This window comes from Microtus pennsylvanicus, chromosome 22 (assembly GCF_037038515.1).
Source record: "Microtus pennsylvanicus isolate mMicPen1 chromosome 22, mMicPen1.hap1, whole genome shotgun sequence".
NCBI classification, from domain to species: domain Eukaryota; kingdom Metazoa; phylum Chordata; class Mammalia; order Rodentia; family Cricetidae; genus Microtus; species Microtus pennsylvanicus.
Window position 1 is genome coordinate 26,473,095 of NC_134600.1, and position 60,888 is coordinate 26,533,982.

The window sequence follows — 60,888 nt, forward strand, 5'->3', positions numbered from 1 at the left end:
GTTAAGGGGTTTGTGGTTGGGTTGGTGTTCTAATCCCTCCACTAGAAGTCTTGCCTGGTTATAGGAGATGGCTGCCTCAGGTTCCATATCCCCCATTACTAGAAATCTTAGCTAGGGTCAGCTTCATAGATTCCTGAGAATCTATGGATCTAGTTTCCATTGCATTAGGTTTCTATCTTGACCCAGAAATGACCCGATTTCAGTTGTCTTTCCCAGTACTCTCTCCCCAGATCATCCTTATACCTGATCCTTCCTGTTTCCATCTCCACCCTCCCCATCCAGACACCCCCTCATTCACGAGCAATGTCTACTCTGTTTTCTCTTCATGGTGAGGGTCATGTGTGCCCTCTTGAGTTCTCATTGTTACTTAGCTTCCCTGGGCCTGTGGATTGTAGTACAGTTATCCTCCTTTATGGCTAATATTCACTTACAAGTGATTACATACGCTGTTTGTCTTTCTGACTCTGGGTTTCACACCCAGGATGATCTTTTCTAGTTCTACACACTTGCCAGCAAATTTCATAATGTTATTAACAGTTGAGTAATGCTCCATTGTATAAACATTCTCAGGTTGAAGGACACCTAGGCTATTTCCAATATCTGGCCATATGAATATAGCTATTATGGACATAGTTGAGCAAGTGCCCTTGTAGTACAGTAGAGCATACTTTGGTATATGCCTAGGAGTGGTGTATCTAGGTCTTGAAGTGGTTCGGTTCCCAATTTTCTGAGAAACCACCATATTTAATTTCCAAAGTGGCTGCACATGTTTGCATTCTCACCAGCAATGGAGGAGTGTTCCCTTTGCTCCACACCCTCGGCAACATGAGCTCACACTTGTGTTTTCTGGTAGGTGTAAAGTGGAATCTCAGTGTCACTTTGATCTGCATTTCCCAGATGTCTAAGGTTGTTTAACTTTTCTTTCAATTGCTTCTTGGCCATTTGAGATTTCTTTGTTGAGAATTCTCCATTAAGATTTGATTATTTGGTTTTTTTTTTGATGTCTAGTTCCTTAAATTCTTCATATATTTTGGATATCAGCATTCTGTCCAATTTGGGGTGGGTGAAGATCTTTTCAAATTCTATAGGCTGCCATTTTGTGCTCTTGATGGTGTTTTTGAAGTTTTCAGTTTCATGAGGTCCTATTTATTGATTGTTGATTTCAGTACCTGTGCTAACAGTGTCCTATTCAGAAATTGCCTTTCTATGTCAATGTGTTCAAGGCTGCTCCTCTCTCTCTTTTCTATCAGGTTCAGTGTATCGGGTTTTATGATGTTGAGGTCATTGATCCATTTGAGTTTAGTTTTGTGCAGGTGATAACTATGAATCTATTTGCATCTAGTTTGACCAGCACCATTTGTTGAAGATGCTGCCATTATTTTACCTTCCTCAGTGTTTTCTGGTTTCTTAAAAAAAATCAGGTGTCCATAGGTGTGTGTATTTATGCTTGTATCTTCAATTCAATTCCATTATTCAATGTGTCTGATTTTGTAAGCCACCATGTGGTTGCTGGGAACTGAACTCAGGACCTTTGGAAGAGCAGGCAATGCTCTTAACCTCTGAGCCATCTCTCCAGCCCAATGTGTCTGATTTTGTTTCTTTGTGCCAATACCATGTTTTTATATTACATGGTTTGGTACAAAATCTCTGCAGTACAACTTGAAATTGGAGAGGGTGATACCTCCAGCATTTGTTTTATTATTCAGGATTATTTTAGGTATTCTGTTGTGTGTGTGTGTTTCCACATGAACCTGAAATTTGTCCTTTCAAAATCTGTAAAACTTGTGTTGGGATTTTAATAGAGATTGTAATTAATATGACATCCATTTTTTACTATATTCTTCATATATGTCTTCTAATATCTTCTTCAATGTCTTCAAAATTTTATCACACATATCTTTCATCTTCTTGGTTAGAATCACTTTCATCTTCTTGGTTAGAATCACTCAAAGATATTTTATATTATTTGAGGCTATTACGAAAGGTGCTGTCTTTCTGATTTCTTTCTCAGTCCATTTGTCATTTGTATATAGGAGGCCTACTAATTTTTGTGAATTAATATTGTATCCAGCCATTTTGCTGAAAGTGTTTATCAAACACAAAGTGTAGCTGTTTCCTGATGGAATTTTAAGTGACACTTATGCATAATATCGTATTATTTGGGTCCTCTGGAAGAAGAGTCAGTGTTCTTAATCTCTGAGCCATATTTCCAGCGCAGACACTAAATTTTTAAATGGTTTATTATACAATATTTAACTGATAACAGAAAATGCCAAGAAAGAGAACAGAAATCACTCTTCTCAAATATAAGCTGAAAAGCTATAGGATTCTGGATACTTTATTCTTTGAGAATTATAAACCACAAAACTAAACAGCAATGGGAAACAACTGTAAAGTCCTGAGAATATTCAACATTTAACCCTTTCAAAGTCACTAGCTCTAAATGGAAGTGTCTTCATTCTGTATTCACAAAATGAATTACAATATATCATATAGGTTTTGCTAGGATTTTTCCTGTGTTAATGTAAATATTTCTATTATACTTGAAACTTTTGTCTATTCAAAGGAACTATTTTAGATCACTATTGAAATATAGTGGTTTTCTCATGAAACCTAATTGGCTTGTATCCCTGTGCTTGGTATAGAAGGCACTGACTTCATGGACATGGACTAACCATGTGCTTCATATAACCTCTGGCAATTAGAAAATATTAAAGTGCTTGGAAAGTAGTCTACAATTATGTTCACAGGGGACAACTGCCATCTATACATGTGTCAACAAAGATATTTTAAAATCAGAGTAGGGTCTGCATTGTTAAGGCTCCTGTTAAACATTGCATAGTCCTATAGTCACTATGTCTGACTGTGCATTGCTGCTGCAACACAGGAAGCTTTAAGATGTTTCTACATTCTAAGGTAGAATAAATCTAGAGAGTACAACCTACTACCACCACAGTTAACAAATCTCCTTCAAGTCAACATTCCTCCCATTCCAGCTACTCTCTGTACCGAGTTGATCTGTGTGTGTCTCTGAGTTTCTAAAGATGAGAGGTATTCATCAGCTGTATCATGTCATGGAAAGCATGAAAAGTCATCTGAACTAGCTTTTCCGAATCAGTCTCCGGACATGACCTCCAGGCCGAACACGCCACCACAAACCTGTGAAATACAATACATGAATGGTTATGCCATAGCGTCTAAGTTGTTAGATGTTTCATCTGGCTGCTCACACATAAAATAGGAATTCGTGATGATGTTAGGTATATGTAACCTGGTACAGCTGAAGACAGAGTCACAGTTACACACACTTACACAATGCTATGGACCACAAGCAACCTCTGGAGCAGGAGATTATGTTTAAATACAACCAACCAATCAACTAAACAACAGCAACCAACAACCAACCAACCAACCAACCAACCACCCAACCGCCAACCAAACCACCAACCAAGCACCCTCCAAACCACCAACTATCCATCCATCCACCCACCAACCAACCAAGCAACCAAAGAAGCAAACAAAACCCCACAAGAACTTTAAAAGAACCTAGAAGTTGCAACCAGAATGGGCTATAGTGTGAGCTCATGTCATTCTTTGTATTAAAATCTGACTTGTATAGCACTTGACAAGCGTTTTTAAAAGGAGAGAAAAAAAAATCTTTTCTCTATTTCTACAAAAGCAAGAGGGGTCTCTTAAGACAAGCCTTGCCTTCTACCATGTCCTACTAGATCCCCCAATGGTATAATTCTGGATCTGGAAGTGAGAAAAAGGGGGCTCTTGGGAGTTGGAATAAACAGGAGAGAAGCTGGCTTCTGTAAGACTCCCAACAGAACATGTGCCTCCTACCCTTTGTAGACTAGTCTTGCAAAGCATTTAGGAAGTTTGTGGACAAAGCTCAAAGCCGAAGAGGAGGATAAAGACTCTGGCCAGCCATGTCTTCTTCGCTGGAAATGATGGCAAAGCACATCTTCAACATGGGCGGTAGCTCAAGCAAAACGAAAGGAAAGCCTGCTCTGCCCCTCTTGCTCTAGTGATGGAACTGTTTGGGGCAATGTTAGAGAGCCTGAGGCCTCTTGTATGCTCGGAAGTTACGCTACTGTTCAGTTACACCCTCAGACAGAAACTGGCTTTGTGTACTTTTAGCAAATGCTAAAACACACAAGAGAATCCTGAAATTGTACCTTATTTGAGTATAATAATTCAAGGGTAGTATGAGTCATTTTACAGTCATACTGTGAATAAAATTCTCAGATATTTAGTAATATCAAAATGTTCCCAAGATCCAGGGGTCTGCCTGACTCCATTCTGCTCAGTAGGGTCTGGGTCCTCAAGGCCTGGCTGATGGGAAGACATCTACAGCCCACCTGATGCTATTGTGCTCAGTAGGGTCTGGGTCCTCAAGGCCTGGCTGATGGGAAGACATCTACAGCCCACCTGATGCTATTCATGTCAGGCTGAACAACCACCCACAGACCAGTCTCACGGCCTGGGTCCGCTCCTTGCCACAAGGTGGGAGCCATTATGATGAGCAAATGTGTGGTGGAGAAATGGGAGAGAGAGAAGCAGAATGAAGAGTAAAGATGGTGAGAGATGTGGCTGGTCTGGTTGCCACCCAAGGCCATGGTAACATATGAACCCTGGGTGCTGCCAAATGTCCATGGTCCTACCACAGCTGGGATACATGGCCCATGTCGCCAACAAAGACCACATGGAAGCCCAGGGTCTAGGCGACAGCCTGTGATCTTGTTGAAATCTGAGAACCACGCTGCAGCTGAGACCATGCCAATCTGGGTGGCCTGCTGCCACCTGGGGCCATGGTGTTGTCTGGGCCTAAGCTGCTTCCAACAGCCATGTCTGGGTCAATGCCCTACAGCAGCCAGGGTCTGAGTTGACATCCAAGGCTCCTTCTGGTCAGCCATCTGAGACCACATTGGTGTCTGAGGGCCAAACTGCAGCTGGGGCCATACAGACCGGAGTGGCTTGTGCTGCTACCCACTGCCATGGTGACATCTGGGCCAGAGCTGCAGAGGAGGCCGTGTCTGGGTGCACAGCCCTACTGCAGTCATGGCTTGTTACCACCGAAGGCCTTGCAGATGCCAGAGATCTCCCCGTGCTGGTGTCTGAGAGTCATGTTGTCCCTGGGGTCACATTGATCTGAGTGGCCTGTGCTGCCAATGGGGCAATGGTGATATCTAGGCCCTGCTGCTGCTGCTGAGAACCATGACTGGGTCTATGGTCCTGCTGCAGCGAGGGTCTGTGTTATGTCTCAGGCCCACCCACAGAACCATGACTGGGTCTATGGTCCTGCTGCAGCGAGGGTCTGTGATATGTCTCAGGCCCACCCACAGAACCATGACTGCGTCTATGGTCCTGCTGCAGCTAGGGTCTGTGTTATGTCTCAGGCCCACCCACAGAACCATGACTGGGTCTATGGTCCTGCTGCAGCTAGGGTCTGTGTTATCTCAGGCCCACCCACAGAACCATGAGTGATGGAATGGGTGCCATACTGTGCCAACCCTGCCTTTCGCTAGCCCTGGGAGGACTGGCCCCACTCCTCGCTGGACACTGCAGCAAGAAGGCCGGCCCCAACCAGCACAGACTAGATGGGCCACCCCCAGCACATGACAGAACTGGCCCTGATGGCACAAGCATAGCAGAGCTGGCTCCGCCCTTGCCTAAGGTGAGCAGCCCCATGGCTTGGACTGACCAGTTCAGCTACCACCCAGGTCTACATCCTGGGCCGTGGGTTGGCCACCCTAACATCTACCCCGTCTCTCTCCTGCTGGAGCTCATGTGGGAACTGGTCCTGTGGAACAGTAACTGTAGGGGGAACTGGTCCTGTGGAACAGTAACTGTAGGGGGAACTGGCCCTGTGGAACAGTAACTGTAGGGGAACTGGCCCTGTGGAACAGTAACTGTAGGGGGAACTGGTCCTGTGGAACAGTAACTGTAGGGTCCCCACGACTCAGGGCAGCTGCACAGGAGTTTCGGTGACCGTCCAGTGAGGATGGCCTACCAAAACCCTGAGGCTTTGCACCAGACCAGTGAATAAAGCTGACTGGACAAAGGGTGTACCATGTGACACATGCAGCTCCTGTGAAGAGATGTTGGAAAGGCAGGAAAGATGGAGGAACAAAGAAGTTTTGTTTGTTTTTAATTTTCTCTCTTTTAAATTTCTCTTTTGGGGAGCACTGTAAGGGTGAGGGGCAGATATGAGGGACTGGGAGATGAGTGAAATTGGGGTACATGATGTAAAATTCCCATAGAATCAATAAAGAAATTATATTTAAAAAGAAATAAAAATGTTTCTAAGATTAACTATTTGTATTTAAAATTTTACTTTTTTAAAAATTATATTTCTAAATTATAGAAACAGCCTTTTGTACTTAGACAACTCACAAAGCATAAATGACAATAATGATGAAAAGTCTCTCTACATAAGTAAAAAATTGAAGTTATATTACTTTTGTCAAACCTGTAGTTGGAAATTATATGATGAAATGACAAAGGGTATATAATACCTATGCTAATTTGTAATGGTGGAAAAACAAAATAGAAAAGTATTAACAAATCTCATGGGAAGATTGAAAATTATTCCTTAGTACATAAGTAAGTCCTTCATAAAAAGGCTAAATTATTCAAATTTAAAATAGCTCAAAGCATAGTAAATGGCAATGGGAACTGTTTGAAATTACTAAAAACAAGGTAAAAAATGATGCAAAAAAATGATTTAGATTATTAAACACGATACACATCTTTAATAACAGAAGTATTATCTAATGATTATGTGCAATGAAATAGGAATGCTAAGTAACTTTCTGTTTTGATACTTTATGTCTTTTTTCAATGGAAATGTAGTGCGTTTAAAGAAAAGTGCTATGTCAAAGTACTTTAAATCATACAATCTTCAAATTTAAAAATGAAAACAATTTTGGCACAATCCCTAAGTATTTCATTAGAGAAAGTAGAGCCATTTTATATGATGATGGAAGGCCTCTCAGGAGGGGTCTCTGAGTGAATTAAGGAGGGGGGGGTTATTCCTCTATATCTCAAGAAAAGGAAACATGGCAAAAGTGCACTTGCCTTGAGGATGGACTAAGCTAGTGTGGCTGGAGTAGGATGAGCCGGTATGTGTGTCACAGAATACAGCCTCAAAGACAACCAAGAGCAGGACCACATACATGTCATATGCATGTGTCATAGAATACAGTGTGTGTCACAGAATACAGCCTCAAAGACAACCAAGAGCAGGACCACATACATGTCATATGCATGTGTCATAGAATACAGTGTGTGTCACAGAATACAGCCTCAAAGACAACCAAGAGCAGGACCACATACATGTCATATGCATGTATCATAGAATACAGTGTGTGTCACAGAATACAGCCTCAAAGACAACCAAGAGCAGAACCACATACATGTCATATGCATGTATCATAGAATACAGTGTGTGTCACAGAATACAGCCTCAAAGACAACCAAGAGCAGAACCACATACATGTCATATGCATGTATCATAGAATACAGTGTGTGTCACAGAATACAGCCTCAAAGACAACCAAGAGCAGGACCACATACATGTCATATGCATGTGTCATAGAATACAGTGTGTGTCACAGAATACAGCCTCAAAGACAACCAAGAGCAGGACCACATACATGTCATATGCATGTATCATAGAATACAGTGTGTGTCACAGAATACAGCCTCAAAGACAACCAAGAGCAGGACCACATACATGTCATATGTATGTGTCATAGAATACAGTGTGTGTCACAGAATACAGCCTCAAAGACAACCAAGAGCAGGACCACATACATGTCATATGCATGTATCATAGAATACAGTGTGTGTCACAGAATACAGCCTCAAAGACAACCAAGAGCAGGACCACATACATGTCATATGCATGTATCATAGAATACAGTGTGTGTCACAGAATACAGCCTCAAAGACAACCAAGAGCAGGACCAAATACATGTCTCAGTGCAGGACTCTGGATTTTACTGTGAGCGAAATGGGAGCAAAGTTGTGAAGAATGACATGGCCTGAGTTTCTCCATCATGTGGGTTGCAGAGTCATAAGGCTTAAAGCATGAACCTTTAACCTTTAATCTCTGAGCCATCTTGCTATCCCTGATTCATATTCTTAGAAGGCCCACTGGGGCATCAGTGTACAGAATGGTTGATAGGGTAGGATGTGTAAGATAAAAAGAATGGTGGCTTAGGAGACGTCTCCACATTCTAGAAAGCAGTATCTTCTTGATACATACAACCGATCACTCCTCATCTTTAACATCTGAATTATGTTATTGCTCTTCAGGGAGGGACCTGACCATGCTCTACAAAGCACTCCTCTCTACCAGTGAAGCAATCTGATGTGCTGGCAGGTCATTTCCTTCACAGTATTCACCATTAATTAACTAATCTATAAGTAGAAAATGAAGTCTTTAAGAAAGAGAATCTTATTTGTCTTTTGTCCTTTGTACCCAAAACAAAGGGCATACTGTTAGAGTCTACTAAACATTTCCTAAATGAGTGAATAGATATTCTCTCCAGGAACATTAAAAGTAGTTTTCTTTTAAAAAAAATGAGATTTTATTTATGTCTTAATAAATAAACCATGCCTAAAGAAGGGCAAAACTAAGCCACTAGAGGCCAGGCAGTAGTGGCACACACCTTTAGTCCCAGGATTTGGGAGACAGAGGCAGATGGATCTCTGTGAGTTCAAGGCTACCCTGGGTTACACAAGATTAATGCTGAAACAAATCCAGGTGTTGGTGGCTCATACATTTAATCCCAGTTCTAAGGAGTCACACCTTTAATTCCAGCAATAGAGGGAATATAAAATGGGAGGAGAGGCTTAGTCTGCTTAGTCTGCAGTCACCCAGCCTTGGTAGAAGTAAGACTTCTCTAGTGGCTGCTTTTCTTTTCTTGTTTTTGGGTTGAACCCCAATATCTGTCTTTGGGTTTTTATTATTCATGCTACATTTGGCACCCAACATGGGCTCAAATCCATGACCCTGTGATTAAGAGTTACAGGCTCTACCAACTGAGCTAGCTGAGCCTGAACTCACGTCACTGGGTAGAACACAGAACCTATTATCTATCAGGGAATATGTTAAAATGCTTATTCATGCTCAATTATTATTTTGGTCCTCAAATTCTTTTATGAAAATATCAAGATCCATGTATAACTTGTTGTTTACATTTTAATCTGTACATTAATGTGCATAAACAGTCCTATGGTGATACGCAATCCAGGGTCTCAGGCCAAGAGTGACAAGTGACACTGTGTAACTATGCACACACCAGGCAAAAGGAAAGCAGATAATAAAATTCTCTGAAGGGAATGTATGGAACTGAACCACTAGAAATTGAAATACTAATGTCCTGTATACTATTTCTGAGTTTTCTGCATCCAGCCTGAAGTGCCCAAGCCTGATTTCAGTCTGCACATGCAGACCCACGCATATGAAAAGCCACATATATTTATAAATTTTGACTTGTCAAAATAATATCTTGCATAGGTCAGATATGTTTTTAAAATGTACAGGTTTCACAGATGATGGTATGGTTACTATAATATATTAAAACATCATTCTGCATAATCATCCCAGAGAGTGATTTTAAAAGGATCTCCAAAGCAGAGTAGAGAAATATCGACTCATGTTGAATACCCAGGTGGTAAAGTACAGGCAACACGAGTAAAACCATAGTGTAGACAAATACTAAAATCATAAATGCATCAGAGCTCCCACTCTACCCGAAGAACAAAGGGGAGTGGGCTCACCTGTCGTCTCTGATATGGTAGAAAAACCCGTATCCATTGTGTACCATGGGAACCACAACTCCCTGGATTCGCATGTAACCAATCAGACTTGTTGAGAGAACAAAATTTCCGCCTCCTCCACTGTGTGGCACAAAGGAAAGATTAGAGGTAGGTGCTGCATTCCTTCTAACATCCAGGGAGAACCGTATGATGTACACAACAGCCCACTGCCCAAGATACCTTCTGGAGAAAAGTGGATCCTCAAACAGCTCTGGGATAGGGAGACCTTCCTCTTTTGCTATGAGCAAGAGACCTAGTAGGTGACGGTCAAACCCTGCAATGACATCCCAAATGTAAGCCAAACAAAAAGCTTCCAGTAAAAGAATTTCCAAACAGAACAACTCATGCTAAGTACCTTTTCCATTTGAACAATCTTTCATCATCTTATTATGCTTCGCAAAAGCTTGTAACATCTTTTGCTGCCGTTCAAGAAGCTGTGTCAAGAGCGAGAACAGTAATTTTGAATACAAATCCATAGATCAAATCAATAACATAACGGTATAACCCAAATAAACAGCAGCAAAAGACAACTGATGTCGTCATGCTAGAATCTGGACGAAGGGGAAGGAGATGCAGGTGTGATGCATGCTCCCGTCCTTCCTTATTCTGCTGCCTTTCTGTCCCCATAGAGCCTTGACTTTTTATTTTCTTCTTTTCTGAAATTGGAAAGAGCAGCGCTGAAAACTGCTTTGAGACATTTGTAATATTAACAAACAAAAAGTGGAATTTTAAAACTAAAAATGTAATTTCTATGAAAATAACGTAATTATGTCTCTTCAAATTAAAACAGGTAAAATTTCAAGTTAATAGGGAAAGAAACACATTGTTGTCTAAATATTTAAAATGATTCAAAATAAAACACACGCAACCAGTTCTCGTCCTAGTGACTTCAAGCAAAAACCAGACCTCAGCTACATGAGGAGAGCCTTCTTGCAAAGGTCTTTGGAGAGTTCTCACTGCACTGGTGCTGGTTTAAATGGAGACCGACAGTGCTGACAAACTGTACTGACGTCATCTGCCTTAGAAAAATCACAAATGGGGTTCTGTCCAGATCCGCTGACTAGTGTTCCTGGCACACTTCAGTGGCAAATTAATACTTTGAAAACTTTAGGAAAAATGCTTTAAAGTGTTTTAATGATCTAGGGGGGACAGAAGCAAAGAAGTCACTCCAAGGCCAATGCTGTGAGTTTCTTCTTTCCAATACTCACACTGGTAGCGGGGTCCTGCATGGACTGGCACCAGCTGACTGCCTCGGCTGTACACGAGCGCACAGTCTCTGTCCGGCCGTGGTAGAAGTATCTTGTCATAGCCGTTTCATAGCAGCAACCAGGGCTAGAATCAGTGTACCATAAGGAAATGTTCTGATGTTAGTACAAATATAGTCAGATACTAAGCAACTTTCAGATCAGACTAGGCCTACAAATCATTCCAGAATTGAGACTTTCAACAGAGGCTGTTTTCAAAACCAAAGAGCAAAAACCAGTTTGTTAGCAGGCTGTTTTCAAAGGCTCGGCTGCTTTTATGTTATATGAGGTACGCTTCATAGTCCGTGACCGGCATTCTCAAAGAATGCCAGTGGCCCACGCCTCTTGCTAGTCATGTTTTGGCACATTCTAAATGTGGGTTGGAGTTAGTGACTCCATTCAATGCAGAGACAATAGCAAAAGGCAAGGGCTTTTTTTTACAAAGAGAGTTCTCCTTTTTACTTCCTTGCTCTGAAAAAAAGCCAATTACCACAGTGAGAACTGCCGTATGGAGTGGATGGAGTAGGCAGTTAAAAACCGAACACGTTCCTCTAGACTGCACTTCGGGAGTAGCTGAGGTGATCTCAGAGACAGACCCTCCCTCAGGAGAACTGGCGGATGAAATGCACACGGTGCTGGAAGTGCTCTGACCACAAGTGCATGAGACATGCACCAGCCATACTGTGCTGTACTTACTCACCTATGGGAACTACGCTACAACCAATACCTGAGTTCTAAATCAGTATGGTTTTCATACTTTATTACACAGAATGCATACGGAGTTCTTGGCTGTTGAATGATGAGAATTGAGCTGCTTCCCCAACTGATGAATGACACACTTTTAGATACAAAGTGTTCTTATTTTGCTGAAGCAAAGTTAGTTAAGTGAATGAGGATCAAGTTAGAGAGCGGGAAGTCTGAATGATGGCGCCACTGGGACTTGAATGGTGCAAAGTTAGTATCTCCTTTTAAGAAGAGAGTGAGGGGAAGTTCACCCCTGGGTTTTAGTTTAATGGTGCAAAGTTAATATCTCTTTTTAAGAAGAGAGTGAGGGGAAGTTCAGCCACTGGGTTTTAGTTTTTAAAAAGGCTGCTCAAGGCTTTGTAAATTTGTCAAGAAAACCAGGACTTAAAGGCCAAGATGTGGAGAGAAGATAAAATAGTTTGTTAGACAAGTTGATTAATGCTGGTTCTTAAGATTCATGAACAGAAGGACTGGCGTGAATGAAGAGGACATCACTGGTCAAGCACAGACACTGGACAGGGCTCTGGGCAGAATTACTAGCATTCAGGGCACGAGTCAGGAGGACTCTGGCCAAGACCACAAAAACAGGCTCATCCACTCATCTCAGTCGGTATGGAAAAGCATCTGACAAAAGTATTTACTCATTCACAACACACAACAGACCAGGGACAGGCCAGTGGCTCAACATCACAAGGGCTTCTGTGAAAACCCAGGTAACACAGGAAGAGAGAACGTCTACTTCTCCACCTCCATCTGCCTCACAGCCCCATGAGAAAGGAAGGAAAGCGCCCACGCCGGAAAACAGCATTTGTTACAGATTGCTGACTTCATATTCAGAAGGCTTCCACATATTCAGTGTCCTCTACAGCGCTGGGGGAACTTGATATCCACCGGGGAAGGCATGAGATTGGACCCGGTCAGCTAATTTCAGACATTAACTTCCTTGGAAGAACACACGCCCAGAAAGTGGGGGTGTTTCCAGATGACATTAACATTTGTATCAGTGAGCTATATGGATCAGAAAAAGTTGGTCCTCACCATGTGTATGGGCATTATCTAATCCACTGAGAGCCTGAATAGGAAAAAAAAATCAGAGGACAGGAAAAAAATCACCCCATGAGCTGGAGCATTCTCTTCCTCTCCTCAGACACCGGGGCTTCCGGTCCTTGGGGCTCAGGACTAGACCCTCAGACACCAGGGCTTCGGGTCCTTGGGGCTCAGGACTGGACCCTCAGACACTGGGGCTTCCGGTCCTTGGGGCTCAGGACTGGACCCTCAGACACCAGGGCTTCGGGTCCTTGGGGCTCAGGACTGGACCCTCAGACACTGGGGCTTCGGGTCCTTGGGACTCAGCACTAGACCCTCAGACACTGGGGCTTCGGGTCCTTGGGGCTCAGGACTGGACCCTCAGACACCGGGGCTTCCAGTCCTTGGGGCTCACTCAGCTCTGGATTGGGGCATAGACCTTGTTATTTGATCCACTTCTCAGAATCTAGGCTCACACTGAAGCACAGCACCAGAGTGCATCATGGGACTGTAGATCACTGCCTCTGTACGCCAATTTCCATCACAAGCTTCACCCTTTAAGACCCCCAAACCACATGGATTTACACAAAACAGGTTGATTCTATGAAGAATTCAAACATAGACTCTTTCCTTACATGATAGATAAAATGATCTTAAACGGGCCACAGATCTACAATAAGAACTAGCATCTATAAAATCTTAGGAGATGGGAAAATCTTTACTGCTTTAGATTTGGTTGATTTCATTGAAAAGCAACCAGCGAAAATGAAAATATATTGGTTCTCATCAATATGTAATTGTGGGAGTCAAAGGATACTGTGAAGAGAGAAAATGACATCCTACAGAATGGGGGCTAATGTCTTCAAGTCACAATTTCACACGGTAAAGCTCTCTAGAGAATGGATCCTTCAAAAGTACCTGGTGACACTGGTGACAAAGGATGGAATAGATGTTGATAAACTGATGGGACCCCACAGAAAGAAAAGGTGAGAAAATCCACTGTGGAGTTAGAAGATACGAAAACAGAGAAGCGAAGGTTTACCGTCCGTGGAGCCTGTAATAGGCAAGCTGAAGCGCAAGCTGAATGAAGGTGTCAGGGTGCAGCGCCTCCTTCTTGGTGAGCCTTTTACCGAAAGCCGTGAAAGTGTATCCTGTGACCTGCAGATCAGATGCCTGGCAAAGGTGGACAGGGGCAGTGAGAGATCACCAGACGGGAGAGGTCAAAGAGGATCACATGATTATTTGCATTAATCACCAGACACAAAGAATTAAAGGTATTAAGGTTATAATTTTAAAATGTTTTAAGAAGTCATGCTTGGCTAATAGTCACATTTTCATATATGGCAGATAACAGAGAAAACATTACTAATCTAAAAGAAAAACTATTTTGTTTTCAGAATGTGCTGGCTTTGTGGGAGCCTAGCCAGTTTGGATGTTCACCTTCCTAGATATGGACGGAGCGGGGAGGACCTAGGACTTACCACAGGGCAGGGAACCCTGACTGCTCTTTGGACTGGAGAGAGAGGGGGAGAGGAGTGGGAGGAGGGGGAGAAGGGTGGGAGGAGGGGGAGAAGGGTGGGAGGAGGGGGAGGGAAATGGGAGGCTGGGAGGAGGTGGAAACTTGTTTTTTTTTTCTTCCTTCTCTCAATAAAAAAAAAATAATAAAAAAAAATAAAAGAAAAACTAACACCTACCGCTTTGAGGTGTTGGGCTTTGGCTTGGTAAATGTCATTTAGTATTTTCTCGTCCACAGTGAAAACCAACTCCTCTGGAAGTGGTATATCCCGGACTTTTTCTGATCCCTGAAAATGGAGGGCTTTAATTATATCTTTGAGAACATGAGTGATGTGAAATTTCTATGCTATGAATATATTTTATTACCACTGGTTAATAAAAAGCTGCTTTGGCTTCTAGCAGGAAAGAATAAAACCAGGCAAAAAACCCAAACAGAGATATAGAAAGTAGGCAGGGTCAAAGGAACATCATGTAGTGTTGAAGGAGACAGATGCTGGATCCTTACCTGTAAGCCACAGCCTTGTGCTGATACACAGTTAATAAAGTGGGTTAATTTATAACATCAGAGCTAGCTAGGACTATGCTAGAGTCACTGGTCAAACAGTGTTTCTGTGTGGTTACTGCATGGTGGACTTGCTCTGACTTACCTTCCATCTTCCTTCGTTCTCCAAGATCCTCTCATCAACATAATGGGCAATATTCACCATAACCATTGCATCAAAAGGAGCATGCTAAAATGAAAATACAAGATTTTAAGAAGTTTGTGTCAAATTAAAATCTGAGCTAGTATTTTTTACTTTCTTCATGTTTAATGGATGAGATATGCCCAACTTCCAGTACCTGACTTCCTAATGATGACATAATACAATTCTTTCCTACACAATGAAAACTGTTTATTTTTCAAGACAAGAAAAAAACAAGCGTTCAAAATTGAAAGCACATAGTAAAGTTCTTAGTTTTGGCTTTGTAACTATAAACACAACCCAGAGAGGTTACGGGGAGTTCGAGCAGGCACACCCTGTGTCATGTGAAAATATTCTGAAATTATAAAAACAGTGTAGTGTTCAGGTGAGGACACCAGACTAGGGCAGCTGAGAAGAGCATGAATATCTCTAGCTAAGAGAAGACCACTAAGTAAGCAGCAGAAAGCAGTGCTGCTGTGTACGGATCTACAAGGAAGCCTAGATGTTGTGATGTTCAGCAGTGGGGGGAGATGGGCTGCATTACTCTTACTATTTATCAACAATCCATCTACTTCGGGAATAACAGCTACTCTACTATTTTTTAGGCGACCACCACATCCCTCTGTGTTAAATATAAGGAGACTGAATCTACCCATGAGGTTCCAAGTCTAGACAGTGGCCACGGCCAGGGTAACAAGAGGATGTGTTCCACATAAGCCAATAATAACCAATGAGAACTATTTCGGGACCTTTTCTGGAGCTATTGAAACAACTTGGCAATTTCCACAGGAGTGAAACAGCTAAGAGAGCTGCAGTGACCCTAAGCTGTAACTACAATGATCACATTGGGCAGTCTGAAATCAGCTCCAACCGCAAAACCGAGGAAATATCTTTATAACGGAAATATCTGGACACTACGTCTGTATTATTCACATTTAAGAATATAATTATACCAACATCTTCTAAACTAATTTCAGATTATATCTCATCAAATAAAACTGAGTGAAGGATCAATAAAACCATCGACAAGATTAGGACTGTAGCTCAGTGTAGACTGTTGCCTACCACGCACACAAAACCCTCTGTTCAACCTCCACGCCCCCAAACAAAGCCCACTGCAGGCCTGAGGCTTGCTTGGGGTCTCTGTTTAGTTTCATTTCCTTGGTTTACAGATTTCTCAGATGGAAGACAGAGCTGGCCAAGTGCATTCATTGGAAAAGAAAAAGAAAAACAAGGGAAGCAGGGTTTTTGTTTTGTTTTGTTGGTAGCCATTTCTAGACATTCTACTGTGTCCCGAATAACCTGCCATTTAGGGAAACAGTCATGTAGTCTTTTCCTTAAACACAGAACATCTATACAATAGCAAATGGTATCTTTCAACTTAGGGTGTGAATTTTAGCAAGAAAATAGATTTTCAAATTTTTCACTGTTTTCTGAAAATACTTTTTCTTTTCCTTTTGAGATTATATTATCCCAGCATTTCCCCCTTCCAAACCCTCCACAGACCCCTCATGCTGTCTCTGAAATTCACAGCCTCTTTTCTCATGTGCTGTTATGTGCATATATGCACAGGTATATACATACATACATATATATATATATATAAGGATATATATATATATATATATTTCTAAATATAACCTGCTCAGCCTGTGTAATGTTACTTGTATGTTTTCAGGGATGACCATTTGGTACCACACAATCAGCTGCTGTGCTCTTCCCAGGGGAGAGCTATCTGATAACAGTAGGTTTTAAGATATTACACTGCAAAGAAAAATCACATTCAAAATCCTTTTTGCATGCTCCAAATGGTTAGCCTACAGCAGAAGGAAGAACTTGACCTATGTTCTGCTTTCACTGACTAGTCAGACCTAAACCTTTTACTACAATGATGTAAGACTAAAAGAAGTATGATACAGGTATTGGTAGTTAACTTAAGAAAGGGGTCCAGGACCCTAGAAACAGCATACTCACATCGCAACAACAGCCAAACACTCCATTAGCGAAGGAAACCAAGTTATAGGACTTGTCACCCCAGCGTACTCCTGGGTCTCCAGCAAGAAGCATTTCCAAGACCTAAAACACATTTTATTTTTTTCTAATTAAAAGTGTTTTGCATAAGTTTGCAAGTAGACTTAAGATTACATATTTCACTTTTTATTTTTAAGTCAACTGAGTTTAAAAAAAAATGGCAGTTTTGTTAAGATTCAGAGAAACCCTGTCTCAAAACAAAACAAAAGATTCAACAGATACATATAATAATTCTGGGTCTGACTCTGGCTACTTTTTAAACCTCAAGTTATGAAAATCTATCCAGAAAATAGAATGCTAAAACATTATTCATTAATGTTCCCAGAACATCCATATACTTGAAAGAAAAACCATTTCAAAACTTAGGTAGTATAGAAAGCCTAATAAGTTCAGAGTACATGTCTTAACAATTCACATGACACTGAGACCATTTCTTTCCAAACTGTAGATTCTGGACACACTAAAAAGTCATTAAACAATTACAGCAGCATAAAATAATATTCCTTACAAACAATAAAACAGAATAGAAATAGAGTACATGACAGATAGTAAAAGTACTCATTGTTTTGTGAAACTTCAATTACATGTGTGTGTGTGCAGAAGGGTGTGTGTCTGTGTTTGTGTGTGTGTCTGTGTGTGCATGTGTATTTAATTATAGCGGGCTAAATCTGTTTCCAAGTACAGACTATGGTTTGAACAACATTGAATTATTCCTTAAATGGTACTTCAGCAATTTCCTCCTGTCTGAAATAAAAATTGGTTTCTTACTACAAGATTTTAAATCCTGGATTAGTTCCCCTATAATTTAATACAGATGAATATATTATGAAATGACAAATTCTTTCAAAAGGCTTTACTAATGTGGTTGACTATGCTTCCTAGAAGGTAAAGGCATTATCCAGGATTGGGAAATAAAAAATATAAACAAGCCACATTTATCCATAAACTTAAACACTTGAACAGTATGTTCAATAAAACTGAATGATATAATCAATTGCTTGCAAGGGTGATATAATTCCGAATGTGTGCTACATACAATTCCTAATTGGTGTGGTACACTGGTGTGAATTACAGGTAGAGTCATATATCACCTTTGGAAAGAGACGTTAATTTGCCTCAATGTTCTATGCAAATATTCTATGTATGCGATTGATGAAAAGAGTAGAAAACACTGACATGCATGCAAATAGCCACACTTCTTTAAACAAGGTTCAAAATACATCTAAACAGACTTAAACATCAAGTATTTACAGTGCTCTATTCACTATGCATGAGATTTAGTTTAGCACACAATGTAGTTCATAACTGAGAAAAATTCTAAGACCCCAATTAAAAATCTCATGTTCAACAGATAATAAGAATCCTCCAGAAAACCGCATAGAAAGATAACAGAACAATTACCTGAGAAAAGTCTTCTGGGGTTACATGTGGCCTAGTGTCTTCCATGGAATACACTAATAAACTGGCTTGAATTTTTTCTAATAAAGTCAAGTTTTCTGAGTCAAGACCAATCAGATATTCTCTAGCCTAAAGAGCAGGGAGATAAATGGATATTCAATTTAAATACAACACATCCAGAAAATATCAAGAGTTTGTTAGAGAAAGTCTATTAAGAACAGCACAAGATTGCAGTTAACCCAGACTCACAGCTGCACAGTGTTCAGAGCCTGAGAGACTTTGGAGCGCTCAGCCCTGAGTGGGATGTCGCTGTCACCCCCACTTGAGGCTCAGGGATTTATGCAGAAGGGGGTGGTGGTGGGAGGACTCGAAGAGCTAGTGGTTGTGGACAGTTTGAAGGAAGCAGCATTTTCCAGACACATCAGGGCATAGAGGGTACACATGACCTCACAGAGAGGGGGACAGCAGTCACATGACCTGCCCAGGCTCACAGACACAGGCTCAGCCTGGTGACAACTGGTTGTGAAGGCCCAGTGCTCACAAATGACAGCTGCTGGGGACAGAAAGTCAGGTTCCTTCTATGGAATAAGGCAGCCCGGCTCCAGGCAGGCCTCATGCTTAGAAGCAGCTAGTCAACACAATCTGACTCCGGGCTAGTAGTGAAGAAACAGCTAGTCAACACAATCTGACTCCGGGCTAGTAGTGGAGAAAGAGCTAGTCAACACAGTCTGACTCCAGGCTAGTAGTGGAGAAAGAGCTAATCAACACAATCTGACTCCGGGCTAGTAGTGGAGAAACAGCTAGTCAACACAATCTGACTCCGGGCTAGTAGTGGAGAAAGAGCTAGTCAACACAATCTGACTCCGGGCTAGTAGTGGAGAAACAGCTAGTCAACACAATCTGACTCCGGGCTAGTAGTGGAGAAAGAGCTAGTCAACACAATCTGACTCCGGGCTAGTAGTGGAGAAAGAGCTAGTCAACACAATCTGACTCCGGGTTGGTAGTGGAGAAAGAGCTAGTCAACACAATCTGACTCCGGGCTAGTAGTGGAGAAACAGCTAGTCAACACAATCTGACTCCGGGTTGGTAGTGGAGAAAGAGCTAGTCAACACAATCTGACTCCGGGCTAGTAGTGGAGAAACAGCTAGTCAACACAATCTGACTCCGGGCTAGTAGTGGAGAAACAGCTAGTCAACACAATCTGACTCCGGGCTAGTAGTGGAGAAACAGCTAATCAACACAATCTGACTCCGGGCTAGTAGTGGAGAAAGAGCTAGTCAACACAGTCTGACTCCGGGCTAGTAGTGGAGAAACAGCTAGTCAACACAATCTGACTCCGGGTTGGTAGTGGAGAAAGAGCTAGTCAACACAATCTGACTCCGGGCTAGTAGTGGAGAAAGAGCTAGTCAACACAATCTGACTCTGGGTTGGTAGTGGAGAAAGAGCTAGTCAACACAATCTGACTCCGGGTTGGTAGTGGAGAAAGAGCTAGTCAACACAATCTGACTCCGGGCTAGTAGTGGAGAAACAGCTAGTCAACACAATCTGACTCTGGGTTGGTAGTGGAGAAAGAGCTAGTCAACACAGTCTGACTCCGGGCTAGTAGTGGCTTTTCTGGTTTTTAAGAGAGAAAACATGAAGTTTGGTGGGCAGAAAGGGAAGGAAGATCTGGGAGCAGCTGCCTGATAAAAATATACTATGTAAAATTCTCAACGAATAAAGACAGAAAATAAATTAGCACATGGAAAGAATAATATAAATTATTACCTTTGCCCATCGCGTTCGCTCCTCACTAGTTAGTGCTGCTACACTGGGCCCAGCAGGTTCACTACAGCATTTCTGGTGGATATACGTCAGTTGTCTTAGGGAAGATTTAAAAAAGCATCTCAGAAAGAGCAGGACACATAGGAATTACAGAAGTCTTTACGCACACACACACATATAATATATATATATATATGTATTTAAAAAGTGATTATATATTTTACTTACACAAAAAGTATATTGGAGAATAATTTATATTTAAAAATAAGCATAGACGATATCATTTACTGAAAACATGCATTTCCAGGTAATTTATTTATCAGATAAATAAATACCAGTCTCCTCTGTTTATTTGTATCTGCGACACTGGCCAAGAAATACTTTCCTTGCAACAAAAATTTCTCTTTCTTTTCTTTCTTCTTCTTCTTTTTTTTTTCTCCAAGACAGGGATTCTGTGTGCTGTCCTGGCTCGCTCTGTAGACCAGGCTGGCCTCAAACACAAGAGAGCCACCTGTCTCTGCCTACTTGCACCACCACCCCGCTGGCTTTCAGCTTTATCTTGAAACTAAAGATATTCTATGAGCGCATGAGGATTTCTTCATAAAACACTTGTCTTGCCTCTTTCTGCTCACTTAGAGAAAAAAAATAAAAATACAAAAATAGAGTTCATGTGGCAAAGTTTAATAAGCTGATTGCATTCAAATTAAAGGATTATCAAAAAATTGCTCAATAGAGCAGAAGACCAAATCAGCCTCTTGTGTGTAGAACACACACATCCAATCAAGAGCCCCTGTGTAGAGAACTACAGCATACACCTATCAGTTAGGGTGCTTATTAGTAGAACTGTGCCGGCCACCCATCCTCATCTTCTGAAGCTGAATGCAATCTGCCCCAGGACTTGCCGAATCCTCCGGGGTATAACCCAGACTGCCAGGTCTCAGGAAAGGGATTTCCCAGTACAACAGCAGTTATGAAACTCTTCCTTTATAGCTTATGTCATTTTAGAGAATGGCAATTCTGGACATTTGGGTTTGTTTTTTTTTTTTTAACTCAAGCTAGAGCTTGAAAGCTAAGGATATCCAATAAAGCAGTCTGAGACAGACTCCTCAGATATCCCAGGGGGTCAGGAGCTGGCTACAGCCAGGATGATCTTGAACACCTTAATCCCCGATCCTCTTGCTGGTATGACAGGCCGGTGCCAGCGCTACAGTTTTAGAATGTAGACAGGAGGAAAACAAGGCACAAAGGTTTAAATAGGATGGGTAGGGGATGCAAGATGGCTGGTTAACTAAAACAAGTGTGTGTGTGTGTGTGTGTGTGTGTGTGTGTGTGTGTGTGTGTGTGTGTACAATTTAAGAAACAGAGGTCACTGAAAAAGAGCAAAGCAGAAGTATTGTCCACCTGGGAAAGGGTGGAGAGAGAAAAGGGAAAATGACATACTTGTATCTTAATTAAAAAAAAAAATAAAGCTATTTTTAAAAGCAGGTATGAAAAAGCCATAGAACCCTACTATCTTCTAACCAAATTAAAACATAAAAATGAACTTGAAGGAAGATATCCCACAGGCTACATAATGCTGGTTTTAGAAGCAACAGGTCACTGACTAAAAGTCGCAGTGAGAGGTGTGGGGTACTTCCATAGGAGCTGTTGTCCAGGGAGCTCCAGAAAGCATCCCTTGACACCAAACAGTATAGTCTCCTGCTGTTCCTCTTGTTAGCTGTGCTGGACAGTTTTAGTTCAACTCAACACAGTTAGAGTCATTTGAGAGGAAGGAGCCGCAACTCAGAAAATGCCCCACCCAGACTGGCCGGTGGTGCATTTTCTTAATCAGTGATGGATATGGGAGACCCATTGTGGCTGGTGCCAGTCCTTAGCAGGTGGTCCTGGGTCCTATAAGAACAGGCTGAGGAAGCCATGAGGAGCAAGCCAGTAAGCAGGGCTCCTCCATGGCCCCTGCATCAGTTCCTGCCTCCAGGCTCCTGCCTTGAGTACCCTTCATAAAGGACTATGATCAGGACATACCAGCTGAAATAAACGCCTTTCCCCAGAATTGCTTTTGCTTGTATTGTTTTATTATAGCACAGAAACCCTAACCAAGACAGTTACCAACCAGAACCAAGTAAGATCCTTAGCTAAAACCATGGTGTCTTTTACAGCAACAGAAAGGTAAGTAATGAAGACAGCTGACTTCTGACAGAGTCTCAGAGAAGGGAACTGTGGCCTTCACTTGTGTGCCCACTGCTGAGCCCAGACAGCCCTGGTCAAACTCACTGCGTCAACAAAACAAAAAGCCATGGATATGGAAGAGAGCTGTACAGAAAAGGAGAGCTGACAGGGAGGCAAGGAGAGAAGTAAAAGGAAGGGGGAAATAATAGGAATACATTCTATGTGTGTATAAAATTGTCAAAGAACAAAATTAAGTAATTAAAATGCAAAATGTATAATTCATTTAAAATGTAGTTTAAAAACCTGAGAAGCTCTGGTGGGGTGATCAAAGTCCCTTCATGCAATACATCAAAGACAAAAGCTCGGCCACGACACAGCACAGCAATGTGGGATGGACAATGCCCTTCACTCTCTGGAAAAAGACACAGAAAACATAAGACTCAATAAAGCTGTGTTCAGCCAACAGAATATAATTCTTTTAATATGTGTGTGTGCGTGCGTGCACATGCGTGCATGTATGTGGTATAAAATATATTACCTGGACAAAGTTCTCATGGAGGAGGGAAAATGAGGAGAATCTTTAATAACATGAAGCTATGCTCAGACAAGAGTAAATTCTGGTTTACTACTTCTCAGCATGGTAAGCAGACCATGAGCATGAGCAGCATATTTCAAAACGCTAAGAGAAAATACTTTGATTTGCTAAGGAAATGACAGATGTTTTAAGAGACAGGCAAGTTTAACTTGACTTTATAATGTAGACACTCGTTAACAATAGATCACTAAAATGATCAATATACAACTTTTAGGTTTATAGTTATTTGATAGAAAACACAATTTAAGAAAAGCTTCAAGGCTATACTTAAAGTCTACTGTGCCCGAAACCAAGTATGCTCCCTATAGCCACAAGGAAGAAATCACCAGTTAACAGAACTCCAGATTCTATGACATAAACACATACTCTTGAAAGTTATCCATGCGAATCTTGAAATCCTTGAGTTCCGAGTATTTGTGCTATAAGATTTTTAGTTTTCCTTAAGAGACAGGAATGGGAATGGAAAGGGATGGACACTTGAGGAAGTTTCTCATTGAGATTATTCCAATGTTAGTTTCTCATCAGATGATTTAATTTCTGACTACAGCTATTCCAGTCTGAACCGTGTAAATTCCTCCCCTCACTGCAAAGTGAAGGAGGGTGGAGCACCAGCAGGGGTTCAGCACTTGAATGGGGGACAGTTTAACTGCAGCACTATAGCAAGGATTCCTCAGTGAGCCCTCAGGAGTGAACCCATTCTACCTTGACTAAAGGTCAGAGTTCAGACCCATTCTTGCTCCTTCAAGGTTCCATGACAGGATGTTTTGACCTCAGTGTGGCTACAGGATGTATGGCCTAGAAAAGGGTATTTTGCTCTAAGGTGTGGTTACTTCATGTTTTGAGATGTAAGGAGGTAATTACATTTATTTGTTCTTTGTATCATGGTAAAGAAGCCTTTTGCTTCCCCTCCTTTTGAATTGGGGTGTATACGGGCTATGAGAAACAAATCTGGGCGGATTCACTGGATGCCCCCCAATTCTATCTGTCATCTCTTGTCTATTTCTTTCTTAACCCTCAACCCTCTTCCCAGTATAGACGAATTAGTCAGGCAGGACCCCGAGAAAAGTTTTCAGTAGAAAAAAATCATTATGTTCCTGAGTGTCAGGGCAAGATGACGTATGTCCTCGTCTACGTCTGTCCTTGTCTCTAAGACAGGAAAGTGAAAGGGAGTAAAGACACACGGTACCACTGGAACAAAGGTAACTGCTTGGGATTCAGAATTCACTGCTTTTACATGATTTCTTGTATTTATCCACTGTTAGGAGAGACCATCTTTTGGTAACGTCATTACTTTCTCTTATACCCAACTTCCTCAGTATCAAGGAGATAAATATTTTTGCTCCTCGGGTTATTTTCAAGTCATTTCTTCTCTGACCCCTTCAGACATCACCCCATCCTTTCATGGTTACCACAGATACCCTTTATTACCAGCATCTACTGAAATCCTTTCCAAAATTCATAGCTTGACAAGAAGAAGAAAATAAACCGCATATCCACTTCTGATACCAAGTGTTAGCTTCAGGCACACCTGGCACAGTGGGTCAACCCTCTGCCTCTGTGCATGGCAAGAAGTACCCTGACTGTTGCAGGTGCAAAGGTCCCTTTAAGAGGCAAGCCCCGCCTACTCTCACTCTCTGAAGAGACAAGCAGGTCTTTGCCTATCTCTTTCTCCCTTTCTCTCCCCCTCCCCCTTACCCCTCTCTCAATAAACTCTGCCTTCAAGCTCTGCCTGCATAGCGTATCTGTCTCCTGCCCACAGCCCTCACCTGCCAAGATCCCAACTTGCATCATATTCAAAACACCCATTTAATAAATAAATAGTTGGAAGAATGTGTGCCAGGAGTGTGGTCCCTCAAAACCAACTTCTAAGGACACGTGAAAAGAGATTTGAATGAAATGGGAAAATGAACCATGGAAGTTGTGCATAGTACAGACAGAAGGATCAGGAAGTATAAAGATATTAAGACAAAACTGAACTGGTTTGCTTAATACAAAAAGCCCAGGGAACCTTGAGCAGAGGTGAGGCTGAGGCCAGAGCAGCTGTGACGCTCAGGGCTTCCAGTGTTAAGCAGGGTGGAAAGGAAGCCAGCAGGTGGTTTTACATAGTAAACAGGTGGCAGCAATGTCGTGTTTGTGCTCCAGCAAAGCTTGCCTGAGGATTAGAGGGGAGAGCTAAACTTTCCTTTTAGTATGAGAGGTAACACAGATTGGAGAAACCTACCAAAGCAAGAAAACTAAAAATGCAGAGGAGAAAGAGCAGATAATGAACGAACAAGAGGAAGGGGATCTCACACCATTCGTAGCATCCTGAGGATCAGACAAGTTGGTTTTGTCAGTGGTTCTCTGGCTGTGCTGGGGCCTCACAGGTGCTGACGAGGCTGTACCACAGCTTCCTCTTCATCTACTTTCCAAAAAGGAGTGCGAAGTGTACAAATGCGCTATAATATACTACCAGGAATTACCAAGGGACTTGAAACAACACACCTTTATGATTTAGGGTTTGCAGGATGAATCGGAAGCATGTTTCTCTATGCGAAATGAAGGTGCTTCTGTGTTCCTTCCAGAGGCTCTACAGATGCTATCCCTTCCTCAGCTCAGGAGTCCCCTTCTCCATCTTCAAAGCCATCAAGGGGAGATCACAACCTGTCTGTGCTGCCATCTCTGTTTTTCTCTAAGAACCCATACGATTCTCAGACTTGTGATTAGTTCAGCACAACCTCATCTCCAGGACAACTGACAACCTTAACCTCCTTGCAGAGGACCGGGATGTGGCATCTCTAGATTATTCTTCTTATAGCTGCTGGTCAACCTCAGGTTAAAGAGCAATTTTTCTGTATTTGTTATGAATAAAAAAACAGTTCACTAGTTGAGAATAAGGCAGAAAGGCAAGAAACAGTCCTGTCTTTAGGTGAAAGAATAAACTGACCATTATGTTATGGCCCCCATGAGAGGGAAGAACATAGCTGTGCAGAACAGTATATTAGAAATCATAGCAAAACTCCCCAAATCTCAAGACTTTTCAAAAAAAAATTATCTATGGTCTCTGTGTTTACTTACCAGTCCTAAAATAATTCATAATCGAATCTCTAGTGATTCCCGGAACCTTGCAGGTGGAAAACAACATCCGGAATTGGTTCATGTCTAGAGGAGTATTCCCAGATTTATGTGCAGGCAATTTTTCTCTATTAAAAAAGTATTTTGATTAAAAAAAAGTCATTGTTAAAACTCACTATCAGGCTATCACAACTGTATCATTCTTCCACTGAATAACTGAGCTGGGTAGATATCATTTTCTTATTTCCCACAATGGGCAAACCTAAGCTCAGCCCACGCCAGGGTCCTTAGTGCCCTTACCTTCACAGGTCAGTGATAGAGGAAGGTCATTGGTTAAATAAAGAAACTGCCTTGGCCCTGATAGGTTAAAATTTAGATAGGCGGAGTAAACAGAACAGAATGCTGGGAGGAAAAGGAAGTGAGCTCAGAGGCCATGCTCCCCTCTCCCGAGCAGACGCGATACAGCCAACCACCAGGTCAGACATGCTGAATCTTTCCTGGTAAGACTGGTGCTACACAGATTACTAAAAATGGGTTAGGCAAAATATGAGAATTAGCCCGTAAGAGGCTAGAGCTAGTGGGCCAAGCAGTGTTTAAATGAATACAGTTTGTGTGTTGTTATTTCGGGGCATAAGCTAGCTGGCGGCCAGGAGCCGGGAGGCAGGAACGCAATCCGCAGCTCCCACAACAGCTCAGCCCGTGCCAGGGTCCTTAGTGCCCTCACCTTCACGGCTCAGCCCGTGTCCAGAGCCCTTATGTTCATGGCTCAGCCCATGTTAGGGCCCTTACACTCTTACCTTCTTAGCAGCTGCCAGTAGTTCAAGTTATGCCAAAGAATTATACTTCCTCTTTCTAACTGTGTGCCTTCCTTTGCAGGCCAGTAGTGTTCAAAATGAGGAGAAGGGCCCACAAAGTTCACGTTCAGCTGGGATGGCATACGCACATCCAGGTAGGCGACATTGAGCCACCACTCTTCCAGCTAAAAAATAAGAACATTGGTTCTTCAAAATAGAATATGTAAGTGCTAGCCAGTAAAGGAAGCATGCGATACTTGCTCCTTTTATTTTACGTCACTACAGACAATGAAAGACCCACCGTATTGACCTCCCTTCCTTTCTATCCCTCTCACTTTTGGAGCTGTAAACAACTAAATATGAGTTGGTTTAACTACACTATCAACAAGGTACTTAGGCAACTCCTAGAGTATAAAAGACATTCCCTGAAACCTCGCTTAACGATAACAGCCATTTATAATGCTCTTTGCCGAAGAGAAACTGAAATTCCAGTTAGGAGTGCAAGACCCTTCGGTGTGCTTCAAACAAACTCAGACTTTTCTCTGACAGTCCTTTTCTGTGTCTCCTTCACAGCACATAACTGGATTTCTTACCTGAGTAAACAGATACCAGATCTTACCAGTTTACCTGGAGGTTTTTGCTTTTTTAAAATGATGGTACAAACTGTAGCTACTAACCCAGAAAGAGACTAGAGTAAAATGAATACAAGCAGAGTGACATCTTCTTTACCTTTTCCCCATTTTAGTTAAAATTGCCCCAGACTCAACATTGAGAACAAAGGAATCTGTAAGTAGGAATTATTTTTCATCAAAAGGATAAATGCCTTATATAAAAACCAGATACTTTTCTTTTAAAATTGTAAGTTACCATCATTAGTTTCCAGCTAAGGCAATGCTTTTTAATTAGGAAAAGTCACCCCCTAACTCACATTCTGAAAAGTGGTTGAGCTGAATCAGAGATGGAAGCTGATGGAGGAGGGTCATCTGTCTATCTGTTGCTTTCATTGGTTAATTAATAAAGAAACTGCTTGGCCTTTGATAGGACAGCAGCTTAGATAGACGGAGTAGACCAAACAGAATGCTGGGAGAAAGAAGCTGAGTCAGGGAGTCACCATGATTCTCCCACCAGACACAGACGCAGGTTAAGATCTTTCCTGGTAAGGCTGGATAGGGGAGAGCACGGAAGCACAATTCTTAGTTAAGGGAGCCACCTTAGGGCTGGCAAGAGACTTGAACCTAGAGCCCAAGGCGATGTCCCCAGTTAGTTCCTTGGGTAGATGAGGATAAGGAACCTGAAACGACCCTATCCTATAGCAATACTGACGAATATCTTGCATATCACCATAGAACCTTCATCTGGTGATGGATGGAGATAGAGACAGAGACCCACACTGGAGCACCGGACTGAGCTCCCAAGGTCCCAATGAGGAGCGGAACAAGGGAGAACATGAGCAAGGAAGCCAGGACCACGAGGGGTGCACCCACCCACTGAGACAGTGGGGCTGATCTATTGGGAGCTCACCAAGGCCAGCTGGACTATGACTGAAAAAGCATGGGATAAAACCGGACTCTCTGAACATGGCGAAAAATGAGGGCTGATGAGAAGCCAAGGACAATGGCATGGGGTTTTGATCCTACTTCCTGTTCTGGCTTTGTGGGAGCCTAGCCAGTTTGGATGTTCACATTCCTAGACATGGACGGAGGGGGGAGGACCTTGGACTTTCCACAGGGCAGGGAACCCTGACTGCTCTTTGGACTGGAGAGGGAGGGAGAGAGGAGTGGGGGGAGGGGGAAAAGGGTGGGAGGAGGGGGAGGGAAATGGGAGGCTGGGAGGTTGGGGAAACTTTTTTTTCCTTTTCTCAATAAAAAAATAATAAATAATAATAATAATAAAAAAAGATCTTTCCTGGTAAGCCACACCTCGTAGTGCTACACAGATTATTAAATATGGGTTAAAGCAAGATGTGAGAATTAGCCAGTAAGAGGCTAGAGCTAATGGGCCAAGCAGTGTTTAAAAGAATACAGTTTCCGTGTAATTATTTCGGGTATAAAGGTAGCCTGTGGCCGGGAGCCAGGGTGGCAGGAACACAGCCCGCTGCTCCACACAACAGGAAGCTGCTGGCTAATGGAGACCTGGTGACCACAGCAGCTTCTCCTGCAGAAGTCGGAACTTCAGAATATGTCCAACTGGTTCCCACTTCTCCATCCCCTGCTGTTTAAATCCACCTGCTTCAGAACCACACGGATGGGCGAGAGTATGGCTCAGTGGTAAAGAGCTTGCCTAGCATGTATAACTCTGGACTCTATGACGAATATTGGCCAAAACATATAACACAGAGGAATTAAAATAAAGGTTTCTGGGTCTCATTTGGACTTACTGAGTCAAAAATTACTGATTCCCGGAAACCTGCATTTTAATACATTCTCAGGTAAGACAAAAGCTCACTTATAAAATAAATGCTCTCTAATGACATAAATCATTCTTTTGTGACCATAATGATAATGACTCCAAGCATTTTATGCAATAATTTAAACAGGAAAGTTATATACATTTTAAATTTTTTTAAATATCATGTTTCCAATTATAAGTATATAAATAAAATAAATACCCAGTTTCTTTTTCCTTTAGCCCTTTCAAGTAATTTCTGATGCAATTTCTCACCAACTCCATTTTGAAACGTTCGAACTATTTCTTCAGTTTTCTTATATTCGTCTTCATTCGCAAACGGCTTTACTATAAAAAAGTGATTAATTATAAGTGTTCCCATATCACCTCACTCATTTTTATATAACTCTAAACATCACTAGCATACTGTAAGGTTTTAGTCTACAGCATGAACAATGCAGTGCAAATGCAGAAATAAAATAGTAGATATTGTAGAATGGAGTCACAATATCTGAAATTATCACCAAAGTACTCCTGATGACGGTTTAAGGGGGCAAGCTGCCACATAGCTATTATGCAGTTGAAGGTAAGCCCGACTGAACCACAGGTAAGAGAAATTAAAGCCTTTACCTCTGCTGTTTAAATTAGAACCACGCTCTTACATAGGCAATGTAAAATATATTTAGGGTGCCTGAGAGCCAAAAAACAGTTTTCTACTAAGGGGAAAAAGGGAGGAAGAAAAGAAAAAAGGAAATACAAAAACCATCCAAATTTCCTAGTCCATGAAAATCAATTGTTTTAAAAATTAAAGTATATTAGAAACTAATAAGTTTTTTTGCTTCTTTAAAAATCTATCAAGCACGATGTAAAGTCCTATATAAAAATGTGTGTTCAGAGAGAAAATGTGAGTACTCTAGAAGGCAATAATCTGTGAACTTCAAAAAGTTAGTGTTCCTATGGGAAGGTAGACTTAAAAAAGGAGGAGAAAGTATACCTTTTTTAGCAAAAACCCATGTTAAAAACAAACATAAAGTATGAAGCAGAAGCAAGCAAGTGCACACCATTCCCCACCCCCAAAAAACCAATAATAAAAAAAACAGCATACATTTACACACACACACACACACACCTGTTCCAGTTCCTATTTATCTCCACTCCCTCTAGAAACCCAGTAAAATGACAGTAAAGCTATCTCAGGAGGAGTACGGGGCAGGAGACGGCTCAGTGGTGGAGCTCACTGGCTCAACCAGAGGTCCTGAATTGATTTCCTCACCCATATGGCTGCTCACAACCATTTAACGGAATCTGGTGTGCAGACAGATACATAAAATACATTTAAAAAATCTAAACTAAGTAATAAAAGGGAATGAAATTGACAAAGGAGACAGGGAGGCAGACAGACAGACCAGGGGTTGGTGGGCAGACATTCAGAAACCCAGAAAACACGATGAGCCAGACAAGGTGGCAAACCTGTAGTGTCCCAACCACTGGGGAGCCTAGGTATGGTAGGGAAGAAAGTTTATTGCAGTTAACAACTGTTGGTATGGGGCTGGAGAGATGGCTCAGAGGTTAAGAGCACTGCCTGTTCTTCCCAAGGTCCTGAGTTCAATTCCCAGCAACCACATGGTGGCTCACAATCATCTGTAATGAGGTCTGGTGCCCTCTTCTGGCCTGCAGGCATACACACAGACAGAATATTGTATACATAATAAATAAATAAATATTTTTTTTAAAAAAAGAATTGTTGGTATGGATGGTAATGCCTTCGAAGTTCCTCTATTGTACAGGCTTGTTTTGGCTAACCTGGGCTTTTTGTTTTCACATATGAAGTTGATTATTGTTCTTTCAAAGTCTGTGAAAAATTGTGTTGGGATTTTGATGGGGATTTCATTGAATCTATAGAATGCTTTTGGTAGGATTGTCATTTTTACTATGTTGATCCTTCCTATCCAAGAGCACAGAAGATCTTTCCATTTTCTGGTATCTTCTTCAATTTCTTTCTTCAAAGACTTAAAAGTTCTTGTCAAATAGATCTTTCACTTCCTTGGTTAGTGTAACGCCAAGATATTTTATGTTCTTTGTGGCTACTGTGAAAGGCGATGTTTCTCTGATTTCCCTCTCAGCGTCTTTATCCTTTGTGTATAGGAGGGCTACTGATTTTTTGGAGTTGACCTTGTACCCTGCCACTTCACTGAAGGTATTTATCAGCTGTAGGAGTTCTCCGGTAGAGTTTTTGGGGTCAAATGGCCAAAAGATACTTAAGGACATGTTCAACTTCCTTAGCGATCAGAGAAATGCAAATCAAAACAACTTTGTGATATCATCTTACACCTGTCAGAATGGCTAAAATCAAAAACACCAATGATAGCCTTTGCTGGAGAGGATGTGGAGTAAGGGGAACACTCATCCATTGCTGGTGGGAATGCAAACTTGTGCAACCACTTTAAAAATCAGTGTGGTGGTTTCTCAGAAAACTGGGAACTAACCTCCCTCAGGATCCAGCAATACCACTCTTGGGAATATACCCAAGAGATGCCCAATCATACTACAAAAGCATTTGTTCAACTATGTTAATAGCAGTATTATTTGTAATAGCCAGAACCTGGAATCAACCTAGATGTCCCTCAACCAAAGAATGAATAAAGAAAGTGTGGCACATTTATGTATTAGAGTACTACTCAGCGGTAAAAAACAATGACATTTTGAATTTTACACGCGAATGGATGGAATTAGAAAACACTATCCTGACTGAGGTAACCCAGACCCAAAAAGATGAATATGGTATGTACTCACTCATAAGTGGATACTAGCCATAAACAAAGGACATTGAGCCTATAGTTCATGATCCTAGAGAAGCTAAGTAATAGGTGAACCCAAAGAAAAACAAATACAGACCCACCTGGGAATTGGAAACAGACAAGATCGCCTGACAAAATAGGGAGCATGAGGGCAGGAGGAGAAGGAAGGAGAAAAGGGAAGGGTTGAGGAGAACTTGAGGGAATGGGATAGCAGAGATGAAGGAAGGACAGATATGAGAGCATATCTTGATTGAGGGAGCCATTATGGGGTTAGCAAGAAACATGGCTCTAGAAAAATGCTCAGGAATCTACAAGGATGACCCCAGCTAAGACTCTAAGCAAAGTGGAAAGGGTTCCTGAACTGGCCTTGCCCTGTAATCAGACTGATGATTATCTTAAATATCACCATAGAACCTTCATCCAACAACAGATGGGAACAGAGGCAATGACCCACATCAGAGCACTGGACTGAGCTCCCAAGGTCCAGTTGAAGAGTGGGAGGAATGAGAATATGAGCAAAGAGGTCAAGACCATGAGGGGTTCACCCACTGAAACAGTCTACCTGAGCTAATGGGAGCTCACCAACTCCAGCCGGACTGGGAAGGAACAAGCATAGGATCAAACTAGTCCCTCTGAATGTGGCTGACAGTTGCGTGGCTGGGGCAGACTGGGGGGCCACTGGCAGTGACACTGGAATTTGTCTCTACTGCATGTTATGGCTTTTTGGAATCCTATTCTCCTATTTGGGGGATGTATACCTTGCTTAGCCTAGATGTAGTGGGGAGGGCCTTGGACTTTTTACAGGGCAGGGTGCCTTACCCTCTCTTAGGATTGGAGGGGGTTGGTATGAGAGGGTATGTGGAGGGAATGGCAGAAGGGGAGGGAGAGGGAATTTGGATTAGTATTTTTTTAAGAATAATAATAAAACAGAATTGTTGGGATGGTTACAGGGTTTTACTGTTTTGCTGAGTCCAATAATGAATCGTGATTTTTATAAGGTAAGAAAGAATCTAATTGACCCGAGTGAATTAGAATGGAAAGTAAATTGGGGTTATAAAGTGCTAAAGGGGGAATTTAAAAAGAAAAGAAAGAGAAAAGGGGACCTGTCTGGGTCACTCAAAAGAAGTAAGGGGCACAGGGACAAAAGGCCAGGAGAAGCTGCAACCAAAATGAAGATGGCTCTAGGAGACCATGTAGGAACCTGGGCTTTTGCACACTACATAATACATACAGTATGAGGGGACAGAGTACACACGGTATCAAAGGATGCGGAAGGGGATGGGGATGGGGTGGGAGAAAGGAGGTAGAGAGGTATGTTAGCCAAAACTAAGGATTTATGAAACTCACTAATTTGTGACCTAATCAAAAATACATTAAAAGGGGGGGGGCAGGTTGTACAAAGGTGCCCTATATTAGCAAAAAAATGCTGTTCCTTCATTTTCTCTTTGTTTTCAAAAGTATCAGGTGCCTAGAACTCTTGAGCCAGGGATGAGTTCCCTTCCTGTGAGTTACTGTTCAGAGAGGCACGGAAAACAACACAGACTACAGGCTATTGCTGTTGTTCTCTGTTGCCCACAGTGACTAGATCAGCCGTTCTCAGCCCGTGGGCTGCAACCCCTTTAGGATCAAACAACCCTTTCATTGGGGTCACAAAATCAGATATTCTGCATATCAGATATTTACATTAGGATTCATAACAACAGCAAAATCACAGTTATAAAGAAGCAAGGAAAATCATTTTATGGTTGGGAGTTAGAACAACATGAAGAACCATTAAAGGGTCACGGCATCAGAAGGTTGAGAACCACTAGTCTAGGGATAAGACCTTATTGCTAAAGACATCACACACATTTTGGTCGCTGGACACAGAGAAATCAATGAACTGACCAGAAAACCGTCACTGCTGGCTGGCTTGCATACTGCTGGAAGGTACTACAGAGTCTGATACATCAAAGTGTATCCAGTGCTGGGCGCTGTATGCTACACTACCAACCTTAAGGCAACATTGTAACCACTGCTGCAATAGAGGCAAGACTGCTTATGGGGGAAACAACCACTCTCTTTTCTGGATCTGAGGCCTGCTCTTCAGGAGAAAATCCATGCCTCATCCTGCAAATATAATTAAAACCCATCAATAGAGAAATCATAAGCCCTGGCAAAGAGAACCTACTGATGTTTTCCTAAATGACCATGTTGTCAAAGTGTTCTCTAAATATATTCCTAGATTTGTGCTGTTCCCAACCTTAGTAGGAGAAGCTTCTTATTGCAATGGGTTATGCCGTGGGTAATGCAGAGACTCATGACTGTTTAAAGGGCAAGAACAGGTGACCGAGTGTGTGACAGTCGATGGGACACCAAGACTGCGGTGTCACGGAAGAGGGGTTGGAGTGGATATGAGAGCAGAAGGCTGGGAAGGAGTGCTGTGAGGTGCTGGCACTCATGAACTCAGCACAAGACCTCCACAAGATCAAAAGAGCTCATTCTAGCAGGGACTCCCAAGGTTTTACCCCTAGCTGAGGAACTGACAGATGAGGATGGAAAGTTGATTTTTATTTTTAGTGTAGCATCTAGTTGGCTTCCCATGTCCCCACTGGATGACTGACACTCTACTCATACAGGCAGCACCAACTGGAATCAATGGATTAGTTAAATAAATTAATAATTTTAAAAGATACATAAATTTGGGAAGATGATGGGATGGGAGGTACTATAATCTTTAGGAGGATGGGTCCCAAAATCAGAACGACACCATATTTCCCATACGGAACCAACAAGGCCTTCAGAATTCTTAAAGCACACCCAATTCAGAAATCTACACAGCGCTAAACAATCAAGTAAAAACAATTAGCTCTTTTTTTGCCCTCTCAAATACTCTTTTGCAAGCAGTTACAAGGGTGAGCAACATACGAAAGCAGACAGGAAAGAGAGAACACAGGAGAGAAGGGAAGAGAGCTGCCAGGTTGCTGGCAACTGAAATGTCCTGAATCACAGCTGTGGAGCAAACTCAAGGCAGTCTATCCTCATTTAGAAGAGGGAAAGGAGAGGGGGGAAGGAAAAGGGGAAGTAGAAAGGGGAAGGAGAAAGGGGAAGGAGAGGGAGGGAAGGAGAGGGGGAAAGAGAAGGGAGAGAGAGAAGAAGGAGAGAGGGGAGGGGAGGGAGAAGAGAGGGGGAAAGAAAGGGGGAAAGAGAAGGGGGAAAAAGAAGGAGGAAGGAGAAGGGGGAAGGAGAGAAGAAGAGGGGAAAAGAGAGCTCCACAATGCACGTTTTTAAAATAAAACTGACTCAATATTTTATGTCTAACTGTATACAAGAATGTTCATTCATTCTAGTGTTTAGAAATAAATTTGAATACAAAGGAAAAAATTAAGAAATGAAAAATAAGGTGGAAATACAGCAAGTAAGTCCCAAAAGTAAATGACTGGCTCATTTATGAACAACTAAACCAGAGATTCTCAACCTGTGGGTTACAACCTCTTTGAGGGTCACCTAATGCCATTGCAAAACATAGATATTTGCACAAGGATTCACAACAGTAGAAAAATTACAGTTATATAGTAGCAATGAAAATAATTTTATGGTTGGGGTCACCACAACATGAAAGACTGTATTAAAGGGTCACAGCATTACAGAGTTCAGAACCACTGCTCTCAACCCTGAGTAGCCAGGGGACTTAAGAGAAAGAATTACTAAAGCCAGGTGGCTGTTGATTGTACAGATGCGTGGACAGGCATAAGCAGCAAACTACACAACCATCTGAAGGAACATAAGATTAGTTCAAATATGGTGCTAGCAAAAGAAGCAGAGAAAGATTTCAAGATCTTTGCCAAAGTGGGACTTGTACACACAGATGGAGACAAAGGATTGACATTCACACTGCATGCCTATTAATACTATCGGGCTTTTCACACCGTGGAAAAATAACTTCTAAAAGCTTTGCATGTTTTATGAGTCTAGAGGCATCTGCAGTTAGACTCTCATCCGTCTCATTTCTATGTCACTAACAATATTAATCTATACTAGAAGTTTGTAAATGTACCTGATTCAAGGTATTTTTTCAATGATTCCTCAAGTGAAGGAACAGGCAATGATGGGAGAGAATCCTGGTACTGAAATGTCCGTTCTTCAACTGACTTTGCCAGTTGATTTTCCATGATATAATCACAGTAGAAAAACTGAAGAAAAGAAGAACAGCATCTGTCACAACTTCAACTTTTTAAGTATTTGTAAACTTGTCGGACAAAGAAAACCAATTTTAACATTAATTCAACATGCTAGGTGATGTGGCGGGGGGGGGGGTCTTCTGTCTATGTGTTACTTTCATTGGTTAATAAAGAAACTGCCTTGACCCTTTGATAGGACAGCAGCTTAGATAGGCGGAGTAGACAGAACAGAATGCTGGGAGAAAGAAGCAGATTCAGGCAGTCGCCATGATTCTCCAACCCGAGACGGATGTAGGCCAGAATCTTTCCCGGTAAGCCACCACCTCGTGGTGATACACAGATTATTAGAAATGGGTTAATCAAGATATGAGAGTTACCCAAGAAGAGGCCAGATATAATGGGCCAGGCAGTGTTTAAAAGGATACAGCTTCCGTGTAATTATTTCGGGGCATTAGCTAGCCAGGCGGCCGGGAAATGCAGCCCACCACTCCTCACTACAGCTAGGGAACCAAAGCATCACCAGCGGGACCAGCAGCCATCCTCATCAAACACCAGATAGCTAGCGCAGTGTGCTGCAGAAAACATGCTCGCATATGGGAACCAAAATCTCCGGTCGTCCTTGGTACCCAGGCAGATCTGTTAGGTTGTAATCTCTCCTTCCACAAGGCAACATTACAGAACATTAGGGAACCTCCAGAGTCTTACCGGGTAGATAGGATTGGGTGTGTAGGAAAATATTATGTCTGAAAAACAATGCAGACGTGTGGAAGAGTAGGTCATAGATGTTACAGACTGTAAGACCTCATGTGACGAGCTGATCTAACTTAAAACTGTGCAGATGGCATGGGACCTAATCTGACTGGCTTTGAGTATCACAAACCAATCTTAAATATGTTCTACATTTGTGGTATTCTTGTCAAAAGAAAACTAATCCCATTTAAGATTAGGGTATATTGGTATTAAATAATAAGATTTCTGAATGAATAATTTATAAATTCCATAATAATACAGTAACTAAGAAAACAAGAAATTAATATTGAATGAAAACTTTCTGCCCTTTCATATCATATTTTAAAATGGCAAAGCTAAATATTCTACTCGTGTTATAAAAGTTAACAGTATCAGAAACAAAGGCATGGCAGACTATTTTGGCTAATACCTTAGGACCTCGAAGTTCAGCCTCTTCCTTCTTAATGGTTTCCCTTACATCCCATCTGAATATTGATAAACCACTTTGGACTTAACAGAAATGTAGTTCTTGGTCCTAAATATAGACTCAGCTACTCTTTAACCATTTGCTGCTAGGTAAGTGACTGGAAAACACTGGGAGCATTTATTTGGTGGTGGTGGGCTGTCACAGCACACATGTTAAAGGAAACTTGCAGGAGTTTCTTCTCCTCTATCTTGTGGGTCCTTTGGACTCACACATGGGTTAGCTGACTTGGCTGCAGGTGCCATTATCTAACAATACATCTCAAAGGACCTCAAAATTTGCCCTTTTTATTTATTTACTTATTTTGAGACAGAATCTCACTATATACCCCTGGCAGGCCTGAAACTAGCAGTGTAGACCAGGCTTGCCTGAATTGACACGGATCTGCCTGCCTCTGACTCCCTGGTGCTCGGATTAAAGGTATGTGCCACCAATACCCACCAAACTCTAGGCGAGTAAGTAATAGAATCTCTTTACCTTTGAATGTATAATCATACTGTCGTCAGATTTTTTTATTTTGGCATGCCCTAAAAAGCATGCCATAAAAACAGTTCATCCTGAAACAAGTATATTATGGACTAGAGTATGCAGAAATTTTTATGATGACCTCAACTGCTCTCTATTTCCCAGAACTCGTCATTATGATAGAAGATCATTACTCCTATGGTTGCAACTGGGTTTCAGCTACGAAAAAAAAAATGAGCTTAAATAGTCAGGACTTAACCGAATCATTTGAGTCCGTGAGGTAGAGATGCTGCCACTTCTATGTCTACATCCACGACCTGGAGGAACTAAGAGGCAAAAAAAAGCGCTAACAGGAATGGGATCCTCAATCCTGCAAGTGAGCAGGAATTAAATTCTGCCAACTCGAATGAACCCTAAAACCTCAGAGAATAACTCAGGCACCTTGATCTCTCCTTTTGAGATTCTGTGTAGGATAAACAAGCTAAACTCACTCAGACTTCACAGAAACTCAGTCTGTTCTTTTAACTGCCTGAGATCATCTGTTGTGGTAGCAACAGGAAACTAATATGCCAAGCCGCTCTCTTTCCACTTCCCTGTCACTTAACAGACCCCACAAAGCCGAGAAAGAGAATACTAATTTTATGACCACTGTGCTGCTTAAACCCTGCACCAGGTAAAGCAGATTCGCTAATAGTTGTCTTAAGTTTTCGACCACATCGATTAAGTTAAAGGATTACAATAACATTAAGAACACTATTACTATTACTATGGGTTTAACTAGAGTGGATTTCCTGAGAGTAAGGTAATGTGAACTCAAAGAAGCAGGAACGAGAACCAGGAAGAGTAAGCAAACAAAGTGTCACATACCAGTAAACCAAGATGAAGTGTTCAGGACTGCCAGAAGCTCCAACAATTCTGATGTGAAACCACGGGGACTTGAACAAGGCTGGTGACTGTAGGAAGAATTGCGCTGAAGTAAAGACCAGAAAGTGAGAGCAAAGGAAGTGAAAGAAGCTGGAGAAACAGAAGAATGGTCATCTGCTAGCTTAAATCGCTGCAGAGCTAGCTATGTTCCAGGCATCTAATTAGATGGACCCAAGGGGGACAGAGCACCTTCCGGTGCCCGCACTTAGGCTGAAACAGAAGCAAAAAGCAGCAAGAAAGTTCAGAAACTCCTCCCACCAACCCAAGGGCAACTCGGCGCAGGGGATGAGGACAAGTCGGGGAAAATTAAGGAACAAGCACCCCGACCCGCTACGCTAGCTGGACGTTGCAATGGAGGGATATCCCGGACCCGAAGGGCGAGATGCCTGCGGACGCCACACCCGCGCCAGACCAGAGCTTCTGAGACGCTGCCCGACTGCACCCTGCTCGGCTTGGAGCAGCTCCACTGCCCCTTGACCGCTCGCCGCCGTGGGAGGGAACGGAGGGAGCCGGCTGCACGCTCACCTTCACCTCCGCCCCTCGCCGGGTCCTCAGCGACGGCGGCCTGCCAGCCCTGCGCAGCCCAGGAGCCCAACTAGGACGGAAAGCCGCGAGGGTCCCGCCCCGCGCACGTCGGGGAACGCGATTGGACGGAAAGCCTCGAGGGTCCCACCCAGTGCTGGAAGGGGTGGGTTGCCGGGGCCCGCTGCCCCGCCCCCGGCCCTGGCCCCGCCCCCGGCCCCGCCCCCGGCGGTTTTACAGGCCCGGGTTGCGTCCCAGGAACGCGAGCAGAAAATCCGATTAGCGTCCTGCAGTCCCTGCTAAAGCAGCTTCCTGCTGGATGCTGTGGCCGCGGTCCAAAGAGATGGCGGAGGCTCCGCCCACGCACGGGCACAACCCTGCGGAAGGGTGAGGAAGCCCACGGCTCAGCCAGGCGCTGTGTCCCGGTCTCTTCTCACGCCCAGTCGTCCCTCCCCCTAGCGAGTGCGAGCCTCCTTTGCAGGACCGAAGTAAGGATTTGCACTCGAGTTTTACAGAGACATTTTATTGTCTACCCTGTGTGCCAGCAAGAGAATAGCAGTCGCGCAGATCCCGTTTGGCCTCGTCGCCTTCTTTAAGACTGAGATTTGGCCAACTCCCAGCCATCCCTCTGCCGCAAACTCTTGGAGTCTCCAGGGACGTTCACCCTTCAATCTTAGGACTGGTCTGGAGTTTTTATCAGCCCAAAAAGTAGCATTTTTTAATCCATTTACCTTAATTTACATTAATCTTATGTACATTGTTTCTTCCACTGTTTGATTTTCATGGAAGGAAAAAAATATTTTTTACACTCTATGACTTAGTTATCCAGCATGGCTTTAAAAAATTCTTTTCAATTACTACATTAAAAACCGCTGTCTGTCTTTCCGAATTCCTTTTGACAGTAAAGTCTGCCCTGAACTGAGTTGAGGCTGTGTGTCATTGAAAGATTTACAGTGAACAGTCATAAGTTTTCTGCAGAATTACTAATATGATTCATGCCTGTGCAGCTTGTTGGAGGTGTTACATAATCGAGTTGGACCATGTCCCTAAGCTTGTCAAAGTGACTATGTGAGATTAATCATTTTTTTCCCCTCATGGCTGTAAGTGTTACATTCTGGGTAATGTTAAATTTTGCTTACAAGATAGAATTCTTAAACTGATTGAGCATCTCCGAAACCTTCATGGTACTTTTTTTTTTTTAGTTAAAAAAACCCGACACCTCTTTAAAAGTTTATGAGTATTGAATGTTTGATGATGGCAAAGAATTTAGGATTACGCTTCGTTGTGGGGATTTAAGTCAGGCCTCTATACGGGTCTCTACCACCGAGTTACATACATCAGCACCGCTTCTCGTGGGTCTTCCTACAAAGACTGTGGCTTCTCGGAAGGAGAGACAATTGTGGGACTGAAAATAATGAGTGAAACATGTAGGAAAAATGATGATCTATATAAAAACATAGATCCGAAAAGACTTTAAAACACGTTCTTCCAAATGTATAATAAATATTTGAACGTCAAATTTCTAAGTATGTAGCATTCGGATTAAACTTGAACAAGCTTGCATTTCTTCGCGCACGACGAAGAGATCTTGACTGGTGAGGAAGATGCTCCAAGCATTCAGAGCGTGGTTTATAGCAACAAGTTGTCTGAAGACCTAAGACTGATTACTGGTGGTGATTATAACTTCTTCAAGTTTCTATAAAAGCATGTATTAGTGGCACCATGCAGCTCTTTCTCAGGAAACCACACATTTAAGAGACCTTTACAGGCATAAATGGATACAGCTGGCCTCAAAAATTATAAGAATATTCAAAATTCTCATTTCTATCTTTATAGCTTGCTCACTGATAAGACTTGTGAATTTAATGGGATGTAATATACAGTACTAATCTGTGGGATAGATTTTTACTCTGAATTTACCCCAAATAAGCAAGTTGAAGAAATACTTACTGAATTGAGAAGTATCAGCTCAGGACCCCCAGTGCCAACTTCTCAGCACAAAGGAGATGTATTTGCCCCAGAGAGACTAAGGGCAGAGGATGAGAGGCAAACACAGGAGGATATAGGGGACAAGGCAGGATGGGAAGGGAAGAAGGGAAATGCAGCCAGGGTAGTTGTCCTGGAGGGACAAAGGAGTGTCTGGATAGAGAGGAGACAGATGTGGCATAGAGGAAAATGGAGGTTTAAAAGGTACAGAGGGACTGATGAGGTGTTTAATTTTAATTAGGCATGTTTACTACGTGAGCCAAAGGGGGCTTTTGATTGCTGGACTTCGATACTTTGATAACTGGACCTTGGTAGGCAGCCTCTGGAGGAGGAAGTAGCCAAGTAAGGGAGTAGATCCCAGGGTCTAGCTAGGAATGTGACCTAATGGAGGAGTGGGGGAGAAGGGCAAGGCCTGCCAGAGCGATACTCATGATACTCAAGCTGTCCAGGGTCCCTTCGCTTATATTTTCTTATTTTTAATGACAGGAGGTTGCATAGGCGTGGTTATTTTGAGAAACAGCCGATAGCAAACTAAAGTATGCTAGATACAAATAGATGATGTTAAAAGTTAACTGTGCTGTCTCACTGGCCCCTCAAAAAAAAATAATGACCCTCCCTTCCAAGAGCACATGCACCCTGTTTCACATATGGGCTCACTTTAGCACCAGCCACAGATTTTGTTTGTCATTAATGATATTTATTTATATGAAAGTCTGACCCCCAAGTCCTGGAGGAAGTGTTGATTTAACGATGACCTTTTCACATCTCAGACAAGTTCCTTATGGCTAAACTGAGAATTTAATTTTTTTTTTTTTTTTGGTTTTTCGAGACAGGGTTTCTCTGTAGCTTTGGTGCCTGTCCTGGAACTAGCTCTTGTAGACCAGGTTGGCCTCGAACTCCCAGAGATCCGCCCGCCTCTGCCTCCCGAGTGCTGGGATTAAAGGCGTGCGCCACCACCGCCCGGCCTGAGAATTTAATTTTTACAGCTGAATGGAGGTGTAATTTACATACCAAAAATCACCCCTTTGAAGCATATAAATAAATATTTAACTGTATTTACAACTACATAGTCTGCATTAATTTGCCATCTGTTCCTGTGGTAAGACAGTGACCAATTCTGTTAGATCAAGATCCATGGAAGTAAATAAATCCATGGCAATAAAATAGACCGAGCTGTACAGAAGCAAAATGTCCCTTGTCCAGAAGTCTGTTCTGTCCCCTGCGGTCTCAAAGTTGCAAACACCGAAGGAGGTTGTTTATCTTATCAGGTGCTTGCAGATCCTTGCCTGCTGAAGCTGTTAGCAGCTTGTCAACTTTCTAGTCCAGAGTTTCTCAGCTCACCTGAGGTTTCATTAGCTCATTACAAACCAAGTTGAGGAGAAGGGGCTTATTTGGCTTGCGCTTCCACATGACAGTTTATGAGTAAGAGAAGCCCAGGCCCCAACTGAAGCAGAGACCATGGAAGAATGTTGTTGCTTACTGGCTTGCTTCCCACAGCTTGCTCAGCCTGTTTTCTTATCTCAGGACTACCTGCCCAGAAAGACACAGCACATCAATCAGGAAAAGGGCCCGCAGACACGTCCACATGCCAATCTGGTGGCGGCCGTTCCCCAAAGGAGGGTCCTTCCTCCCAGGTGACTCTAGTTTGTGTTAAGCTGGGGAAACTAGCACACAGTCATAAAGTGATTTTTACAGCATTTCGTCATCCCCCCAAAGAAATACCATTAACTGTCTCTCGGTGTCCAGCCCTCCCCACAATTTCCCAGCCCTGTGTAAGCAGTCTGCACTCTCCGTCACTGTGGATTTACCTGATCCAGGCACTCGGTGTGAACCGTGCGTTATTTGACCTTTTGGAACTGGAATTCTTTCACTTACATTGCTCAGATGCATCTGTGCTTTAGTCTACAACAGCATTTCTTTATTTTAACAGGTCAAATAATACTACATTGTATTGATGAATACACCATATTTTGTTTACCCATTCGTCAGGCAAAAGTTAACTTCCTTTGATTTTCTGTGATGTGTTTATGTGTGTGCAGGTGTGAGCGTCGGAGAAGAACCGTAGTGTGTTCCTTGGGTGCCGTCTACCCTTTTCTCTTCTTTTTAGATAGACTCTCCTACTGTCCTGGAACTCTCCATGTGGGCCACACTAGCAGTGATCTTCCTGTCTCCACTTGTTTTTCCAGTCCCAGGTTACAAGTGTGTATCCCTATACCTTTCTCTCTCTCTCTTTTTTAGCTGGTTTCTGGGGTTCAAGCTCGTCCTCATGTTTGTAAGTCAAGCTCTCTCTTGACCAAACTATCTCCCCAACTTCTCTGTTAAGATAGGGTCTCGTGTAGCCCAGGCTTGCCGGGAACTGACAAAGCAGTTGGCGATGTCTTGAAACCTTTAGCCCCATCCATTTCTGCTTCCCAAGTGCCACCATGCCAACCAACCTCTTATTTTTAAGAATAATCCTACTACACACATACAGGTTTTATGTGAATGTATGTTTTCAGTTGCTATGGGTTTATCTTAAGAGTAGAATTGTAAGCCGGGCGGTGGTGGCGCACGCCTTTAATCCCAGCACTCGGGAGGCAGAGGCAGGCGGATCTCTGTGAGTTCGAGACCAGCCTGGTCTACAGAGCTAGTTCCAGGACAGGCTCCAAAACCACAGAGAAACCCTGTCTCGAAAAACCGCAAAAAAAAAAAAAAAGAGTAGAATTGTATTATCTTAATCCTATATTTAATACTTTCTCTCACTTTTTTTGAGTGGGGGTTGTGACAGGGGTTTCTCTGCATAGTACTGGCATTCCTGGAATTCGCTCTGTAGACCAGGCTGGTCTCGAACTCAGAGATCTGGCTGCCCCTGCCTCTCAAATGCTGGGATTAAAAGCATGCACCACCACCACCTGGCTATACTTAATACTTTCAGAAAGTGTCCAGCAGTTTGCGAAGTGGCTGTAACAATTCTTTCTCTAATTTCATCATCATTTGGTACTGCCCCTTTCACTGCTACCAGCCTGCTGGGTGCGGCTTGGAGGTTTCATCCACATCACTGTAAACACTAACGTCAAGTTCTTCTCGGCCACTTCTTTACGTTTTCTAAAGGAGTGTCTCTTCTGATCCTTCACTCACTCAAATCGCTCCCCCTCTTATTGTTCAGCACAATTGTTTTTGTACAGGACTGCCCTTTGACCCACAGCGCTCTCGTCTCTAGGACTTCTATTTAATCTTCTTGAAAAACATCACTGTAGCTAGTTACCTGTGACACTCCCTCTTAGAAGGAAATAAAACCTCGCCTAGAGCTTCCCACTTCCTCCGGGTCTTCACCTCTCTTTATCAGAAGCACCTAACTATACAACCTGCACGTTCCTGGCTCTCCCCTCTTGGCAATCATCATGACAGACCTCAGCTGAGTCCCCGTGTTACTGAAGGTGACTAACTGGAACAGCCATCAGCTGCAACCAAGTAAATTGATCTACAGGTTAACACTGGATGCCATAAATGAGTTTGTTAGCGTTCCAAGTACTTTGGACTCTGCTTTAGTGTGTACAAGTTTCATTTATTTTTTTTCTTTTCTTTCCTTTACTATTTTTCCTTCCTTCCCCTTTTTCTCTTTTCTTTTTTTCCTCATAGAAGCTATAGTGTGATTAGCTAATGGGGTCAAAGGTCATACAAATAAGCATTTATTAAGCGTCAGAATGATGAAAAGGATACAAACAATGAGTCAGTTCTGAATTTTTCAGGTTCATGTTTCCGTGTATATGACAGCTCAAAGAATTTGGCAGCCCAAAGATACTTGTTGTAGTTTATGGTGAAGCATTCCCATTAAACAGTAATCAGATTGTCCACATGAATAACTTCTGTAAAAGGTATCTACCATTTTGCTTATATAAATGTATATGCTGAATTTATCTATATTGTCTTTGCTTACACATCTTCTTCTTCAATATAGGGGATGCATCACTTTATTTTTTAAGAGTCAGCATCATGCTATGTTGCCAGGCAGAATCTGAACTCTTGGGCCAAAGCAGTTCTCCTAATTCTGCTTTCTGAGTAGGTGGGACTACAGGCGCACATGCTCAGGTTTGCGTCATTTTATTCGATATCCATGACTGTCTCTAAGACAATGCCACGCTAAAGCTAGTGTTGCTGGGGCTGTTCCATGTGAACAAACGTAGCAGACAAGACCTACTATCTCTAGGATGTGAGGACATAGGATATTTTGTTCTTTACACTCTTTTGTATTTTCCAGCTGCATAATGTAAATAATTTATATGCAGATATGCATGACCACACAAGTACACATTTATGCACACATGTACACTTATATCAGGGCTTCAGGATATCATGAAGTCCTTATCCTGCTTTCAGAAGATCATGTGACATTATCTCTACAAACAGTCCATCTTCAGGAACTCAGAGATATTAAAGGACTTTTCTAGGACTATAAAACCAAAAAAGTGATGGCGAAGGGACCATAACCAAGGCATACCTATCTGCTGATCTTAAATATTCCGTGTAAAAATAATGGATTTGCAGCTGTTCTTTCTGCCCAGTAGAACACACGCGCGCGCACGCACACACACGTATTGTCTATTTTATTTTAAAATTCTAATATTCCAGACTTAAAGTATACAGTCTAGGGTGTGTGTATGTGTGTTTATGTGTGTGTATGTACACGTGTGTGTGTCTGTCTGTAACCAAATTGAAGGGGTTTTTCTTCGGGGGAATGTATGCAACAGTGTCTTACATAATAGAATGCATGTATTAGACACTCACGTGTTAATATTATGCTTTATTTCTCAAATAAGGAAGAAAAGGCTTTTTATATAACAAGTCCAAATATATGTTAATGGTGAATATTTAACACTTTCTGTTGCTGTTTGAAAATTATATCAGAATCCCTTAAAATATGTTGGAAGTTATAAAACTTCCACTAAGAAAAATACAAATAGATGTACACACAGAGAGAGAGAGAGAGAGAGAGAGAGAGAGAGAGAGAGAGAGAGAGAAAAGGGGGGAGAGAGAGAGAGAAAGTTTAAAACATTTTTGAAGGTCCAAGTTTCTCTGAAGCTTGTTAATTTGAATTCTTGGTAATGCTCAACATGCGCTACCTCTTTCATTAGAATATTTGAGGTACTTTTGATAAATGTAAACTTCTATATTGCTCTAGTTCTTAAACTGCAGAGTTCAATATAGACAGGCAATAATTCAGTATTAGTACTTTGTCATATGTATCTTTAAGCAGACTTTGCCCATACTCACTCTGTGTATGATAAACAGTGCAAAGGGCATTGGGTAGCACTTGGCACCACAGAAGAGCTGAAGCTCATGGTAGCTGGTCGGTGGAAATGCTAATTCTTGAGTAGTTTGCGGACGGGAACAGAATCTACACTAGCAGAAGCATTTTCACAAAACCTGAAGCTAATGGATTGGCTTATACTCTGGTTAACTGAGGCTGGCCTAGGCTGCTTCTCTGTTGCTGTGGGTAAAATACCAACTCAGAGCAACTTGAGTAATTATTTGGATTACAGATCACAGTCTATCACGGCGGGAAACCAAAGGAGGAACTCAAGACAGGAACCGAAGCAAAGACTTACTGGCTTGCTGTCTGCTCTGCTCAGCTAGCTGCTCTAGAGAACCAGGCTCTCTTGCCCAGGAGTGATACTGTCCACAGTAGAGTAGGCCCTCAGCCATCACCCAGCAGTCAAGAAAATGCCCCGTAGACAGCCAGTCTGATGCAGGTAATTTCTCAGGGGAGCTTCCCTCTTGCCAAGTGTGCCATGTTGACAACAAAGAATAGCCATTGCAGAGTCAAAGCTTAGAGATTAACATACAGCCAGACATACTTAAGTGATGTGACCGTTGGCTTTGAAGAAGGGAGGGGGCCCCGAGTCAAGGAAGACAGGTGACTTCTAAAAGCTGGACAAGGATCATCCTGAGCATCCAGAAAGAATGAAACTTGGTAGACATTGACTTTAGGCTCCTAACATCATTTTTCTGTTTGTTTGTTTCTGATCTTTTAAACTGAAACAATTTTTTAAAAAATGTGTGCTGTTTTAAGCATCCATTTTTGGTCATCAGGAAGTGGTACGGGCAGGGCTCCACAGAAGGCTTAGGAAGTATGACCTTGTTGGAGAAAGGGTGTTATTAGGGGTGCTCTTTGAGATTTCCAAAAGCCCACATCAGGCCTAGTGTTGTTCCCCCTAGCTTTGCCTCTCTAGTACCACGCCTGCCTGCTTTATGCTCCCCGCCAAGATGATCATGGGCTAAGCCTCTGGAACTATAAGCGAGCCCCCGATTACATGCTTTCCCTTGGAAGAGTTGCTGCAGTCACGGGGGTCTCTTCACAGCAGCAGAGCAGTGACTAAGATAGTTTCTGATTTCTTAAAATGAAGCAAACGAGCTGGGTGATAGTGACGCACGCCTTTAATCCCAGCACTCAGAGGACAGAGGCAGAAAGATCTCTGAGTCTGAGGCCAGCCTGGTGTACAGAGTGAGTTCCAGGACAGCCAGGGTTACATAGAGAAACTCTGTCTCAAAAAGCAAGAAAGAAAAAAAATGGGAAAAAAATGTGCTTTATTTTAAGCACTTATTTTCACAGCACTTAATTCCAGCAGCAATAGAAATTGATGTGACACGGATATATCCATTACTTGACCAGGGCCACTTGGCTAGTAAGAGATGGGTCAGGAATCAAACCTAGAAGTCTCGGACTTTCTGTTTATGTTCAAATTCCATAAACAAGGCAGGAATCATTGACAGTGAGATACTATCATCAGGGACTTGGTCTAAGGCCTGAGACGTTTGAGGAAAGAATATGTCACTACAGAGATTCTTATATTAGTTTGGGAATCAAATCAGCCTCCCAGAGTCATTCACAATCAGTGACCCCTAACTGCAGCCAAGGCCAAGAGCAAATTAAGTGAGAAAGGGAATATAACATCTCTATTATATATGGAATATAGCATCTCTCCAAATACTCTTCTGGGGCATTGTGGCCTACTCACCTCCTGGGAGCTTACATACTCAGTAACAGGTGATGCACTTTGCTTGTGTAATGTTCATGTTCCTTTGCCAACGCTAACATTTCCATGACATCCTCCGAACACTTTATTGACACACAGGCTTCATGCTGTCGAACTGGAGTGAATTAAAAGAAGGAGGAACCACAGCTTCTGGCTGGCTTGAGTCTGTCAAGAGCTGCCTGGGAGTGGCAAGACATGCAGAGCCAAGACTGACAAGAGGCCACCTTCTCCAGGGCGTGATCACTGCAGAGTCTTAAAAAGTAGTCTAATCAGGACGATTCTCAAGGTTGCTTTAAAAACTGAATTCACAGGGCTTCCCTCCCTTGCAGGCACAGCTCTTACTTCCTTCCCTACTGCAGTAAAGAGTATGCACAGACCCATCATGTTCTTTTTGTTTGGGGGAAAAGATATATTTTATTCTTTTCTGATTTTTAAAATGATCCTTTTAACAAAGCAATTCAAAGTATAGGATCAGGGTCAGTGTTCATAATCCTTTTGCACTCCAAGTAGACTCAGGAGTTAGAGGAAAGATAGGAAGGAAACTTCCGGAGAAGCAAGCCTCGGTGGTTTGGAGACGGGCCTCGGGAGTCAGACAAAATGGAGTTCACATCCAGATTCTTCCACTTGCTGGCTTCATGGCCTGTGGAAGCCACTTAAACTTCCTGGGTCTCAGGCTCCTCATCTCCAGAATGCAGTGGCTTCCTCGGGGAGCAGTCCCAGTGAAAGGCACTTCCGGTCAGAAAACAGAGAACGCAAATTTGCTTGTCACTTGATCGGCTTGAAATATTTTTCCTTAAACTGAAGCAAAATTGACCCTCTTTCCTTTGTATTATGCCTTTGGGGGACACTGCTCATTCGTGTGACCTTCAGGCTCAGTCGCGTGACCTTCAGAACTGAGAAAACTGTTTCTTGAAGAAAGGTACCTGGAGAGGAATGCCTCGCAAGGGCCCTGACTTCTCCCAGCTGTCTGTGCTGTGCCTCTGTCTCGTTCATCCTTGAGCATCCGAGAGGAACCTGTTTCTTTCGATCTTCTTATTGATTTTAGTTTTCCCAATAATGCTAATATACTTAATGATTTTAGTAATTTTTTTTATATCTGGCATTGTCTACTGATTTAAATTATTTTTGGAAGGAGGTACAGTAGACACTAAATTACACAAATGCCTGTAACATACCATTTGAAACTCAAACGGGAAATGAGCACTAAATGTACATTGTAACAAAACACGACCTTTTAGGTCACTTTGGAAGTCATTTCCTTCACGATCCCTTATTCTGTTTCTCAGTCTATCCCTTTGGTCTTCCCTGAGAGCTACCTAATCCTTCATCTTCTGTACAACAGGCTTGGCGTTCATGGTTTATCCAGGACTGCTTTATGCAATCCAGGCTATACTTTTCTGTTAAGTATCTGCCTGTGCCAGACATTGTTGAGGGCAGTGGGAGTGTTGTTACAAAGGTTAAGATAAAAGGAAAGTTGCAACACTTGGACCTAGTTTGCTGGGCTCTGACTCTTCACCTGTCTACACCAGGATCCCTCTTCCGCCCTATTTGTCCCTCCCTGTCTTCTGACAGGGTCGCTGAGCGAGTGCCCTCCCGATCCCTAAGGTTTCCACACCCAGGACAGTGAACAGGATTGAAGTGAACAGAAATTTGGACCGGCTACCACTTGCACAGAGAGCCAGCTCATTTACCAAACTCTTAAAGGGAAGAGAGAAGGAGAGGGTGAAGATGAGAAACACTGATTTCTAGTTCTTGCCCTTGGGTCACAGTGCCATTATATTACATAATGCTGCTTTTAGTTTGCTAAAAAAATTTTTGTTTTGGATTTTTCCTTTATGTTCATGATTATTGTGTCCTAAATTCTTAATTTCCAACAGTATCCTTACAAGAGTTCGTTCTCCGGGTTACGTTAGCCTTTTAAAATATCATGGACACCACTTTCTCTTTGTTCTCTACCAGTCTGAGTAAAACAAGGCTTATTTTTTTTTTCCCTTGAATATTTGCTAGAGTTCACCAGATGAGTGCCCTGGTCCCGTAGCATTCAGGGGGGTGTTCTGTCACTTTAAAGACTGTTGCTGGCTTTGCACTATTAAAATTTAACTTTAACTGCTGAGGTAAGCTTGAAGGTGTTACTTTAGCAAGCACAGATGGAATGACCTTTCCCCTAGATTGCAGTAGCTTCACTTCACCTAACTGCAGTGCCTGTCGCCAACAGGAACTGACATTGAAGCGATGTGAGGACATAATTCGGAGTGCTCCCATTAGGTTACCTGTTTGGGGAACCACAGGGGCAGGACCATTTTGTCACCAGGAAGAGTGTCCTGTGCTGCACTCTGATACAGTTGTTCCCCTCCGCTTTTCTTTTGCCCACCACACGCGACTGCGGGTGGTCACTGACTATGTACTGTTAACCTAGCTATATCCTTTTAAAACGGTGGTGTAAATTTAGGACCCCGGACTCAGATGATTCCATCCGAATCTAACCCACAGCCTTCCTTCCTGCAGACCAGACTGCACGGTTGCCTAAGGAGGGAAGCAATCAATGATTTTTTTTATACAGCGGTATGTACATGAAAGACAGCAATGACCAGCACGGCAAGATAGCCCTAAAGGTACAAAAGTCTCACTCGTATATTGGCTGTTACCAAAGCTGTCTCCTAAGATTTAAGGCCACTCAACAGGAGGGAAATCACAGATGGTACTAGAAATTTTGCCAACTACCCAGAGCTACTGAGGCGTGGAGTTTTACTATGAACACTTGCTGGATCAGCATGATTCTTTCCTACATTCTAAATTGTTTCCATATACCCACAGGCAAGCGTAATTCTTACCCCTCTTCAAAAAAGCCTCTCTTCAACCTTGGAACACTCGGTTCTAAATGGGTCATCTTCATCAAACGCCTCCTCTCAGAGCTCAGGGAAGAGGAGTAGGGAGGATTGGAAGAGCCAGAGGGATGGAGGACACCAAGGAGACAGCGTCCTCCAGACGCTACAGGACAACGGCACACACAAACTCACAGACACTATGGCAGCCTGCACAAGCCTGTGCAGGTCTAAGTCAGGTGGCGCTCAAACAGTAAGCAGGGGAAGTTGATACTATCTCCTATCCCCAACCAAGACTCTGTCTCCAGTTGACATCCCTTTGCAAAGGAAAAAATCAGTGTTCTACAATAGAGTCTCACTGGGTATATAAGGCACACTTCTGAGTAGGTCCATGGCCCCAAAGCAAACTCAATGGTAATTTTGGAAACGTATTGTCTCATATCTTTGGGCTTAATTTATCCTTAGAGACCTTTGGCTTATATTTTATGGGTTCCGATTTTCTGCTTTTATGGGTTCTGTTCTGTGTTCACCCCTTTTAGTGTTATTAATTTAAGACTTTGGCTATTGCTAGATGTGTTTGGTGATTTTACTATGATCTGCATTTGTGTTTCCTCTTGTGCATGGTTAATGTCAGTTTGACATCTGTGTTTCCTCTTGGCCATGTCTCATGGGCGCCCTGCTCATTTCTCATGATTTTCTCTTTTTAAGTGTTGAGTCTTAAGGCTTCTTTGTGTTCCTCTGTCTCTGTGTGTGTGTGGTCTTGAGGGTGAGCAGAGGACCTCCTTGGGTGAGGTGAACACCCCAACATTGTGCTACAATTCTAAGCCTTTATATATTCTGTTCACAACTGCTCCTCAGATATGTGATTTGCAAACATTGCTTGTATTTGCCTTTTCTTCATCTTGTTTATTCATTTAAAAAAGTTTATTATTCCTTTTTTGCGCCACTAGGGATGAAACATATGGCCTTATGCATGCCAGGCAATCTGTGTGTCACTGAGTTACATCCCCAGGCTGGTCACATCTTAATGAAGTCTGTTGTCTAACAGATTCGTACCATTTTAATCAGCTTCAATTTATCAGCTGTTCTTTTTATGGATCATATTTTGGTATTTAGCCTCAAAATACTCAAGTTGTAGCCCTGGAGATTTCCTCCTTCTCATCCTTATAATTGCTATAATTTTGTATTTTACATCTATTTTCCATTCTGAATTAATTTTTGAAAGAAGTATAAGATTTAGTCATCTTTCTGCTCTTCTCCGTCCCTCCTCTTTCTCTTTCTTTCTTTCTTTCTTTCTTTCTTTCTTTCTTTCTTTCTTTCTTCCTTTCCCTTTCCATCACTCATAAACATACCATTGTTTTGGTTCCATAAAGAAATATTTGTTTTATTTTATGAATATTAGATCATTATCATATTTGTCTTCTAAAATGCCACAACACACACACACCAGCTATAATATAAATCCATCTTTTGTTCCTATAACAGATTACCCTAATACAGGTACCTTAGTCCCAGTCCTTGAGACTAAAACTCTCAACCACTTGCTCCTTTCGCTAGGGCCCTCTTGGCTGCATCAAACAGTGACAGACAGCATCTTGGCAGAAGTGTGACAGCTGGACAAGAAGACAGAGCGTGGGGAAAAGTCAACCTGGTTCCCTCAAGTTATTTCACAAGAACTGCTAATCCCCTCTGCAGGCAGAGCCCCTGGTGACCCACTGCGCTCCTCTCTCACAAGCCGCTCCCCAACTGATCTCCCCTGCTGGGAACCCAGCTCATCCACATCCACGGGCACCCACGCTCGCACCTATGTCGAGCCGCTGCCTCTTTCCTTTCTTTCCACTCCATTTGGTATACTCTTTTTATTTTTTTTCTTGAAGAAGTTCAATTAATCTGCCTTTAATTTTTGTTTATGCTTTTGGTGTTATATCTGATTATTTATTTCCAACGTCAAGAAGATTTACTTCTATGTTTTCATGTTGATTTTCTATCCTATAGCGGAATGCATTGGGTCTAGCCATTCGTGTGGGACCTTCAGGTCATGCATTGAATGTCCTTGGTTCTTTATTCTCCCCTGCTTTAGACAGATCTCTTGAACAAAGGTGAGAGAATGGCATGTCCCACGCTACCGATTGATTAGAAGGCCCCTTTTAGGTTTTTATTTCTTTTATTTGCTCTTTAAAGACAAAACTTTCTGAGCACACTTAAGCGTCACTTCTCTAAGATGCCCACCAAGTGGCTCTAACTTGTCTTCCTCGGGGATGGTTTGTGACTGTCTTATCCATTTGAATGAGCCATATTTTCTGTGATGGTCGATCTTGACTGTCAGCTTGGTGGAATTTAGATTCATTGAGGAGACACACTTCCGGGCATGTTTGGGAGAGAACTTACAGAGGACTTTTTTTTTATTACTGAGGGGATAAGACCCACCTTGGCACCTTCCCCGTGCAGTCCTGTTACAACAAAGGGGAGCTCCACTTTTTTCTTCTCAGTGTGTCTGCTGCTTTTATTACCATGCCCCGCTGACGTCAAACTCCAGTTCCCGTGGTCTTCCAACGTAGATTCAGCACCACCAGCGTCTCCAGGCAGCTCCCAAGTGTCCAAAAGCAGAGATATGCTGAAGTCAGCTGCTTTCATGAACGGAGCAACCAGCAGAGTCTCTGACACCCCAGGATGAAGCCTGTCCTGGCTGGACTATCCAGTCCCTACTGTGCAAGTCAATCCAATCAATCTCTTTTGAATGCATACACACTCGATTGGCTGAGAGCCTCTAAAGGACCTTTTCTTGGTTTTTAAAAAACACTCGGGTTTGTGTGTAGGAGTGTTCTTTATTTATGTGGTGCTGCGGTTGAACACAGGGCCTTACTAGGAGAGCGTTCTACTACTGAGTTACAGTCCAGCTTTCAGCCAACTTTAAAAATGATCTTTTTTCTCTTTGGAGATTTTTGCAGAATTATATCACTTCTCCCATTTCTCGCTCCATACCTTCCCACATACCCTTCCTAGATATTTGAGATTCATTTCCTCTTTTTCATTAATTGTTGCTATACATATATATATATATATATATATATATATATATTCCTAAATATTGTTACAACACAGTGTGTGTGTATTCCCAAACCCGCAAAGACAACCTTCTCAGTCTGTATGATGCCTCGGGGCTGATCGTTTGGTATTTGATAGCCAACTGGCGTGCTCTTCCCTGAGGGAAACCAATTCTCCTGCTCTCAACAATCCTTAGTTACCTGTGGTTCTTTGTGTAGGGTTAAGAACAAAAATTTGTTTGCTTACCTAGATAGGGAGGGAGGAGGAGGAAGAGAAGGAGAAAGCTACGTCCTGCCCTAGTTTCAGATAGGCTCTGTGTTGGGACACGTCTTCAACACTGAGCTGAAACTGTGCTGAGGCGAATCTTTGGGAATTAGTTGAAGCGAAATCTTGATTTCTGGACTTAAGATGGATCTTGTTCTGACCATGTGTGTGTCCTTTCGAATTCCTCTGAGTACAGAGAAACTAATTGAATTTGCCTCTCTGTTGTTGCTGCTTGATGTTGATGGATGTTGGAGGCAGCAGAGGAGGAAGGGGAGGAGCTAGTGGTGGAGGCGGCAGAGGAGGCAAGATATACCCCCACCACACCTGCCTCTGAATTTACTTTCTGGATGCCCCATTTTTCAAACACAATTCTCTCCTGGACGTTTCCTCCCCATCCCAAAGTGGTCCGCTGTGATTTTCAAGTACAACCTTGCCCTAGGCAGCTGCAGGTTTCTACCCTCTGATGTTCTGAGCAAAGCCTTTTTCTAGCCTAGGTAAGTTCCAAATTAGGAAAGCAGAGGGAGAAAAAAAAAAGCCCATTGCCTCAGTCCTTCAGGCAGCCCCCAGGCAGAGTAGGGAAGAAATGTTCGGCCCTCTCAGAGCCAGGGATGAAGATCCCACAGCGGGCTGCTGTCCTCCAAACCATCCCTGAGCAAGGGAGGCTGGAAACACTGCCCCGGCTTTCCTAGTGGTTTTAAGTTGGCTTGTGTTTATGCAGCGTTTCCTTGCTTGTTGTTTTCCAGAGTTCTCACAAGGCTGGTGGGTGGAAGAGGGCTGCTGTCTGTTTAGCTGTCGTTCCTGAAGTGACCTTCCGAAGGGCTTACGTACGTTTTCCCTTCAGTGCCAGTTCTGTCCCTGACGTTAATATGGCTTGAGACGTATATGGCGTATACTGGGCGTTACCCCAGCGGGAGAGCGGTTTCCATCCATGTCCTTTCAGCATTCGCTCTGACACACAGGCGAGCTTCGCCTGGTCCCACCTGACAGTTCCGTCTTCACTACAACACCGAACCCTCTCACACACATTACTGCCTGTGTGTATGAAGCAAAGCTGCAGCCCTTAGAGAGATTGCCACTTGTCTCTTCTCCTCCTTCTCTTCCTCCTTAAAATATTTTATCATTATTCTTCTAATTTGAAAATAATATTTTCTATTCATATCCTTTTAGCTCTCGCCTTGGAGACCACAGAAGAATGCTTGCCCTATTGATCCACACAAGAGTTCATCTCAGCCTCACGGGATTTGTCACTCATTCTGTTTACTTACAGCAAATTATTTTACAAAAGCCAAAATTACTTCGATTTTGTTAGTTCCAACTCACCCTGCCGCGTCTGAGGTTCAGATGTCCAAAGTCCAGGGGGAACCTTTTGAAGTACAAGAGAAATAATGATCGGTCTCCAAAAAAAAAAAAAAAAAAAAAGCAAACTGACATTCAAGGTCATTAGCACTGAAAAGAATATGTATATTTGATATTATAAATAGTGTAATTATTTCTAAGTAATTGAGATACAAACCCGCTGCATTAACGGAATACCACAGACAGCTGGTTTAGCCACAAAGTGCTCCGAGGCTGCAAGTCCAAGAACAATGTACCTGCAAGTCTGGTTTCTTCTGAAGCCAAGCTCTGTGGCTTTTTCATGGCATGTCACAAGGCCCACTTCTCTGTATATCCCTCTGTAGGTACTAACATCTCTTTTTGGAAAGAGCACCAGTCACAGTGAGTACCAATCATAAAGGCCCAACATTAGCTTAACTGCCTCTTTGAAAGGTCACATCTAGTAAGGAGCCAACCGGAGATGCTGTTTCTATGGCAACAGTACTGAGTCTAAATGCAAAAAGTGGTTATAACCTGGTGTCTCTTTGTTGATTGTTAACAAGGTTAAGTAATTTAAAGTCAATCAGTTTATGATAAAACAGGCAAAGATGTCAACACAATTGCTTACCTGAGCCACCATCATGGGCTAAGTATGGGACAGAATTAATAAAAAATTAGCTGTGGTAGCCTAGTGAAATATATGCTTGCTAGCAGGAAGATGTTTGATGTCAACCTGTCTCAAAAGAAGAGGTATCCCTAGTTTGCTCTCTGTTTTGTGACAAACCATGGCCCAAAGCAGCTTAGGGGAGGAAAGGGTTTATTTGGCAGACACTTGCAGGTCACAGTCCATCACTGAGAGAGGTCAGCGCAGGAACTCAAGAAGACACAGGGGCAGAACCATGGAGGAAGGTATCCAGTGCTTGCTCCCAGGCCCATATTCAGCTACATTTTTTACACAGTCTAGGTGCATGTGGGGGGGGCACCCACAGTGTGCCAGACACTCCCACATCGAGCGTCCCTCGAGACAATCTGCCACAGGCCAATCTGAATGAGGCAGTTTTTCAGCTGTTTCAATACCTGTGCTTGTGGCTGTGCAGTCACTGAGGTGCCCTCTGTCTCTCAGCACCTACCAGGCCACCTCCATCCCTGCTTCTGGACAAGAGATTCCATCATGTGGCTTTACCTGGGATATTTGACCACACACCTGTTCAGCCTAGACAGGGTACTGACAACAGATCAAAGAAGCAATGTCAACCCTTGTCTGGCTGGATAAACCAATAAGTTGAGAGGTGGATTATCTGTGTGGGTGCGGGTGACTTAAAGGCAGCTGTGTGACCAAAAGATCCACCCCAGCATGGATGACAACTCCAAGGGCTGCACCTGCAGATCTCCCCACCTGACTTACAGGCCGCTCTACTGAAGAGGGCCCACTCCCATAGCAACTGTTCCCTGATCACGTAACCTTGGGGTGGGACTTACAACCCTCTGAACTTCTGGAACCCCAACACTTCATTTGTTTCTGAGTTTTTAGATGCTTTCCTCTTTCCTCCAGGAGAAAATGTCTCAATTCAGAGGAAATAGCTGCACAGTGGTACTCACGACTGCCATGCGTCGCTGGTGGCCGCAGCAATGGACCCAGCAGCGGACAACAGTGTGAATGCTAAAACCAAAGAACTGCTATCCCGTTCTCCATGACTGACTCTTTTACATATATCATGGCTCACAATCCTCTCAATAACAGCCCCATGCGAAAAGGGCTATCTTCTTCACTGTATAAACACAGGACGCGGTGTAAGCCACTTGCCCATATTCCTGTCTCCTTTGGTTGGTTCCCAAGCCCCAGCTTCTGCATTCCCTAGCCTTGACTGCTGTGCTCCCTGACAAGAGGGCATGCCCAGAGGCAGCATTTGTTGCTCTGTGCAGCTTCTTCAGCTTCCACACAATGCAAGGAAGGTGGGGACTCTGAGCCAACTCCTCTGTGCTTGCGCACATCCTAAAGAGCGGATTTGAGCAGAAGTCATCCCCAACAGCCTCCTGCTTTTCCTTCTTCTTTCTTCCTTTGTTTTCTAATTAATCACATGTGCTGCGACTTGAACGTGTACCCTGGTTTCTAGAGCACCCACCTCCTGCACAGGCTTGTTCCGGTGGCACCACGGTGGATGAATAGGGCCTTATTATCTGGATTTCTACCCAGTGAGCAAAGTAAATGCGATTTGCTTTGCACAGAGTCCCCGGCTATGGCAGCGTTTTGGCAATGAACACACACGAGGAGCCTTGTGTGTTGACAGGTCACGGACTTCCGAGGAGCCCTCCCAACTCCGGAACAAATCGGAAACAAATTATAAACTTATCAAGAGTGCAAAAGAATGCTATTCAAAATGAGAAACATTTTATCAAGTGGGCATCCGGAAGGGAAGTCCCAGAAGTAAAGGGTAGCATTCAAAGAAATTACTGTACTCACCCAAGACCGATCAAAGTTTTAACACTGACGGGTTGCGGAGGGTAAAGAGTTTATGAGGAACTTTTGTTTTTAAATTTCTGAATATTTGTTGTTTTTGATTTTAAGCTGTTTTCAGAACGTGCTAGTCTCTAGGTCTGTCCTATTGACCGTGTGTGAGGCAGGAATCATGGGATTGATGCCCCAGTGCTTGTTAAGCCTTGGGGTGGGGTAAGGGCTCAGAAGTGCTGAGTCAATTCAGGTTTGACCAGGTCTCCAGGGGATTTCTGTGCAGTGCCTCCCCCTGACAAATGATAGCAGTGGCTGGGGAGGCCTTGCTGTTTCTTTTCTGTGGGCAGGGGACTGGCGGTTATGGTGGGGTCCTTCCTAGAAGAGCTTGGGTAGGTGAGGCCAGGATCCAGACTAAACAAAAGGACACATGGTACCTAAACTGTGACTCGTGTCTGGGGCAGCAATACCTCCTTTCCCTGAGAAAGAAGGCTGATGAAATCGCACAGCCAGTTCCTGTAAATTGAACCCTGTAGCCTCAACTCATGTTCTGTTAAACTATTTTGTCAACTTGACCCTTCTGAGAATCTCAATAGAGAAACCACCTCTGGCAAATTGGTGAGTGGGCAGTTTTTGACTACTCATTGAAGCGGGAAGTCTCGGCCCACCATGGGCAGTGCTACCACTGGGCAGGGGGTCTTGGGTGGTATAATAAAGCAAGCTGAGCAAGCTATGGGGATTGAGCCAGTGAGCAGTGTTTCTCTGTGTTCTCTGCTTCAGTTCCTGTCTCCAGGTTCCTGCCCAGACACCCTTTCCTTCCCAAGTTGCTCTGGGCGACAGTGTTTAACAGAACTCTAACAATAGGTAGCTTTAAACCCATTTGCTGTTTCCTCATTCCAAGCCCTTCTTTATAATTTTTCTAAAATTTCCTCAATGCTTCTGTTTTACTAACAATATTTCCATATTTTCCCGCACTGCTGCAGGGCTTATGTAAAAAGATGCATATGGTATGTTTGTGTGTGATTGTGTCACGGGCAGGAAAAAGATGCCAACTGGCCTTCTGAGATCCAGTTTGTTAGCCAAGAGTAGAGTCAAAACTTTCTTGACATGCGCAGTTTCGCCCCAAGTTCTGATACTGAATTAAGAAAGAAATTCAGAAGAAAGAAGCTTTATCAGATTGCTCCCAAGGGGGCCATCTGGTCTTTCAGGAGTCTCTACAGTTATGGAAGGAAGACAATTCTTGTCTTCTATGAACTCCTGTGGAATCTCCACCTCACCCCACCATACACCTTCAAGCCTTCCCAGAGCTGCTAGAATCTAGAGCCATCTCCATGCGGCCGCTCCCGTAGGGAGCCCTTTCTGTAGGGCACAGAACATCACTGCAGAACAAGGGCGCTCCCTCTTGTTCAATTTCCTTCCAGGAGCTTCTGAAGAACCTTCAGCTGTTTCGATAGGTGTTTAGAAATTAGGCCTTCCATGTTTTTTCCAGCAGTAGTGGTAATGACCTCAGCGAATATCTGTCAGCTACACAAAGCCCAAAGGAGGCTCTGACGGCCAGTTTGTCTTCCGTTTGCACAACCCAGTTCTTGGACACTAATCTTGTAAACAGATAAACAGGTCAAAGGGTTGTTTTTCTCTGTCTGGAGTACTCCCTGGAGGCTGGAGGCTGAAGAAGTGTGTTCTCTTCTCTACATGGATGGTCTCCAAATAGTTACAAAAGCTATTTGCTCTATTGTATTTTCCTAAAGGAAGAGAATAATCTGAATGAAAATTTGATGCAGTCGAACGAATCCTTACAGTTTGCTCCTGTCACTTTTAGTCAGGATGGTTTTCCTTACAGCAGTCCTGCCTGCAAAAGTGGGACTCTGGTCTCAGGAGCACACCCTTTGACGTCAGATGTTCACTTCATATTTTCAAAGAAATTTGACATGTTCATTCTGTGAGACTTAATTCCCTACAACAGTGGATTTATTTAGAAACAAAGCAAAACATACCTTGTCCCTTGACACACACACACACACACACCCGCCCCGCACCTTTTTAAATTAAAAAAAGAAAAACTGGTAGAGGATGCGCACCCCTTTAACCCCAGCACTTAGGAGGCAGAGGCAGACAGATCTGTGAGTTCCAGGACAGCCTTGTCTACAGAGTGAGTTCCAGGACAGCCAGGACTACACAGAGAAACCCTGTCTCGAAAAACAAAACAAAATAAAACAAACAACTAAAGGGGGAAAAAAAAAAAAGCAGATTGTCAGGCTCCTTTGAGTGCTGGCTGTGATGAAGTGACACCTGCTGGCAAAAACGAGTACTGCATGCTATCTGTACTGCATACTCCCTATGAGGAGACTCTCACTTTCCTTTTCATTAACCCTTTTATATAGTTTGGTTTATATATATTGCGGTTTTTTTTAATCCACAATTTTCATTTTCTTTATAATAGCGTGACAAACCAAAAGTGTACTGTTAATATCATATCAACATCCATAATGTGAAAATCACAGTGATTTTCTATTCTGTTTCTAGTACTGGTTTGTTATAATTACTGCATTTTGTATTTGCCAATTACATAGCTATTTGGAATCTTGAAATTCTACTGTGTGTGTAATTTTTGCGTTGTTGTATATTTATTGGGCACGGTACTTGGTTTCACAGGATGTTTTCGTGTGTGTGTGTGTGTGTGTGT

At 42.7% G+C, this 60,888-nt stretch overlaps 1 protein-coding gene and 1 long non-coding RNA gene across 8 annotated transcripts; one reads left to right on the top strand and one right to left on the bottom strand.

The window, feature by feature from the left end:
- Positions 1-2,297: 2,297 nt before the first annotated feature.
- Crot (carnitine O-octanoyltransferase) lies at positions 2,298-39,492 on the bottom strand. 7 transcript variants are annotated; one of them, XM_075955921.1, is made up of 19 exons: positions 39,319-39,410; positions 38,737-38,822; positions 36,897-36,934; positions 36,068-36,203; positions 29,457-29,581; positions 26,852-27,033; positions 26,058-26,182; positions 22,709-22,817; positions 20,243-20,336; positions 18,479-18,604; positions 17,021-17,122; positions 15,011-15,094; positions 14,543-14,650; positions 13,891-14,021; positions 11,043-11,166; positions 10,190-10,268; positions 10,015-10,108; positions 9,796-9,915; positions 2,298-3,159 (listed from the first exon to the last, which is right to left on the bottom strand). In XM_075955921.1, exons 4-19 carry the CDS (start codon positions 36,180-36,182, stop codon positions 3,039-3,041), a joined length of 1,839 nt encoding a protein of 612 aa, XP_075812036.1. In that variant the 5' UTR covers positions 36,183-36,203; positions 36,897-36,934; positions 38,737-38,822; positions 39,319-39,410; the 3' UTR covers positions 2,298-3,038. The 7 variants fall into 7 exon arrangements, with proteins under 7 accessions (XP_075812036.1, XP_075812037.1, XP_075812033.1 ...); XM_075955922.1 differs by having other exon boundaries at positions 38,737-38,839; positions 39,319-39,383; XM_075955918.1 differs by lacking the exon at positions 36,897-36,934 and having other exon boundaries at positions 38,737-38,839; positions 39,319-39,492.
- A 68-nt stretch (positions 39,493-39,560) lies between these two features.
- LOC142839787 (uncharacterized) lies at positions 39,561-47,715 on the top strand. The gene is made up of 3 exons (XR_012908837.1): positions 39,561-39,702; positions 45,239-45,369; positions 46,821-47,715. It is a non-coding gene; the product is annotated as an uncharacterized LOC142839787 (long non-coding RNA).
- Positions 47,716-60,888: the final 13,173 nt, after the last annotated feature.

Coding starts and splice junctions, on each gene's coding strand:
- Crot (XM_075955918.1), bottom strand. CDS start 36,182: ATGGAAAATCAACTGGCAAAGTCAGTTGAAGAACGGACATTTCAGTAC. Junction 27,034..29,456: donor CTAAAGGAAAAAGAAACTGG/GTATTTATTTTA, acceptor CTTATTTTTTAG/CTGGAAGAGTGGTGGCTCAA. Junction 10,109..10,189: donor AGATTGTTCAAATGGAAAAG/GTACTTAGCATG, acceptor ATGTCATTGCAG/GGTTTGACCGTCACCTACTA.